At 40.8% G+C, this 72,089-nt stretch overlaps 3 protein-coding genes across 3 annotated transcripts; 1 reads left to right on the forward strand and 2 right to left on the reverse strand.

Annotated features, from left to right (window-relative positions):
- Positions 1 to 1,613: 1,613 nt before the first annotated feature.
- tgm2b (transglutaminase 2b) lies at positions 1,614 to 13,059 on the forward strand. The gene is made up of 13 exons (XM_062398242.1): positions 1,614 to 1,723; positions 4,934 to 5,113; positions 6,119 to 6,337; positions 6,963 to 7,081; positions 7,573 to 7,701; positions 7,832 to 8,009; positions 8,276 to 8,408; positions 8,873 to 8,976; positions 9,111 to 9,350; positions 10,090 to 10,365; positions 10,448 to 10,608; positions 10,924 to 11,060; positions 12,339 to 13,059. The coding sequence occupies exons 1-13, from the start codon at positions 1,714 to 1,716 to the stop codon at positions 12,487 to 12,489; spliced, it is 2,037 nt and encodes a 678-aa protein (XP_062254226.1). The 5' UTR covers positions 1,614 to 1,713; the 3' UTR covers positions 12,490 to 13,059.
- A 1,109-nt stretch (positions 13,060 to 14,168) lies between these two features.
- On the reverse strand, positions 14,169 to 31,886 carry vstm2l (V-set and transmembrane domain containing 2 like). The gene is made up of 4 exons (XM_062411509.1): positions 31,608 to 31,886; positions 16,853 to 17,022; positions 15,379 to 15,423; positions 14,169 to 15,268 (listed from the first exon to the last, which is right to left on the reverse strand). Exons 1-4 carry the CDS (start codon positions 31,720 to 31,722, stop codon positions 14,960 to 14,962), a joined length of 639 nt encoding a protein of 212 aa, XP_062267493.1. The 5' UTR covers positions 31,723 to 31,886; the 3' UTR covers positions 14,169 to 14,959.
- Positions 31,887 to 67,049: 35,163 nt separating this feature from the next.
- On the reverse strand, positions 67,050 to 71,014 carry LOC133963301 (keratin, type II cytoskeletal 8-like). Its single transcript, XM_062398244.1, has 9 exons — positions 70,583 to 71,014; positions 69,325 to 69,533; positions 69,179 to 69,239; positions 68,982 to 69,077; positions 68,664 to 68,828; positions 68,447 to 68,572; positions 68,132 to 68,352; positions 67,981 to 68,033; positions 67,050 to 67,861 (listed from the first exon to the last, which is right to left on the reverse strand). Exons 1-9 carry the CDS (start codon positions 70,931 to 70,933, stop codon positions 67,710 to 67,712), a joined length of 1,434 nt encoding a protein of 477 aa, XP_062254228.1. The 5' UTR covers positions 70,934 to 71,014; the 3' UTR covers positions 67,050 to 67,709.
- Positions 71,015 to 72,089: the final 1,075 nt, after the last annotated feature.

Consider the following 72,089-nt stretch of genomic DNA (forward strand, 5'->3'; position numbering starts at 1 on the left):
CAAGAACAAAGCAGATGCTATCGCTGAAATTGACGGAACATCTGGTGAAGGGTAGAGGAGGAACCACGGTTCATATAGTGCTGCAGCTGATGAGAAGATGAGATGCAATTGTTCCATGGAACCTGCAGGAGAAGCCACAGACACACACACATACACACACACAGACAGACACGTCATAGTGAATAATAAACCACAGACCTCACCCCAAAAAACAATCCCATCATCAGTAATAAAGTTTTGTAAGTGATTTAACCTTTAGTGCTATTTCTACATTACAACATCAGACTTGGCTGTGGTTGTTGGAAAGTTCTTTACCTTAAATGATACATTATCCAAGTGAAATCTTATTTGTTTTTATTCATGAAGTGGAAGAGTAGTGACTTTAAAGGCCAGAGGAAGTTGGCCCCCAGAATCCCACCCTTTGATTTCCTGTTATTGGGAAAAGTCAGGGTCCTCCTATGTAATACCTCCACGGTCCTGCAGCTGCTGACGAGCAACTGATCTGCTCTGAATGTACCCTAACCCCGGTACAACTAGAAACCTTCGCCAAGGCCCAACAAGCCCTTTAAATTCAAGATCCATGAATTATCCCCCTGGGGAAAAAGTGATCATGGATCTGCCTCTTTATCTAGATTCACTATATCTAGTTTAATTTTAATCAATTACTTCTTGTCCAGGTTCAATCCCACCCTATACGCACTGATAGAACCAACCAACAAAGTTACAAACGAACAGGGGGTAAAACAACTTCCTTGGTGAAGGAGATGAAGAGCTACAAACTCTGACCTAAATGTTTTGTAACATTACAATAACTCACATAAGTATGTGGAGGAAATATATACTCGGGTTGAAACTTGAATTTGATCATTATTATTTATTGTTTTTCCATTAGAAAACCAGGGGGCTCACTGTATCGCTGCTTTCAGAATTGCACTTTTGATTGAAATTTTCCATACGTGAGAACTCAAATGTTTAGTAACTTTTCCAGGGTTACTCCTGCTGTGCTCTCCATAAGTCAAACTCCTGGATGTGACCCAGTTTTCTGCACATATACTGGTGTTCATGACTCCATATGTGTTACATTCCTGAATGAAGTGTATAACTGGCTCAGCTCTTAGCACTGTTTTCAGGGAACTTCTTGACTGTGACAAAATTATGCCCCGTCCTTTAATCATGGGGATTAATAGCTAAAAATTTCAATGAAACCAAAATAACCACTTTTATATCATTTCATTATTTCAATTTTCTAAACCCCTGTAGTATCTTCCATATCACTAACCTATGTTTTCTTTGTTTCCACTGCTCTCGACAGCCCCAGTGTTACTTCTGCTCTTATCAGTGAAACAATTTAACCTTGGACTGAAGTGCACACTCAGAAGGTCATAAGGGGCAGAGAGAGGGGGCTTTTGTTTCTTTTGAAAAAGCTACACTTTCTGAAGAACAGTCTGATGAATCACTGGGGGATATCCGGGAAGGTGCAGCACAACTTAAGTACATGAATACATGGGTCTCTCTCTCTCTCTCTCTCTCTCTCTCTCTCTCTCTCTCTGTCTACTCTTTGGGGGAGGGTCACGTCACGCCCACCATCCCACTCACTGGAGGAGGAGGACTACAAATAAAAGCCAGACAACGACAGGGTGAGACTGGTATATTCTTCCCATCTTGGCTGGACATTCACAGAATACACCTCATAGATCATCATCAGCAGTCATCATGGCTCAAGGTGAGTTTGTAATCCTTAACTAATCCTTTCTATTATATTTAAATTGATCCGCCGTTAATTACCTGTGTTTTCTTAATTTGTTATTATAGAGAGGTAACAGTCTGTAACTTGCAAAATGGTAAATAGTTGAGTCATAGTGACAATTCAAGTCAATTCTAGCTGCTTACTTTAAATGATGTTCACTATTTCCACTTTAATCATGTGTGCAGGTTTATTTTGAAAGTCCAGACAGGCCTCACTTTCACATGTAGTCTCTAGCATGAGAATAACAAAGGTGGTGAATGTAAAGTTGTCACAGCCATCACATACAGTGTCATCACCCTGTGCTGCTGCTGCACTGGACACACACTCAGGCAAACATTCATCAGAGATCTGAGGAGCGAGTGCATCTGAAAAATGTTTCACCCTCGTGTTTGAGCGGATGATTGTCGCCCTGGGACCTGGACGTTCATAATAATAGCAGCTGAGGGAGAGAGAGCGAGAGGGAGATATGCTATCTTTATAGGCGCACACACACACACACACACACACATACACACACACACACACACACACACACACACAGGCACAGACACACACTAACACACGCACACAAACACACACACACATACAGGTCTGATGAACACATGTCGTTTATACATTTCAACACAAAGTTCTGCACAAAGAGAAAACAGATGGTATGAGCAGACGCAGGCGGGCACAGAAGCAGTGTGAGCGTGAGGAGAAGAGCTGAAGCTGCAGTTAAGGAAAGTTGTCAAATATCTGAGTGTGAGCTAATGGACCAAAACCAACATATTTTCACCACTGCAGAATTAGAAGTTAGAATAAACAGCATATTGATGAATAAGGGCTCAGTTAAACTCAAAAGTGCCAGTGATGACTCTTGGATTCAGTTTGGGTGTCACCTGCAAGGCTGAAAAGTTGCTTTTCTTGAGAAGGAGGTTTGTATGTTTATTCTTCCAGCATCTAAATAGCCTTCCCAGTTGACATCAATGCCATTTTTATTTTAATTTCTCCGTAAGGCTTAAACTGGCGTCAGCGTTGCATGCAGAGACTGTCTGTCTGTGGTGAGGGTCATGGTTGGTCGTGTGGGAATGAGGGGTGGGCTTGTGCAGTAAACTTGCGTGAAGGAGGCAGGGTCACAGCTGAGGAATCTCTACATGTGTTGGTCCGCTTCAAGCTATGTGACCCTAAAGAATCGACTGAAAGCCAGTGAAATTTATCTAGTTTGGCTTCACACCACTCACGCATACCATCTGAAATACTACATCAGCTTCACCTTCAGCGACACATGCTGTTGCACTAAGGTTTGGCAGCGACCCAAAACTAGTTTCCTCTGCACCAATAAGGTAACCACAAAAAGGCCCCAGATCCCCACAGAAAGGATTACGTCAGGGTCTCATTGCACCATTACTCTGCTGTGTTTGAAGGTTTATGGGCGCAGACTTTCATATGTTATTAATCTCTGTAATTTTTTCCCCATTGTGTCAGGCAGAGGATCAATATCGTTGGTCATATTAATTCTTGTCTCAGGATGTGATTCAAGTAAAACTACTCTCTTTTCAGATGGGGAGAAAATCCTTTATTTTTGGGATCATTGTGAGCTATTTCTTCTAATGGTTCTTCAATAAACTGTTAGATATCAGATGCCTTAGTGCATTATTATCATCACACCAGCGTGTTCTTTTTAACTGTTCCTCCGGAAAACCAGGCAGGTAGGAGCCGTAAGCACGAGGAATGCAATAAGAGCCTAAATACACAACTTAAAGATATAGTGCACTCCCAAATGTTTTTTGAGCTGTAAACTATATTGTTGTCTGTTCTTTGTGAAACTCACTCACTTGTTTTCAATGTCACATTTACCACCACATTTTTACAAAATCTAAATTTATTGGATGAACATTTGGACCACAATTGCTATTTAAGAACAGGACCACTTTGAGCTCACATTGATTTAGTTCAAGCCACATACAGGCCAGAGGTGCCGCATCATTCCCTGAAGTTCCCTACATAATAAAAATAATATAATTTATAAAACAATGTGTCTGAGGTTACACACAGACTAAACCACAAAGCCCTCACCGTCCTCTGCCTTGAACCTTCAGCGGTCCCACAAAAGGTAGCACAGTCATCTTTAAGGCAGTTTCCTCAATTAGAAACACAAATATGCTTTCACTTAGGAGCTGACCGAAGGTTAAGATCAATAAAACATCAGAGCCCTGACAAGTGCTGTGGAACGATCCCCACGGACTGTAAAACAGCAGGAAGTCCCTGTTGCTTCTAAATCTAACTCAGCCCTGACACCATCACCTCATGCTTGTCTCCTGGGCTTTTCTCCCTAACACTGAGGTATAATATATGGGGACAGGTTACGACCTGATTCAGAGCAGATCGGTTGAGTGGTTCCTGAGCAGCTGCAGGACCGTGGAGGTATTACATAGGAGGAACCTGACTTTTCCCACTAACAGGAAATCAAAGGGTGGGATTCTCAGTCACAGCATGTTCTTGAGAGAGGGAGCGGTCCCATGTTTACACACTCCACAGGAGCGGACTGTGTTCACCTCTTGTTAGGTTCATACAGAAAGACACAGAACTCTCCTAACAGAAATGGACGTGAATGTCCTGCAGTGTTTGTTCCACAGAACGTGTAGAGGCTCAAATATGAACCCCCTTTACAAATATTTAACCTGGGAAGGAAAGAGGTTCACATTTAGAAAGTACAGTGTAAAAACCATTTAAACAACATGTAGAAACATAGACTTTCATTAACCACAGTTTCCTGGTTAGTTAACCACAACTCTGCTGTAAAAACATGTTTGTTGCTGTTAGACCTTGTAAATTCCGCTTGACATATTACGACTTGCTCTTCGTCAACACGTTGGGTTTTTGCGATTATTTTAAATGTTCCATAAACATACACCCTACCGTTAAAGTACATTCAAAAGAGCAAAAAAAGAGATGTACATGCTTCGAGAATTTTAAAATTGTTCTGACATACAAAACTGCAGTAAGACACTGAAAATTAGAACAAATATTCCTCTTGTTAGTTGTTTTTAATGAATGGTCGTCACTCAAATATTTATACTACATAATTATAAAATATTTATTTATATGGATCTGCATATGTATGTTTTAAATATCAAAACCTACCTTTATGTGGTTATATTTAATTTTTTTAATACATTTTTCTCTTCTTCCTCTTCTTTTCAGCTCTGGACATCGAACGCTGGGACCTGGAGTGTAAGTTAAACAACCTCGACCATCGCACTGATCTGAACGGTGTGGACCGGCTGATCGTCAGGAGAGGCCAGATGTTCAACCTCAGCCTGTACCTGCGCTCTGGAAGCTATCAGCCAGGACTCAGCTCGCTTGACATTATTGCAGAAACAGGTACCACTCCCTCAATAACTCCTTTATTTGACAAATTTATTTATCGAACGCTATACATACATATTTAACATATATATTTCCTAATAACACTTGTAAAACTGAAATCATTTTATACATCAGTAATTTATTAATCCTAATGTCTCTATGCTTTCAGACACACTGAGGTTTCTGTGTTGTAGGGATTTCTACTCACTTGAAACTTAGAGCTTAATAAAGTAAATAAACGTAACTTTCCCAATATGAGTAACGTGAGTCATAATGATGTTATAATGAACAGAGGATGACGGAAAAGCACTAGTTGCAGCATGTCCTCTCATTCAACAGAGGGAAGGAAGGAAAGGAGGCTATTTTCCCCTGCTCAGCTGTCACTTGCGCTGCTGCTGCATTTTACACTGAGCACACTCACGTAACTCACTACGATGCTCTGTTGTTGTTTCCACTGCTGACCTCAATCTCTCCTTCATATTTCTGTTGGTGTTAAAGGACTTTGCCGTTATTGCTGGGAGCCTCAGATACAATTTTCCTATAGAGAACAATGTATCATCCTATATTTTCAATATTTGGATAAACTTGTCATGTAGAGTACGATAAGACAGCTGTTGCTCGCCATCCTCGCTTTATACAGGAAGAGTTGCTTGCCAACAGGAAAGCATGTGAATAATTACAGATAACAATTGAGTTTAGCCAGATACATTTGAGTGGATAAGAAGGACCTTTCATCCCCCCCAGGGAGAGGGAAGTGATTGACCTTCCATTGATTTACAGATTGTTTTAAGTTTATAGAGCTTACCAGAGTTCAGATCTAAGCCAAGGCTGCTTATCAGGTTCCATTACACAGTTATGCTGTGCCCCTACATGAGAACATTCCTGATATTCTGACTAAATTTAGCATGGTTTTGGGAAAGCATTTGTGAGTTTCCTCTCCCAAGACCCAAACATTTCACTGGACTCTCTTTGCTTCATCGCCACACATGCAGGACTCTTAATATTCACTGTCACATTCAGGTCCTCATCCCTCTGAGCAGTATGGCACCAGGGCCTCCTTCGGTTTGTCCGCCAAGATTGACACTTCCCGCTGGAGCGCCGCTGTCACCAGTCCTCCTGGAGACATGGTGGCCCTGTCTGTCTGCTCTGCCCCCGACGCACCTATTGGCCGCTACACCCTGACCCTGGGAGGATCGGTGCGGATCGAGTTCATCCTGCTCTTTAACCCCTGGTGTCCAAGTGAGTAAACAGACCATACGTCAAGCTGTCCTGCTGTGGATCCAGTGACGAGATCTTAGGCTACAAAGAGCTTGTGTTTTATGTCAGACTGGGATTATGATTGGAGCCATTCAGGAACAGTATTGAAGAGATTATATAGAGTAATGGCAGTAGTTTAGTTTTGGTATGATGTAAGACAATCTACATCACTCTCATGCATTTTTACTTAATATAAGGCAGCTGGAGACAGAGGGAAACCGAGTAGCTGGATTTAAAAAATACCAGCATAAGGCTCAGACATGACCCAAGAAGTCCGGCAAATTTCCACACAATTTGTTCTGGAGTTTCTCCAACTTTACCTTTTATATACGTACAACACAGCAGGATATTCTGTGCGTCCGATGCATTTACAACATAATGTCTAGAACAATCCGGGGTAGAGAATGCAGGACACCTGTGTCTGCCCTTATTGCCAATAGCTCTCAATGAAATATCAAATAAAAACAATAAAATATGTTGTTTTTTTTATTTAGAAGCTAAGAATAAACTCTGTGTACATGTGTATTTTTCAGTTTGCACAGAATCAGCAATATACCAGTCATGTTGTAGTTGGAAAGTCATTGTATTGTTTGTCTCCTGGCTGCAGGCGATGCAGTGTTCATGGACAATGAGCAGAGTTTGGCAGAATACGTCTTGTCTCAGGATGGAATCATTTTTCGAGGCAGCTACAAACATCCCATTCCTACACCCTGGAACTTTGGCCAGGTACCAACACCAACACTGACACTCTGAGCTCACCTACTCACACACACACAGTCGACCATGCCAGCCAACATTGTGACTGAGTGGTGAAGGAGTTGACATGTGTATATTCTATAACAGGACAATGTTCATTTATCGAGTGATTAACTGTGTGTTGCATAAGCGAAAAGATAAGAGGTGTTTTTGGAACATTTACCACTGAAATGAACTGAGATACTTGGACTGTCTCGTTCTTAAAAGTGATAGGAATATCACCCTCTTCAAATGTGTCATAGATAGCTGATGCAGTTATATAAGCTTGGCATTAGCCAAGGGTTTGTAGCTGTTTTCATTAATAAAGACATATTACACTTTTTTTCAGGTTCATATTTTTTATTTGACTTTTTCCTTGAAAGGTTTATATGTTCTATTGCACCTTTTAAAGGTTTTCCAAAAGGACACATTTAAGATCAGATAAACTGCTAATCTGCAATTATGCTTGTTTTTATTTTCAGTTTGAAAATGGAATCCTTGATGTCTGTCTGAGGATTCTTGATATGAATCCTAAATGTCTGAATGATCCTGGCAAAGACTGTTCAGGGAGGAGAAATCCCATCTATGTGTCCAGAGTGCTGAGTGCTATGGTAAGACCAATACCCATGCTGGATTTAGCTGTTTATGTCTTTACCAAGTACAATGAATTTAAACTTACCATAAAAAAGCTTGTATTTCACATGTAATATATGTTCTGCACTCCATTCCTCTGCCTGTTAGGTGAATTGTAATGATGACAGAGGGGTGTTGCTGGGAAAATGGTCTGGTGGTTATGAAGGAGGTGTGAGCCCCATGTTCTGGAGGGGCAGTGTGGAGATTCTCCGCAACTGGGAAACACAAGCCTGTCAGCCCGTGCGCTACGGACAGTGCTGGGTGTTTGCTGCAGTGGCCTGCTCAAGTAAGATAGGACAGAGTGCAGCTCAGTAGCCTATCACTGGAAAACACACTTGATCGTCCCGAACGGACACCACATAACACCACATATGCACACAGACACACACACACACACACACACACACACACACATATACACACGCACACACACATCTATCTTAATGAGGACAGAGTACATGATATAGAACATTACCTAGCCCCTTACCCTAACCTTAACCATCTTAACGAAATGCCTAACCCTGAACCTAACCTGTTTTCAAACGCTGTCAGTTTCCAGAGCGCTTGGTATTCCGTGTCGAGTCGTCACTAACTACCTATCAGCCCACGACACCAACAGCAACCTGGTGATCGAACGTTACATCAACGAAAATGGAGAACTCATTCAGTCCAGAGATATGATCTGGTAACTCAAACATGTTGTGTATATAATGCATGGGATAGTGTTGTATTAATGTACTTCGTTAAAACACCACCATAATCCAAGGAGAGACATTTGCATAATGTTAAGACATTGTCGGACTACTGTGACTTTTAAGGCCATTTCGTTTTCATTTACAATGTGACAATGTGATCTCAGATTAAATGAAAGATTTTCTTAGAATCAATAGAACACTATTTAATTAGAAGCATTTCACATGATGGTCTAATTACCCCTGGATTTTCTGTTAATGTAATGGAAATTATTTTTAATATAAACCCTCAGGTAGAGGTGAAGTTCTGATTTAAATATAGTCAACCAGTTTACTGCTGGTGACGACACCAGAACAAAACCTCAACCAAACATGAAATGTATTATGAAAGTGCCAGAATACATCATAGCAGTGTTAAGTCCAAAAATCAAGCTGATTGTGATCATGCTACCTGTAGGAATTATCACTGTTGGGTGGAGAACTGGATGACCAGGCCCGACCTTACATCTGATTTTAATGGCTGGCAGGCCACTGACCCTACACCTCAGGAGAAAAGTGAAGGTAACAAACCATCTGCACCAGTGCACCCATAATATTTTTCTTGTTCAAGGGAAATGGTTACCTAGGTGAATTATAATCTATCATCTACAGTATCATGTATCGTCTATCATCTTTGCTTTGGCTTTTCCCCTCAGGAGTGTATTGCTGTGGCCCCACTCCCGTCAGGGCCATCAAGGAGGGAGAGCTCACATTCAAGTACGACGCCCCATTCGTCTTTGCGGAGGTCAACGCGGACGTCATCACTTTCCAGAAGAAAAAAGATGGCAGCACATCGAACGTCACTGCCTCTGCAGTGGTAGGCAAGAACATTAGCACGAAGAGTGTGGGCAGTGACGCCAGAGAGGACATCACTCATCTTTACAAGTATCCTGAAGGTAGAGCACATTGTACTGCACGATACATTGTAAATGTAGACAAATCAAACTAAATGTCTGTCTCCGAAAATGTTAAACCATTCTTTAAACCACCAAATATACAGTTAAAGTTAAAGTTGTTCTGTTTTTCTGCTGCATGCATTCTTTAATTCTTTGTCTATCATTTGTGGTTTTGCATCTCTTCAGTGTGAAAAAACTCAACCCTAATCTGAATAATAACCCGATACCCCTAACCACGAAAATAACTCCTCAAGGTCATAATGCCTTGACAAAACAGATTGTCCTAACCCCAACTACCTGACCTAGATTAATAAACCTAACCCCCTTGGGCTGGAACCTCGAAGTCAAATGGTTAATCCTGATCTCAACCTCTGCATAGTGAAGCTTCAAGTCAAAAATCTCTCATCTAAAAGCTGAGCAAAGACTGCACTTCCAATACAGGAATACAAATCAGAGATCAGACTAAAATCCAAACAACTGGAACCAGAAACAACACCTCTGGATCCAAGCTGAGAAACTGAGTCTGAAAGTCAGAGATATGATATGATATGTATATGATATGTGAATGGGGGCAGTTGAACTGGACCAGGCAGGCGATTTAATACTCTCTAACCCTAACCCAACCCTAAGCATAAACCTAACTGTCTTTGTTCAAGAAGGTCAGGCTTTTACTCTTTTCATTCTGGATGGGTAAACTCCTGTTATTCAGCAAGTGACTTTTTTGCGTCCGCATTTACAGGTTCTGATGAAGAGCGGGGGGCTTTCGAGAAGGCCAACCACCAAAACAAGCTGCTCCAGAAGAAGCAGAATCAGGGCCTACACCTCACCATCAAGTTGTCCTCGGACATGAGGAAGGGCTGCGACTTTGATGTGTTTGCCGTGGTTACCAACGACACCCAAAGCAACAAGAAGTGCCGCTTGGTGCTTGGATCCTGCGCCGTGTCCTACAATGGGTTTCTGGGAGGGAACTGTGGCTTTAAAGATCTGCTCAATGTCGAGCTGTCTCCAGGAGCAGGTGAGACAAGTCACTGTGTTAAACCTATTGCACTCGAATCAAGTATATATCTTTTTTTAGTACATTGTGTTTGTTGTTCCAGAGAGACGGGTTCCACTCCGGTTGAACTACTCTAAGTACAGTGGCCAGCTCACTGAGGACAACTTAATCCGTGTGGCGGCTCTGGTGTTGGACTACACCACCGCGGAAACAATACTGGCAGTGAAAAACATTGTGCTGGACAACCCTGACATCAAAGTCAAAGTGAGTTTAACCTGCAACACAATAAATGAACAGCATCAGTGCTTCAAGATTTTCCTTTTTTGGGTACCATTAGTAGAAAAGACAAAGTTTAACAATGTCCAATGCTTCAAAGTCAGAACTTTTTATTCAAAAGCTAAATCATATCATAGAAGCTCACTCATATGTCTGTTACAGTGACCTACAGTCCTTTCTCTTATTCTTAAATTAATGACCTACAAGAGACGGTCATTGTTATTATACTTCCTGTGCATTAACAGATTAAAACCCCAATGGGTCTCTCATTGACTAAGACTTCAAAGTGTCTGTGTTCTGCAGATCATTGGTGAACCAAAGATGAATCGTAAACTGGCTGCAGAAATCACCCTCCACAATCCGCTCCCGGAGACACTGGACAACTGCTGCTTCAGCATTGAAGGGGCCAACCTTACCGGAGGCAGCGTCATCACTGAGAGGTATGAGGCTCTCGTCACCCAGCTGGGTTTTGTTTTTCTTCGCTGACACAGAGCGACTGACTCACTGACCAGTCATGAGTTAGAAACTGTAAATGTGATGTAAGTAGACACAAGGGGCCTGATCAGACCTGGTATAAACGTTTCTCTTGAGAGACGTCCCTCCCGACTTGTGAGTTGTCACAGGAGTGTGAGTGTGTATCATTTCTGTTCCTGATCACCAAATGCGGTTTTAACCCAGTCAGAGTTTACAGATGTGTCGGATGTCAGTGTGTTTGAGTAGCTGCACTGAACTCTTAATGGATAATCTCCTACAATTATCGGGGGGGCTGTGGGTGAGATCACAAATGTTCGAGATGTACTGTAGGATTCACCGCAAGCAAGTGGGCGTGGTGTTGGTGGATGCAGAACTGAAAACACAAAAAGAATACAAATATCTCAGGTTGATAAATAGGTGCGATATACAGATAACACACCAACAAAGACATTGACAGGAGCAGGAAAACAAGACATAAACAGGAAGAGATTTAAGCAAGAGAGATGCATAAGGAAAGATGTTTCAAAGTAAAACAGGAAATGAGCTGAAAATACAAACAAATATAAATAAAAGTGTTTAACCTAAAAAAGATTCACAAAGGTAAGCCTCAAAAAGTCAAAAAATAAAACGGTCTCTCAAAAGTTCCAAAATGGGGCAGAATCACAACACTGCTTCATTAGGATGGATGTTAAAGGCACAGTTCAACCAAAAATTCAAATTCACTCATTATCTTATCGTCACTATGCTGATGGAGGGGTACAGGAAGTAAGGTGGAAAAGGAGTTTCCTGATGCAAACAGTAGATTTAGCCAGAAAGTACAAGAACTAACAATAAGATGTTTTATTACTCATCAATGATCTCACAATTAATTAATTTGAATACATTGATCTCATTCTGTCACTAAAGTATGAAGTAGCTGATTAATTACTTTACACAAATGCAGCTTTGGATCTCTGTTTCCATTAACGTGCTGTATTTTCTTGGTACGTTTTTGGCCTCAGCTCTACTCGCTCATAGAGGCTTATGAAACACTCATTAAAGCAGATATATTTTTTCTAACATACACTCGGAGCAGCAGCGCGATCTCCATTAATAGTCATAGCGATCTCTGTCTGTGATAATAGATCTAAATATTTATGCTATCAGAGTGACTGTAAAAAAGTCCTCCCTGTGTGTGTGTGTGTGTGTGTGTGTGTATGTGTGTGTGTTTGATACAAAAGTACGTTAACATATCTATCCGACAGGCTGGGCTGCTCCGTGGGACCAGGGGAAGAAGCGAAGGTGAAAATTTACTTCACTCCCTCTCACTCCGGCCTGAGGAAGCTGGTGGTCGACTTTGACAGCAGACAATTGTGTCACGTCAAGGGCTACAGAAACGTCATCATCGGAAAATAGAGCTTTGCAGACTCTACGGCAGCATTTTTTCTCTTTTCAGCCATTTTGCAAAGCATGCTCTTTTGCACACTTTTCAAACAAACCACGTTTTCTACTCAAATGAATAAGAATCTCACTGTATTTCGCTGAGTACATACTTTGCTTGTGCATCTGTCATTATTCAGAGCCATAGCTGCCTAAATGTGACCAGAGGACATTTAGTACAACTTATTAAGACTTTAATTGTAAATGTGCATGAAGTTTTCTTCTCACAGACTTGGGTATGTATTTGAAGTACCTTGTTCTATTTTTTAACTTACTGGGTACTTCAATTGAAAGGTTTAATTACTATCCTGTTATTTTGTTGTAATATTTCAACCAGTCACATTGTCTCCATGCAGTCTTGTTGTATTATGTGTCTAAATGAGAGCATGAATGCAAGGTTTACATTCTTTCATTCGTATTATTCCATGTCTACTGTGGCTTTTGCAGGGACCCTAACGCGCTCTGTGCTTGAAAATGCTCCCAAATGATCATATTCATTTGTATATACCACAACACAAATAAAATAATTTCCAGAAGAAAAAAACATCAACATTGAATCTTGTTTTAACGGCCCTTTCAGACACTCTCTCCTGGTGCACAGTGTTATCTGTTGCTAGGATGCAGCTGCAGTCCTGCAGTGAGGTCCTGACCACTGACAGCAACAGACATCTCCAGTATCCTACAGTTGTTAATCAGGAAATATACACTTAATGCACAAGAAACAAATGTTTCACTGATCATGTTATCACACTTTATCAGACTTCCTCTGTTGCTCTGCAATCCATACAGTACATATGGCTAAAAAACTAAAAGTAGAAAAGATGTTCTCCCATCAGTACAGATACATGTGTGTTTCTGTGCAAGTATTGGTGTATGTGTGAGGTATTTTGAAGGTTAGAGGAGGTGCTGCTCTCTGCTGGTCAGAAAGAGTATAACATCATTTAGAGAGGAAGTTAATGAGCTTCACTGAGTGAAATTTGTATTTAAGTGTAAAATAGGCTAATATTTAATTCTATATGGAAAATGAAAACTACTTTACTCAACCTCTAACTCTCCTTTAATCATGTTTGCCTTTTGCCTATTCTGGCAGATTTGCGGATAATAGCTCAAGCTCCTATAGTAAATATTATTATGAACACTATTGAAATTGTATCACTCAGTTTAAATAAAAACCACACAAGACTCATCTTAAATTGCTTAAAAGAAAAAAAAGATCTTATGGTTCATCAAAACTAAATTTCCTTAACTGAAAAAATTTAATAATTTGACCAACTTAAAATAATAAATTAAATCAAAATTGTGTTGGTTCCAATAAAAAATGGGCGTTTATTAGTACAAGTAGTTGACTTTACTTTGGATAAAGGTTATTTTGGTGGGCGAACAATTGTCTCTGTGTAACTTCCACTAATGACAATATTTTTCCAAAAGTACTTAGTTTTTCCTAAAATCCTGCATTTATTAATCCTATGTCAAATGATAAAAAACTAAAGATAGCAAACTATTATTTGTGACGTCACAGCAACACTTATTCTGACGCCGTCATGTTCCCTGTGCTGTTTCATCAACAATCAGCTTACAAACCTTTGAATTCCTGTAAATTCTTTGAAACGTGAATTCAAAACACAGAATCCTGAAAAAAAAACCACAAACTTCACTTCAAATCAATGTATTTAACAGAACAGATACCAAACATCAGCACTTAGAACAAACACAGTCAAGGGGAGATGAGCTACATGTAAAAGGCTTCGACCAAAGCTTATACTGAGGTTGAGGATAAAACAATGAACAGAGCATGGTTGTGTTTTGGTTAAGTAGCACAGAGGAAATGAACATACACAATAATCTATATTACAGTCTTGATGCAATGAATGCATACATTCATATTTTAACAAACATACTAGATGTGGTTTGGAAAGCTAAATACATGTTCGTAGTTTTGTGTTCTATTGCAGGTTTTGGTGCGCTTTAGTAAAAGATAAGAACTGGCACATAGCAAAAGGAAAGGGTCTATTGTGTGTCTGGATCAATGAACCCAGACTTTACTCTACTATTTATGATAATAGTAATTCAGACTCTACTGCCATTCACTCTAACCTTGTGAGTCCCACTCAAACTAAATAACTCAATGAAATCAGTCTTTGTCGTTATAGTCTGGCTCTAACATTAACATAATACTATAACATAATTTTAATCCAAATGGAAATAAAAAAGTACAGACAAAAAAGCATAAACATAATCATATATACTTTCAATAAAAATATGCCCTTTATTGGCATTCAACAGCATTGGCGTCCAAACAGAGCGAGCATAGAGTAGATAAACGAACCATGAAACACAAAGTGTCCAGTTACAAGCGACACCTCAGCTCTGTGGTGACGTGTGTGAGGATGAGCGTCCCTCGTCAGAGACCATGCAGACAGACAGACAGACAGACAGGCGGCTCACTCTAAAGCACACAGCTCTCGTTACAGTCAGTGCTGCTGCCGGCTGATCTCCTCTTCAGTTCCCTGCCCTCGGTCTCATGGTGGGGGTGCGGCTGGTTCCCATGCAACCTGCGGCTTTGCTCCCGTGGCTTGACGTCGTCCGGCCCCCGACCCCTCACCGGCTCCACCTGGAGGTAGGCGCGCACCCGGTGGTCCTGTGCCACGGTGCCGCTGAAGTCAATGACGCGACACTCGTACGTGCCCTCGTCCGACGGCTTGACGCTGGAGAGACGGAGCCTGTGGGAGATGTTGCTGCCGGCTACTTTGACCACCTGATGGAGAGACAAAAAGAAGACGGCAAACACTTATTCATAGAGTTAATGGTGCATATGTCTGATCTTGACTTTACTTAGTGCATCAGCTGCTGTCAGATCAAACTCACGCTGATTTTGGTGGCATCTTTGGACGTCTCCTCCAGGGTTACAACCTGCACAGAAACATGAGCGATGCTTTAGCAACAGAATCGTATTCCTTGCAACATCCCATAGCAACAGAATATCATTGATGTTTTTGTGCAGGCTTTACAGAAATCTTTGCTTCCTTGTGTTGCTGATCTATAATTTACTCTCGTGGCTGAGCTGTATCTACAGCAGGTTTGTGTTTGTATGTCTGCATGCTTAGGCTCCATCTGTGAATGTGTATGCAGAGGCACAGAGGTATTCTTTTGGGCATAGGTATGAATTATGCATGCAGTGTTGAGAGATTTTGAAAATCTATTTCTTTCTAAACGCCAATTATAGTGTCTTGAGGCACAGCAGGGGTGCCTGTGAGTTCCCCCATGATGGGAGAGGGTAAACCTGTTCCCCCAGTGCTGACAAATGCTAATCAGCAATTATCCCATCGTTTTAATGCTACAGGGTTTCTGCCACAGCTAATATGGCTTTTCCCTCTCCACGCTATACACAGAGCTACAGAGTCAATCCGAGCAGTTGTGTCCAAATAATAATAAACTTGAAAAAAGGAAAGAAGTATTGGAGAATAAAATGCTATGCTAAGCAAAATGGTCGCCATGAAAAATATTGATATGAGGGAAGAGCTCTGCCATGCCACGACTTTAAAGCACTACCAAGTGCAGGAGCATCTCAGTTAAAATGAAATAGTTCCATTTTCTTTGTGTTGAGTATGTGTTTCCCAGATTCACTAAATATAGTTTTTATAGCTTTATTTTTTAAACATAGGCAAAGTACAAAAAGTAATTTGTTTTTTTATCAGCCAGTTAGAAAATATTAAAAGACAATGTTTGAATGATTTGTTCTTATGAATAGATACAGAGGGCTACATCCTGGAAGGTCACCAGCATAGCACAGCACCAACATACAGAGACAAACAACCACTCACACCTACAGACTATCTATAGAAGAATATGTTAGCGACCTACTAGGACGCTAGGGACATATCACCAGTTGTGCACCTTTGCGTCTTTTGGTGCTCCAGCCTTTTAGTCTCAAGACACCCTTTGGGTGGTGGTGATTATTTTGATTGGACTAGAAGCCAACATTTGCCGGGTCTCTGGCTTGCTCTGACTGATCACTCCTGGTCAGCAGAGGGGGCCCTCTCTGTCCATGTTCCCATTCTTGGACAAAGGGTCTCCTTGCAACTCGGCTTGACAGCGCTTGTTGCTTTGTGACAAAAAGTGGGTATTGTTACAATATGGTTTTCAGTATCTGAGTTTCTAAGTTTGAATTTTGAGTTTTGATTGTTCCACTCCCGGCTCAAACTTGGGCTTCCTGTGGTATCTCAACTCCTATTTTTAAACTAAGCAATATAGCTTTCCCCTGGCAACTGAAAGACTGCCCCCTGGGGTTCAAGTATCACTGCACCTCTACATTCACCAAAATCAAAACAGTGTAGCTTACATAATTAGTGACCTGGGCTGACTTCTCCTGCCAGTTGCCGTGGCCCTTGATGTACCACCACTGGATCTCCAGGGAGTGGGAGGGAGAGCCCGCCCCGCGGAAGGAACAAGCCATCTCTACATCTTCACCACTTTGCGTTGTGATGTCATGTGGCACCTCTGTAAAAAGAGCTAGAGCAAGAAAGGGTGGGAAAAAAGAGAAAGTTTAAGGGAATGATGGACTTAAGACATCCCAAAGAATGACAGAAACACAGATTTCTATTTATCAGTTTCACTGGTGACACTGCTGATCCCACTTCAGCAGGAAGAGCAATAAAGCAAGGGGTAAACCAGCACTACTTCTTGGAGGTTTGGACATAACATTATTTTCTCTGTACTGACTTTTGAAATTGTCCATAACTCATCATAACAGCACATTTTCCATCACATAACATCTGGATGAGCGTGCAGGAGGCAGGAAGCCTAAGCTCAGGCAACACAGAAGCAACACCTAGTCAAAAACACTCCTTCAGGTGTGAACCTTATTCATCTTTCTTTAACCACACTGTAAAAATTCAATGATAATCAGCGTGCAGTTTAAAATTGAAGAAACAAGAATTAATGTTAATAGATGAGACTATAATTAATTAAGGGACATTTTTGGATTCAATTGAATTTGATGAATGAGATGAAGGATTTTAGATATGGATCAAATTAAACTTAGTGTGTTACAATTACATTATTATATCAATTGTATTACTATATATATTATCATATACATATAACATATACTAATATATTTTTATATAGTTACTATTATGACATTAAGCTGTGTAATGGAATATTTAATTACATTTCACAGCAAACAATTATCAATTCTGGTTCATACAATTCTTCCTAGCTACGGCTAGGGACCAGAGCACCCATGTCACTTTGTCTGACTTGGAGTCAATGGCCCAGAACAATGTAATCACATTTGATTTATACGAAATAGGCCCCTCCTTTCAGAGAGGTAGAATGTTTATCCAATCAGCTCTCTGTGTGTTGTCTTCAGACTTAGATTCAGTGAACCCCTTCGAAGGTCTCACTACACATTTACATGAGGCTCTGCTTAGACTCAGTGAAACCTGTTTTCCCAGAGACCCCTGCTGTTAAGACCTTTTGTCTCAACAGAGGCACAGAGGTATCTCCAACGAATACACATCTGAGTCTGCCAAGCTGACCCTCACATGTTTTCAATCTTAAACACACAGGAAAACATCAGAATAATATTTCAATCTTACAACTCTCTCATTCCTTGCATGAAACTTAACTAAATATAAAATCTCCCATCACAGCTGAAACAGTAAAGAAGTTAAAAACCAGTCAGAAACATTAAAATACATTTTACGAAAATATTTCCCTTTATTTTCTACAATAACCATGAAATATAATGTCCTCAGACTCTATAGTTTATTAGTTGTGCAGGACAACATTTATTTTGACCATTCCAATCATGAAATAGTTAATAAAGTGTATAGTAAAAGCATAAAGAACATACACCCCGCATTGACTGAATGTAAATAAAAAGTGGTTCAATTTAAGATTTATGACCAAACACACATATGAGACGAGGATAAAAGATGGACAAGCCAAAAACATAAAACATCCGGCCTTGGCTATCACCTGAGATAGTTTAGACCATGTAGCAAAGTAAGAAGTTGGCCATCGTCTCTGTAATTGACATTCGCCTGGCATTGTACGAGGCTGATCTCAGGGATGGACGGGTAGATGGAAGATAAGAGGCTGAGAACAGAGGGACGGTGTCGTTTGACTGACTGGGCCCTCAGGAGTCGTGCCCTTGATGCACCGCTGCTTGCGGCCAGGCAGTGGCCTCATTTGTCAGGAGGAGACGTACTGTAGGGATGGAGCTGTGCAGGTGCCAAGAAGGTTGGAGGAAGAGGGAAGAGAGGAGCAGAGAGAAACGAAGGATGAGGGCAGAGGTGAACTGAGGCGTGAGGTGAGAGGAAAGAGCTGAGCAATATGGGACAGTGAGAGAAAGTGATAGGAGAGGCGGCAACTAGTTTTCTCCCAGGGTTGGCTCTGCTGCAGAACTTATCAATTTCAAAAGGAACAATCAGAGCACTTAAAGGCTTGTGTTTAGGTTTCATTCCTAAGCTAAGAGATAAAGTGCGGACAAAATGTCATCATACGTAGGATTCACAACAAATGTTGAAATGCTTTCCTGATAATGTAATGTATTGAATTATGGCACCTGGTTTTGTCATGGCAACATGAAGGTCCTTTATGAATGAGCTTTAAAAAAAACAGCTCACTCTCGCCACTTGAGAATAACTCTTTTTACTTCTCTAGGTTCCATATTATGTTAATTCTCCCGAGACTAAAAAGAGACAGGTGCAAGGACACGTTTCAGTCTTCCTCAACAGTCCATTTGCCTTTTTATGTTTTATAGTGTGAATCCTTGTTAGGACGTTGACAGATACAAGGGCAGAGAACATACTTTCATCCGTTTCTCATATTCTGAGGCATATCAGAGACCCGTCAGCCACAACTGGGTCATGCAGGAGAGAACTGCTTTACAACACACGGCCTGAAGCGAAGATACTGTGGGACTAGTCTGTGTATCTTACACATTAACATGCTTGTGAGAAAAGACATTATATGTGTGTAAGAACAAAGATTCTGGTTTGATTTTTCAATAGAAAATTGGCATTATATAGAAACGACTGACTGCTTCATTTTAACCTTTCACTAGATTCTAAGACAGGGACACAAATAAACACTTATTGGAGCAGACCAAAGTTTTTTTCGAGGTGTGATTTTTTTTTCTGTTCTGTTCTGTTGAATAGTAAAACAAGACAAAAGACATGAAATGTTCCTGAACTGATTCCTGGTGATTCTGCTGCCCAGCGGGACACATTTCCTGTAGCTAAGTATTCCTTCAGCGCCGACTGTCATCACAGCTGGCATAATGAATCATTTTCATCTGATGATGCATAGCTTTCCTGATGGCAGGGAAATCAGCATGGGAGGATAACAATACAATACAATCTGCACCAAGCAATCCGAGAGATCAAAAATAGCAACGTTTGTTATAAAGTGAAATGATTCATACATTAACCCGTACTGTTACATGAACCATAACCTTTGAAAAATATATTTACAGACACATCTATACAGTGTGTGCTATTAATCTTAAACAAATGATAATAGTTTGACTTTTACACAGTAAGGCAGAAACATTACTGGTGACAGGGAAGATAGAAGTCCACAAAGTCCTATCATTCTCAAATTGAAAAACATTTCTAAAGGCGGAGATTAAGGTAAAATGGGTTTAAGTATGTGTCTCTCATACATAAACATGTTTGTGAGAAAAGACATTTGTGGTTTTTAATTCCTAAAACAGTGCTACATTTTTCACTTCAAAAGTCTTTTAACATGTGCTTTATAACGATAAAACCTATTTTTATTTCCACTTTTCTATCATTTATCTTTACATCTTATTATTCAAAGGTTCCTCTTCTTTTCTTGAATGTCTAATGAAAAACAGAGGAGGTGAAACAAAACGTATTATGATGTCTTGTATTAATGTGTTTTGAACATATGGGGCCAGAGCTGAAGCCTGGATTAATAGAGAACTTCACTGTGCGTAATATGTATGAGCAACACAACGTAGGGAGGCCCTTCTATCATATGGTTTTTTGTAGTATTCTATGTAGGAGTTTTTTCCCCGAGATACAGTCTCAACATCTAGCAGCAGAGCACAGACAGCCGCATCTGTCACTTTGAAAGAATGTTTCTGTTCACAGAAAGCACACAGAGCCTGCACAGAATGATGATATGGAAATTTATTCAATCTTAACTGAATAAAGTAATACTGACATTATTACGACACAATAACTCAATCAACAGAACATGAAAGGTTTGTTCCGTTCGATAGAGAATCGATAGAGAATAGCATTGGACCAAGTATGGGACCTTGGGGGACACCAAGTGAGATGGTGCTATGAGAAAAAGAGATTCTAATAGAGACACTGATGGCTGAATAAAAAAGAGGAAAACAAGTTCAAAGCAGAATCAAAGACCCTCTTCTGCTGGTTTAACTTGTGAATGAGACGCCACTGATTTGAATATGTAAAAGGAGGCTGATGGATCAAGGAGTAGGAGGATCAGAGTAGTTTCTGGAGTCTGCAGCTATGAGGAGATTGTAGTGTCAGTAATGCAGATTCGGTCCTGTGAAGGAAAACACAGAGATGATCATTATGACATTGTGACTTAAAGAAATGCAGCCACCACATGCATGTGACATGGGTTTGGATGAAGTCTATCGGATCAGTTAAGTTGACTACGGTTTCAGAAGTGTTCAAAGTTGTCAGGAAAGTTCAGGTTCATCTGTAATGCACTGCTTTCTCTTTTCAGTCCGGTGTGCAGCATCAGTAAACATGAAAACACGGCCACAGCACTGCACGATGGATGGGACTGGACCAGATTTCTGAATGGGTTTCCTGGCTTTAGTTCAATGATGAATTGTTTAAAGTCTGCACGGAAGAAGTATGACGGTGAAGTGGTGAAGAATTAATGAGGCTAACGGAGTCTCTACAGCCATTTGAAACCACAGTGTGTGAAGTCAAAGTCGAGTCAAGGAGAGAGACGTATTTGAGTCCTGAAATACTCTCAGGAGTGCAGAGCTACAGCAGGACGAGCTTATAGCTGCAAGGTAATTCCAACACATTGCCCCAGCCAGCCAATAACGCACGATTTTTCTAAATTTTCCATGTCTTTTCTTTCTCTTGTTTAAATCCTTTCTTAGATCTTTCTCCATCCTTATGTCTGCCTTGCCAGTTCACTTACATCTCCCACAAATCTCCACCTCTTGTTGAAAGCACGGTTGTTTTCTCCTGTCTCCCTTTTCTATTGCCCTTTCCTTCTTACTTTCTACCGATAAGTCCTACCTCCCTTTTCCACTCAAGTCTCTTCTATACCTTCACCTCCCTTCCTCCTTTATTCAGCTCCCCTCCTTACTTTCTCTTCCTATCTCTCTGAGTGGCCCCTCTGTGTCTGTCTGGCATAAAGAGATGCTTCCAGCTCTCAAGGTAGCCCGCTACATCTCCTGGAGCTTTGCCCACTGGCACTAACAGGTGTTCAGTATCCTGGGAGACTTACCCTGCATGTGTCATTGTTTGGCCTATGGCTTTATTCATGCTCACTATAATGTGTAAAGTGTAACATCTCACTGTCACAAATGAACCATAATGAAAGAACATTGTGTACCTTTAAGAATTGGAGGCAGTTTCTTTGGACATCAGCATCTTCCTGCAACACTTAAGATACATGTTTCTCTCCATCAGACACAGATAAATGACTTCCAACAACAGAACTAGAGCATAATAAATCTCAATTCAAGAAAGAGACTATTCTCTGCAACAGATGAAAGAGGAGGACAGAAAACACATATGGTCTCCTCACACGATGCTGGAAGCATTGTTTAAAAAAAATAGATCAGCAGTTTTACAGACTCTGCTTCCTTTTTGTTTCTTTCACCTCACAGATGAAATAATTGCTGTAATATTCTTTCAATAAATGTAGACTCAGCAGAGAAGGATCAAAAGACACATTTGTAAAGATGTTACATTCTTTAAATAGACCACAGATGCAATAGAAATTACTCTTTTCCGTAGTAAATCCAAAATTATAAAGACACAAACAGATGTTAGTTATCTTAGATATTGTTTCTAAGAAAAAATTATTCTTGATCGTTCCCCAACAAATATGTCATCAGCCATGAAATTATAAATTCTGGTCTTTCAGACCTCAAAATACACTAGAGATCACATTCACTCATACACAAATTAATACAACACTTTCTTTATGTTATTAACACCTCACACTCTCAAACTGATATAACAGCAGTAGAGGGGAATGTGTGGCTGAAAAATGTATTAATCATTCATTATTTGCATTGTTCCAGTCATTTAAAATCATCAATCAATCAAATTTGATTTGTATAGCCCATATTCACAAATCACAATTTGTCTCATAGGGATTTCCACAGCTCCTCTTATTCACAAATCAAGATCAATGTACCATCTGAAGACATCCCCTCAGGAAATGTGATGGGCATTCTTTTAAAGCATCTTAAATTATTCTTCAATAAGACAGAAGTTTTCTATGTGCCCTTTTCAACCTGCCTGTGAAACAGGACTTGTTGACAAACAAACTGTCGCCTGTTGAGAGCTGTGCAAACATCAGGCCCTGACAAGCCGACTTTAATCCCAGCAGCGTCACCAGAAAAAAAACTTGTTTGTTTCATTTATACTACTACATAGCCCCTGCAGAATAAGTTTGCTTGGCTTGGCCTTGTCCACGAATAGATGGTCATAAAGGCGGTACTGACAGGAGTGTCTTCCCTTAAGGAAGGGGACCCTTGTTTGGAGAAGCATATATAGTACATGCATTTTTGAAATGGTCCTCCTTGGCATTTTCACTCTATTGCTCAGAGTGGCGATGATGGAAGCAAGGCCACGGGAATACAGAGGCGGCTGCTCGCTACCAAGCAAAGACTCATTAAAAATGAAAAAGGAAGAAAAAAAGAATGAAAGCATTGGAGGACATAAAAATATATCAATCCCAAAAGAGAGCACTCGAGTTTGTTCGGGTCCCAGGCAAAATGAGAGGGATATATCCAGCTTGAGAGGCACCGTGAGGTCAATCCATCGATCCTCTCTTTCCCTCTCACTCCCACCTCCCTGTCGCAGCCGGAGCTTGAACTGATTGAGGATGACTTGATTGCACAGGCCTTATTAGCATGGAAGAAGAGCAAGTGTGACATCCACATCTTTCCTCATCAATTTGTGAGAGTCAGAGAGGCCTGCAGGGGGAGCTTGTCACCAACACAGCTTGTAATTGTCTCTGTCAAACCATTAAAGGGCGATTATTGTATTCGTCTGTGTTTTTCCTATAGTCAACATACTGATAAGACTGACTATGAGGTTATTCTCTTCATCCACATCCAGAAAATACAACACTGTGGTAGCTGTCTGTTGTTTAGTGGTAAAAGGTTGTGAGTTGAGAGTCTATTCTTAGTTTGGCTGAGTGAAAGTTGCTGCCATGGAAATACAGAAAAAAATCTCTCATAAAACACAAAATATGTTCCAGAAATAAAATATTATGGATTGACTGGTCTGGTCTATGTTATATGCTGGGGGGATAGTAAATAAATACTTGAAACGGACACTTACTTTCAGTTAATAGTGCGTTCATGGGACTATATCAAGCTGCAGTTTTAAATACGTTTGGAGTTTAAGTTCAGTACATAGCAGTACTATGCTTATGGTCCAGTAAATACAACATGTCATCCACTGCATAATTGTGGCTCATGTGTGTGTTTTTGGACAACTGTGAAGGTCCATGGCACGAAGACAAAACGTAGATTTGATTCTGGGAACTGTTGTTGTAAATTTCAAAACATCCACATAGTCAAAACACCAAAATCTAATGCCTTTATCATTGGCTCATGCCTTGTTTTTTTTAATGCATGCAATTTGTCTTTATATTCCACTCACAAAATGGACCACAACATACAATAACCACATTAAATCCCATATGGAAAATTGTTATTTCTTAAACCACACACATGCTTGACAAAACATTTTCAAGTTTGAAACTGCAAATGCAGGTTGTAAATGTTGTTAATTGATATGAAATAAAACAATATCTATTTGAAATAAAAAAGAAGGCACAGTCATTGATACTTTTCTTCTTAACAGCCATGTAACTCTTCTGTAGAACCCAATCAGCAGACTGACATATCCCCCCCTCCCCGTTTCTTAATATGACAAGGAAAGACAAAAATATTCAGTTAAAGATAGAAGATTCAGTAATAACTAAATCTTCTCTTTAGTCTTCTTTCTATTGTCTTTTCTGATATTTTAAAGAAAACACAAATACAGAGAATAAATTCATCTCCCGTACATTACAAAGCATGAAATCGGGGGCTTTGTGAAAGTTTGTGTAACCTTAAAGTTACCTAAAGGTGTTGAGAAGATAAACAAGAAAAGAGAGGCATTTGAATTGATGTCCTAGGTGGAAGAAATCCTTCTTCAAGTTAAGGGCAAACATTTGTCATCGGAAAATGTGCCGCCTTCCGGGGACAGCCAGTACAATCGGGTTCATTAACTCTATACTTCTACTTGAGACACAACCGCAGGGAGCTGAGAATTGATTCATTGAAATGAAAAAAAATAATCAGACATAGTACATACCAAGACATAGAAATCCTTCCGTCATGCAAATAGCCACTTAACAGAATCCCTGTGGGAAGAGGTATTTCCCTAATTTGATGAATGGCTTTAATAAACAGGAAAGCCCCGAAGGGGGAACTATGTGGAACCATGAAACAACAAGCTTCTGAATAAAGTACATATTTATCTTGATCCTAAAACCCTTCAATCCTGCAAACAGACCAACTGGAGGAGGAAATTACGTTATGTTCATATTCACTAATATGGGGAGAAACCTTTATTACTTTCTACTGGTCTAGAAAGTAATATAGGTTGACATGAGCCTTTCACAGAAACATGTTTGCTGATAGGGGCCAAACTTATTTTATTTTATTTTACAGAGCTAACGATGCAGAAAAGATGAGCCTTTACGTACATATTAACATCGATTATTTTTTTCAATTAAAGTTCTATATTGGTTGTATTTCCTTTTTATTTATAGTTATTTAAAATTAGGTTTATGGTAAAACTGTAAAATGTAGTAATGATGGATGGATGGATGGATGGATCGATCCAGACAGACCCATACTGGGATCAGTATCTGTCCTAAAAAATTGTTTATAGTGTCCCTACACTAACAGATAAGTCAAACTTACCTCTTAATATAACCCTTAGTTTGAGCCACAATCTTGTGTCTTTCCATTTATGATGCGGTTTGTTTTCTGAGCAGTCAGTAAAACTGTGTTTGTTAATATTACTATCGCACTGCATTTCTGTATAGCACAGGCACAAGTACAAGTGACAGCATACAACCCATCGTGGGAAATAAAAAAACAATGATGGTAAAGCAAAGGAGTATTCTCACCATTTGGCAGAAAGTCAATACTGTACTTGGTATGGAATCAGTGGCAGGGCAAACAGACACATGTCTCCTCAGGGAAATAATCACTTGCTGAGACACCTTCAACCTCTATTCAAGTAGGAAGGTGAAATAATGAAATGAGTGGAGGCGGTGATCAAGCAAGCAGCTGTCGGCCTGTTCCCGCCAATACAATGGGTCTGCAGGGCGAATTTTTCATAGCCCTTGGGAAACAAGATTCAGAGGCTATTTCTGCGTTTCCTCCCAGTGTGGGCAAACACAATGTAGCGTGTGCTGTTGGCAACACAAGCCTGAAGCTCGGAGGCATTTTGAGAAATGCACACTGTACTCCATCTGGACTCCCCAGGGAGGAAAGGCAACATGATGCTCTGTTCTACAGTGCTGCCCTTGAGAGCCGTTTACGTGATGTGTGTGAGACAGGGAGAGCTCTCTGCTTGGCCCGATGTGTCCAATCTGCAGCGATCCACAGAGCTAGACTGGAGCTGAACTAATGAGAACTAATGAGTTCCCCCTTTCATGAAGTAGTGCTATCATTTCAGGTGTGAATGTAACGTTAGCAAATCGGACAATTCAAGAGAGTCGTGCACAAAGACTGCACCTCAAAGCTCCCCGTCTATAATGGGGACTGTATGATAAGAGATAAGGATGCACACAAAAGATGCTTACTGCCACTGTTAGGGCGCCATCTTTCCTGCCTTCTCTGCTTCTTGTGATTCAAGGTTTCAAAGACATTTCTTCAGAGCCAGAAAACCAGGCTATCGTCTTTCTGGTGGTTCAGAACGCATTTAAAGGGCACATATTATGTCCATTTTACCACAGTTGATATGGTTCCTTGGGGTCTTAATGATCCTTGGGGTCTTAATGATCATTAAAAACAGCACCTTCTTACCCTGTCTAAAACAGCCCTCCTCAGATTGACCTGTTTTGAGTGCCTAATGCACTAATTAGACTGATCTCTGAAGAAGTTAAATATTTTCTCATCAGTGGTGCCTGACAAACACATCAGAGAGGAAGCAGCTGTCCCTTCAAAATGTGACTTGTTGAAACTGAATCCCGTCTTCAGCATCCTCTTGAGGTGTGCATTTCTTCAACATCTCCATTTATTCTCCCACCAAGCTTCTGCCAGCACCCTCTGCTGTGACAGTAGTACTGTACAATATGCTGCCCCCTCCTCCTCATGCACAGTCAGAGCTCCATTAAATTGAAAGCCAATGCAAACTGCCTGGGCTGGTCGTCCTCATTAAGAGGACACCAAGCAGAGGACTGGCAGAGGATCCCAGACACTTTGGAAGCCTAATGAATTTGGTACACGCCTCCACACTGTGCGAGCGGCACGCTCACGATGGATAACAGGATGAACGCCGCCATGGAGCACTAACATTGCGGAGGCTTGCACTGGAAATGAAAGGTTCAGAATTTATGATGAAACCATGTGTGGCTGCATCAAGGTTTTGTATTATTTGCCGTCTGCAAGGATGACATCCCACATCACACATGTAAAAACAACCGTGATGGTCTCTCCTCTGTCTTCACCCCTAAGTCAAACCCTCACACATCTGGCACACAGCGCGGTCAAGTTCCTGATCCATCTCACATGGTAATTTGTCTGCACACGGAATATACATTATTACAATGGGGGGGGGATTCAATCTATACTTCAGCTCAAGTGAAAATGAAGGGTGCAGGGGCTGACGGGCCCCAACCAGACGGACCTATCTGAAACAAATGAGCTGAATCTAACAAGCTCTCCTCAGAACAGTGAATCCAGCCTCTCTGCTCTACATCAAAGCTCAGCTCACCACGGTTTGAGACCATTTATCCAGAAGCCAAAAAAATATCTTGTGGATTACTTGACCACAAAGAAAAAAACTGCAACTCAATCTTATGCTGCTGGAGCTGCTGTTGTTCAAAAGTGAACATAAAAGGCTCCACACACTGAACCATTTCTTCGTATTACTACTCTGAGACACAATGCGGGAGAGAGAACACAGCAATTCAAACCAATGCTAATTAACTCCATTTGGGACGATGCTATCGATTGATTTTCTAACCTGTCCGTGACAGTCAATCCATTTGGAGCCACGACACCTGTCAATAATGCTTGAGCTAAAGCTAACTCACTAAGCAGAGACGGTTCAAGGGACGGCCTGTGATGAAGAGGTTATATCAGTATCTAACCAGAAAACAGTAAATCTATGTGCCATGCTGCTAGAGGAAGGTAACATTGCAATTAAGAAAATATGTAAATTATACAATTACTGATATAAAGAAATATTCCCTTATTTGCATTGTTGAAAGCTAAACAACTTAAATATAAGTAATGTTTTTAGCAGCTGTCTGAATGCATATTCAAAAAGCTAGCAGAGGATGTAGATCACCTACTGCATGAAACCAAAGTCACAGACAATTCTTGCCGCATGGCAACCAGCAAAGTTATTTTAGGCTAAAAAGACCAGGCCCTCGTCTAAATCAAGTGGCAACTCACGGTGACATCACCCACTGGTTAGTCAGAGCTTGCATGCGACCTGCACCCATTAGATGGTACTAGCTGTCAATCACATGTTATCCATGTCCCAATGCAAGATGAAGATTTGAAAGAAAAGATTGTGACGATAAACTACTGACATTGTGGATCAGAGGAGGAGTATCGCATTTTACTAAAGACTTCTACAGAAACTGACCACTGCAACCAGTGGCGTTGGCTTCTGCTGGTCATTCAAGAGAATACAGGTTTCAGGCACTTCAGCACTTTCCAAACCTGGAGTCCAGCTCCATTTATTATACTGTCTTTTGTCTAAATGAGTGGGGAGAGAGACACAACTGCACTTTCAATGGTCACCGGGCCATTAAAACTGCCCAGATAGGGGACTTTGCACCAAATTATGGTTTAATGCCGCCATAGTACACCAGCTCTTTGTACAACTTAATCCAGAATACCATGACATGGCCCCATCATCTTATCCCATCAAAAGCTCTTGAGCAAATGCAAGAACTTATGTCAAGTAATGTCCAACATGTCTTGTGTTTCAGGCTTTTTTAATCAGGATCCCTTCAGTGGTTTGTCTCCTCCCTCTTAAAGTCTGTAGTATAAGTGTCACTTTCTGCAACTAATATCTACTACTGCTACTTCCATGAGACGGTATCTACTAAACAACTCGAGAAACAGAATAAATACGGGATAACTGTGAGCAGCAAGGTCTTTAAGTTATGAAACTGCATCTGAATCTTTCTGTTGTTACAATACCGATTCAAATGTTCAAGAAAAACTGTTTGCAGGTTGTCCCCTACTACTTTTATTTATAGGACAATTCAGGTTTACCGCAGGTTTCACACAGTTTATGAACACGGATGGTCCTATTTCAGTGGATTTTTCATCACTGCGGAAAGACTCTGACAAGTTAATGAAATAAAAGCTTTTGACGTGATAGATCAGCAAACAGTAAAGCTGTCAAATCGTGTATAGAACAAATCATTTCACTACGAGGCAACAGCAGAAATATGTGTTCAAGATCCAACAGCAGAGTTTTGTTCCAACACCCAGCGAAAATGAATTATGATAAAAGTTGCTACAGTAGAGTAACAGTCCAACGCCTTCACCCACCTCCATAAAAAGCAAATAGCGCAGCCTCCTCTCTCCTTTGGGTTCATACTGGAACTGTAATTTGTCTTAACAACACTGAAGGCATGTGTCCTTGTTCTTTCTTTAGATGGTTCACCTTGGCTTACATCATCTTACAAGTTCATATTTCATATCCATCAAACTAAATCTCCCGCCAAACCTGGTAGCAAGCTTTTTACGTAATATACTATTGTAACACTCACACTCTTGTGTAGTTTGGAAGTTCATATCGATCTTTATACAACTGATTTGAAGTAGTATTAGTGTCAAACAGGCCACACGGCACCGATTGATGCTAATTTCACACAAAATTACACTTATTTAGCAGAATTGACTAAAGGCCTAATTATAGTCCTGCGACTGCAACCGCGGAAGGCCACGCAGCTGCATCGACGGATCCGTTTTGGTTTATGCTTCCTAAACGTGTTGCGCGTGTTGCAACGCAATTCACCGCCAGAACACTAGGCGGAGTAACTTTTTTTTTCGAAAACAAAACACACAAAGAAGAGACGTCTTCTTCTTCTTCGTCGAATGTTTATTTACATCGCCACTCCGGCTCCTCATAGCCTATTTCTGGCGGACAAATCGGCCAGTCAGTGACGGGTTATACAAGTGGTCATACTTTCGGATCTCTTCTGCCAAGTGCTCTTCTATTTGGTCAATATTCGTTCTTCTAAATCTTCCGTGATTTCCGCGTATTGTGGGACATGAAACCGGAAACTAGACTCCGGACGGGATGTAGTCAGCCGACCAATCACAAGCCTTGCGGGCTGCGTGAGGCCCGCGTCGTTTTGTCGTATAGTTAGAAAAATTGGCGGACGCACGCAAGCCGCCAGAGGGCTCGAAAGGGGCGTGTTGCGTGTCTTGCGTGCATGCGTGCGTCCGTGCAACACAAGTATAATTTGGCCTTAACACTTCATAGGTTAAATTTCTATAGCCTGGTGGCCTTACGCACATTTTGGAATACTTCTGGTTTAATTTCAGGAAGGGACTTACTCTTCCGGTTTTTCCATTTCGTTAATTCTCTAATGCAATCTATTTAATTATGACAAGAAACAATAATAATATTTTAATGCAGGCAGAGCAGATCTTAAAAAGGAAAAGATTTCATGTTGTTTCCCTTTATCGGGTTATTAGGATCCTGGGAGCCTCGGGTCAGAGAATAATGTCTGTGCCACAGGTTGAGTGTTAAAACTCAAAAACATCAATTGAGCTGACCATTGGGACTTGCTGCAGAAATTCAGGTGTGATTTTTCGGTTTACAATATGGAGAGCCTGGCCTCTGGGTTTGAATCACAGGTGAGTCATTTCTGTGGAAAGTCAAGTGCTTCATTACTCATCAGTCCCTCACCCCCAAAATCCAGGTGCCAGAGACTTACAGCTCCCATTATCTTCAGCTGCAGTTGGAACATAAAAAAGGACTTTGATTGGAGGTGGGTTGCAAGAAATCCACCTGCTTCAATTCATGCTGTTGCTAATCTGTCATGATCACATCAGGAGCCGTGGGGGGACAAAGAAAATCGGAAAGCGTTTGGCATGTTTTTTTATATTTTATGCATATTTTAGTCAACATCTTGAATTGTTTTAATTTTAAAGCGATTACTTGAAATCATCTTAGTGCCCTTATTCTTACCCCAATAACCCAGTAATAATCTACCACCATCTGCAGGGTTGCCATCTAATTGTGAGCAGAAGTCGCTTTTCAAGAATTTACTTTAAACTGAAATAATCAAACAGACTTTTGTTCAGCAGTACAAGGATTAGAAAAACACTTTATGCTGAGTCTGTCAAACAAAACAGGTTGTGCTGCAACTGACTCTTCATCTCTCTGAATGTGGGGTATATGATCATCTTCCTGAATGATGGAAAATGATCTGTTGACATCATATGGATGCGAAATTACTTTCACCGTATTACACCATGTTGAAAAACAATAAAACATGAATAAAGTGCACATTCAGAAGTGGTATCAACCACATGTTCATCTTCATTAAAAAAGCATGAGCTTCTTCTCAACCCTGATTCCACCACCTGCAAACACCGGATCACATCAACTCACCGTGTCCGGAGACGTAGTTGTCCACCTCGGCGTGCGCCACCTTCACCGCTGCGTTAAGTTGGAGGTAAAGTCCCGCGTACTGTAACATCCCCAGAATCACTCCGAAGCTGCCCATGGCTCCAGCCGGTGTTTGTAGCAGGGGCTTGAAGCGGTCACATGAGGCGGGGCGCGTCGGTAGAGTCTCCCCACAGGCGGCGGACAGGGCAGCAGCCCTCACGCGCACACAGCTGGAGCAGGAGCAAGAAGAGGAGGAGGTGGAGGAGACGGGTCTGATCTGCAGGAGGAGATGACGAGGACACCAGGCGGAGGGAGACGCAGTCCCGGCAGTTGCTGCGGCTCACACCGACGCTCAATTAAGCGGAGGGATATCACAGAGCCGAGCGATTTCACTGTAATTCCTGCTCCTGTTTTTATGTTTATGGTGATTATTTGATCTAAATAAGAAGATGTTTTAATGTGTCTACTGTTAAAAAAAAAAAGTACATTTATTTATGTTATTTTCAATTTTATTTTCTGGGTTCCAATATTATAAGGGTTACAAGACAAATTCCTTGGAACAGTTCAAGGGATGGACCTAGCTGCATTATGGGAATTGCACCTGTTCAATATCTTGCAGAGTGCTACTTAAGAATATTGTAGCCGCTGCCATGTTTGGAGACAACCTTAATTTAGCTTAACTTAAAGGGATAGTTCACCCAAAAATGAAGATAACGTCATTATCTACTCACAACTATGTCGATTGGAGGGGTGGGCCAAGTGCTCGCATCCTCAAAACACCTCTTGAGTTTCATGGGTGAACAGTGTTGCAGCAGAATCCAACACAATTGAAAACATTAGTGACCTATCTTCGAACAGAATAAAACAACAATATAACATGACTTGCCTCCATACCACACAAGCATGGTGTCCTCCCAGTGTCTGGTAGCCTCAACAATCAAATTAAACTTAATTTACACCATATTTTAAGCCTAAAAGTCTGCTACCAGAAGTAAATATGCTAACACACCTCCTGCGTTGTTTCCTTTGTGTACCGGCTAACATGAACACGGCTCCTGAGGGGGATTTCAGACGACATTTAGTCTAAAACACGGTGTAAATAACGCAGATTAAGGTTGAATCTGAATGTCTGGGCTCACGGAGACTTGAATGACACCGCAGGAGCAGTGTGTTTTGTCTTGTTATGTCAGGTTGAGGCAACAAAATCCAAAAGGTCCAGTTGTTGAAAGCCGATCAATCCAAAAAAACAAATCACAATGCAATCGTTTGCATACTAGGTTGATATAATATGTTTTTACACTTCTCTCCTTGTGTCTTTGTATTTCTGTCAACATAAATTTTGCACCATAACAATGAGCACTAATGCATCTCCACGTCAACTTTGCACCAGGGATTAAATACCCCTCACATTCCCTGAAATTCTTTGACTTTTATATAAAAGCTCTGTTCACATCACAATCACCTTCTCTTCTTCTATTTTCACAAAATAACCATTTGCATAGTGAGAAAATGTTATGATACAATGAGGGCACGGCCTATTTTAATGAGAGAGGTATTATCCCTTCACATATGTGCAGCCTACATACACATTTGTTCTTATGTGTAATTAATTATTATCGAACAATGAAACTTGTTATTTATGCGGCTGACTCTGATCCATCAGTGCGTGAGGATTAATCGTGGAGCTCACAGCCAGTATTTCATAGATTAATTGTCTTTTTTATTAAAGTTTTTAAACATTTAAGTTGTTATTGTGAAGGCCCACGTTTATATGAGATGTGTTAGCGTCATGTGGGGCCCTGAAATCAATGTGTTTGTTCAGAGTTTAATGAGGTCTTTAATTCCAAGGCACCTGCTGGTTTCTGTTGGTGTCAGCAATATTGGAGAATGATTTGTTTGGGGCTTGAGACATTTGGGACTTCCACAGCTAAAAGCCTCCTCCCTTCACATACCAGCCTGGACGGATAGCACCAATTGAGGAGCTTAGCATCACCTCACAGCTACAAAGGAAATCCAGTTAACCTTCGAGGGCTTTGAGAAACCTTACTATATTTCAGCGTGCCTGCTCCAATATAGGCTCATACAGGTGGTAATTTCCCCCCCTGGCTCATGCTTGGAGAACTGAGGGTGAAATTGAAGCTGATGTATGTAGACATGAGCCCCAAAGACGGACACACCACCTGCCTGGTAGCTCTGCTCAGACAGACCATGAGATGTGTGTGTGTGCATGCATGTGTATTGGAGATGATGGTTATACAGCACAAGGGCCGTTAAATGTAAAATGAAGGGAGCGAATTGGGAGTGTGACTCAAACTGGGAGTGGATTTCAAAGTCGACAGCATCCACTGAAGCTTCATGACATCAATTATTTATTGTGCTCTCTTTGACACATTGAGCCGCTTCTTTTACCTGCTGCTTTTACATAGCAGAGCAGAGCAGTGTGCTCCTCTATCGCAGCAAATCAATCTGCAATCAGCACACAACACGATGGTATGCTAAATATGACTGCAAATTACTTTTTTAGATATTAATTATTTTATCTTTATTAGAGAATATATAAATGTTGTATTTTACTCTTAAAATGTGGAAATGTGGATCACCTCCAGGTACCATGTAGTGCCCTGGCAGAAAATTCTTTAAGTCAAGCAATTGATTTCTATTGTCATGATTTTCAGACAACGGGCCAATGAAATTTTAGCAGCAAGTGCTGAGAAACTGCAGCAATCATACAAATGATTTTGATAAATATACTGCATTTAAAATGAGGATGATTTGAAATGTATTAGCCATTTGTAGATGACATAGTTATTAATACTGCCAGTGTAAAGCCAAACCGATAGTTAATAATTCAATCAAACTTTTATTTGTATAGCCCATATTAACAAATCACAATTTTTCTCATTCTTCAACACTGCAGTGTATAGCGTTTCCTTGATATTTTCACAGATTTCTTGGGAATAATGCATTATCATGGATAAAAAACTCCATGTGGTTCATCAGCTACCTCTTCAACCTGCAGCAGTATTTAAACCCCTGCTCAACCCTCCAGACTCTGGCAGATCCTTCAGTCTATATGTATATTTAGTGCAATATAAACCTCCAGGCAAAGTTCTTATCTGTTATTCCAGCTGTCATATTTGCAAGTTTTTGATTCTGAGTTCGACTGTGCTCAGGTTGTAGAAGTTTTCCCCATCTCCACACTTACTACCCGTATCCTGTTTGAATCTCCTCCTCCTGTCTCCAGCTCTTTGTTTGAATCCTCGTCTCATTGCCTTCCCTTGTCAGTCAGCCTGTCCCCATTAACAGAGAATCCTTATCCGCTCTTCACCTGCGACACTCCAACAAAAGGCACTGGCGAAAACAATCCATCCCTCAGACAGACAGACACTGATGACATTAAATCCTTTTCCAATCTGCTTCAGCCTTCCAGTCTGTGCTCTGCATTTTCTGCCACCTTAATTGACTCATTATAATATTAGCTGATGTGGCTAGCTGGCTAACAATGTATTCCAATGGAGTGTCATTTGTAATGCTGCTAAAATACTAAAAAGTTACCAAAATGTGAAACATATAGTTCTGTATGGGACATTATGTAAAAAAAGTACAATTTAGGCATTAATTGTTTTGAAATGTTGGTGTCGTGCTCCATTTAGAGTTCAGAAAATGAGTAAAAACACTTTAAAATGAATATTTGCCATATCTAATTTGTTTATTATCTTTGAATAACTTGTACTTTCACGTCAGTATTTAATTTTCTTTTAAGAAACACAACTTTAATTGTTTATCAGGATTAATTGTATTGTATTATTTGAGATTATATTTTGTTGTATTATGTTGTTATATATTGTATTGGCAGCTGTATTCAAGCTAGCTCCTTCACTGGTAGTGCAAATGAGACTGACGGATCTTTAAAAGCTTTCCATGTACCTAACTGACAAGTAATATATTCCTGTATCTTAAAAACAACTCCAGCACGTTATTGAGGCTCTTCAGGGTCCTTAAATCTAAACTTGCTGAATGAACCTCTGTCCCTATACTCTTTGAAATGTAAAAACTTAAACGGTAAAGCTGCTTAACTGACAAGTTAGAGGAAATGTTTCCAGTGCTCTGTTTACCACATTAAATAACAATATTGCTTTTGGTTCTTGACTGTGCAGTGACCTCAAGCTTTTCAGCAGCTCACAAGCTTTCAACATCATATAACCGCTGCTTTAATGCACAAGGTGAGGGTGCAGCTGCAGATTTCTCTTTTCCATCCTTTACATAGTCCATGGTGATTTAACTGTGTGCATGTGTGCATGTGAGTCCTGAGACGTCTTTTCTTCATCCAATCTCTTTGCAGTGGCCAAGATTTATAGCCTGAAGATGGAGCAGGTATCTCCTTGAAAAGCATCCTTTTTTGTGAGTCAAATGTAAGAAAATGTGCCACATACCTGGTGAACATTTGCAGGGTTTACTCTCCGTGAAACGTGTCTCTCTTGGGAGTCCATGGGATTAGGCTGATGGAACAGAGTGAGACATTGGTGAGTCTTCTGGAATCGCTGTGCATCAACTCTACATCGTAGGAACCATGTTGATTTTGAGGACATTTAACTGAAGCTAATCCCACTTCTTATCCAGCATTTTTGTATGCAACAGTAACTGACTTGGTTTAAAAACAGAAGGATGTTCAGCAGTGAAAACATTTACACAATGATTTTAAAAATACTGTTGAAAAATATTCCTTCATTTACAGCTGCTGAACCACCAGGCCGTAAAGTTTCAAAACCAAATATTTTGTACATAAAAACAAATTCAATGCCATTTGCCTTCACTAGACCCCTACACCACGACACCAGTAGGAGGAAAGTATTTTCACGCCCCACAGAATTCATCACTTCCCAGTCAGGCAGATCGCTGGCCGGCCTCCCTCCTCTGTCTCCACCTGTCATCTCGCTGACTGTTCAGGAAAAATCATATGATGGCAAGAGCCTCGCCGCCATTTCCTGGTTCACTGGACGCAGCTTTGCGCTCCACTAAATCTTCGCTGTTCAGTTTCTGGAAAAAAAATTCCTGGCTGCCCCTGCGAAGCGAAGATGTCGACTAGCATCCCGTCAGTACAGCAGGTGCGGCACATTAACCCTCTTTCTGTTTACCGACTTCCCCATCAAGTTAATGTGGCTCGACAGAAACATGCAGTGAATAAAGATAAGGGTGGAGCGGTGAGGAGTGTCTCGTGCATCACAAGTGAATGAGACGTGCTAAATATTGGCAAAAAAACAAATTTATGAACTAATTATAGTCAGATACTTTTTTTCTAAGTGTCATGATAAAATTCTGTTATAAATAATAATTGACTTTGTTATAAACATATGAACATAAATCAAAAGTATCCTCTCACTCAATAATCACTCTATATAACATAGCAGTCGATTACATTATGGTTTGTTAACTGTGGACCCACCTCAGTGTAAGGACTAACTAGATCTACTCTGTAGATTAAGTTAATACACCCTCATTAGAAAAAAACCAATTTAATTTAGAGAAAGCTTAGGTATGACATGTATTATAAATGCAATATCAAGTTATTTAATTCTTATAATGATGATACAAATAGAAAACGAAAGGTTACATTTGTAAAAACCTGAACCCTTTGTACAAAATAATCAGTTTTGGCCTGTAAACAGCTGAATTCATCGGCAGCATCAAGCAGTTTCTTTCCTAGAAAATTGGGTAATTACACTCAACTTCATCTTTTAAAATGGCAGCTTATACCACTGAGCCCAGACCTTGTGTCTTACTTTCTAGGGGAAAACATCTTGGAGAAGGCACATCTCCACCTGATGAGAAGATGGAGACACTCTAATGCTCATCTCAAGCTCCAGCAGCTGGTTCGCTCGGATTAAAACAAAGAACAACGTCTTGATCAGTGAGCTTAAGAGATGCTGGTAGGTGGATTTTGTTACGTCTCTACCCATCTGTTTCCAGTGTTTGTTCTCAAGTTAGCAACCTTCCATATGCTGGCCGCAGCTTCTTAACTACCATACAAACACTAAAGTGGTATCGATCTCATCTACTCTCGGTACTAAAGGTAATAAGCACACCAACAAATCAATTGATTAAGTCCATGTGTTATTAAATGTGAAGGAATGAAAATGAAACTGTGGTAGCTCAGATGATAGCACGTCATGTGAAAGCAAGATGGAGCTTTCTTGTGTTGTCAGAGATTGTCTTCCCATTCACACTGTCAGGGAATTCATATTCAACACAAAATAAATGTGGAGTCAAATATTCAAATAATATTGCCATCATGTAATGCAACAAGTCTTTGTTTGGAGGAAATACAATAAGGCCAATTGGCTGGAAGACAGACAAAATATTTATTTTAGCTACAGTGCTGGTTAAAGGATTGCCTGTCTTAAGCCATAATATTTCACTATTCATTAAAATATCTAGAATCGATGATACCGATGTGATATATTTTGTTGACCTGTGTATTTACATATACAAAAATCCTTCAAACGATGTTCGAACCCAGACAAAACCAAATTTTATTCAAGGTAACAGTAATAACTGTAATAACTTCCAGGGCCATGCCGTATGATGAACGAAAACGTAACATGAATACGACTTCAATATTTTTCCTTAACCATTAACATGATTTACACCTGAGTTGTGTCAGATAGATTATCATCGTCAATGATGGTAAAGACTACCAACTCCCTTGATCTCATGCTGCCTCACAATGTCATCAAATTGGGTATTTTGTAATTGTTATGATTGAGAGACCCCTAGTGGCTAAAAGTACATATTGTACGTTTAAGATTTGATTTTACTTGAAACCTGATGATGTTTCTTGTCCCACTCTGCGAAGCAACCATCACGCCAACCCTGATCACATTTGGCAACATCTTGTCACAACGACATGTTGACCTGCCTGACAATCATCTTGTATTTGCTATATATAGAGTTCATTACAACCCACTCTTGAACCAAGTGAATGTGCTACTGCAAATGGCCAACATTCAATCTCCCGCCCTTCATTTATACCGAATAGGCCTCACTGGAAGATAATTTGGGGAAATCAGTCCTGCATCTATGGCAACATCTTTTGGTGCCATCACACATAATGTGGATGATCAAATTCAAAACATCAACCTACTGGGATTTCCAGAGTGTGTTGTATCCTGCACCATGTTTGTTTCATGTTCATCAGTATTCCCAGAGAGAGGCAGAGCGAGAGCAGGCTGCATTATGCAGAGTCAATCAATTTTACGTTTGCTTGTGTGTGCAGCTACTTCATTCCATCACTATACCCCGTTGTTATGACAACACTATTATACATAGCCAAAAGGAAAAGAGAGGTTCAACACTGAGCATTTGCAGGTTTCTGAAATGCGTTGGCTATGCAGCTTGAGACAGTGAGGATATCAGCCCATATATTTGTTTTTCTCTTACATGAAATCTTCATGAAAACATACCCTGTACATATATGTATAGATAGATTTATACATATATATACACACATATATACTTTAAGAAATACCAAGGTACCTAATCTAAGACATACATCTTAAACTCAAAATCTGAACCTAAGAAAGAGAAGAGGTCTCTTTGATACTGTCGGTAAAATCCTCCTGGGTACACACACACACATACACGCACACACACACACATACACACACACACACACACACACATACAGACACATGCAGAGGACAAGCTGTGGTTCCAGTGGACAGGCTCAACGTCAGGCTTCTAACAGATGGGTTTTTATTATGTTTTCATGTGCAGCAGTGCCAAACTCACCCAATAAACTGGCATGTGCTTCATACAGCTTCTCTGGTGAATTCATGTGTCTTTTGAACATGAAGGGCTCTGCCGTGGTGTGTCAAACTGTAAAAAAGGAAGAAAAAAAAGATTAATAGCAGGGCAGAGGAGCGATTGGTATGCATCCAACTTTATAGTGATGATAAAATGCGGAACAGGCTCAGGAGTTGTCAACACCCAAGCTGTTTTGTTCCAAGTCTGAAAGTTGATAGTTTTGTAATTCCTCTCAGAAAAGTCAATGACTGAACTGCTGGAGCCTCTAGTTCTCGAAGTAAATTTTTTTTTTACTTTTGACAATAGTGCATGACTCACAGTTGAGTCTCTTGCACAGCTGGGATTGACATAAAACTCTCTAGGTGAAATCACCAGTGACAAAGATTATGAAATGGCTGTGCAACCATTTAAAAACTTGGAGGTAGATGCCATCACTGCCCATATACTCAGATTGTTTACATGGGCATGGTTGTTAAGCAAGACATCCACTTGAGAGCAGCGCATGAGTCAAGCATTTCTGACAAGAAGAAGCGATGAACACTGAAGTAGGTTGTAACAGAGGGAAGGGTCTTTTTCCATATGTGAATCAAAAGTTGAGCATGAATTGGCGTTAATGTGTAATTTTTTTTTTTTGTAATCACCCACTGAAATGTGCCCTTGGTTTTTTGCAGTTTTAGAATTGAATTTTCAATTGTAAAACTGCAAAATTCAAAAGTGGGTGAAGTCAGTAATTAATTCTAACACTGTTAAAATGCTTAAAAACTGTAATCCACCAAACTGTTATTACCAAGTAAAGCTTGTTCAGATTTACAGGCCTGCCTGGCTCACAACAGAGGCCTGCAGGGTTCCAATTTTGCTAACTTGTTATGACCCATACAACTTTATTCCATTCCTGTAATGATAGTCAAGCACACAGGCTGCAAAGTCTGAGAGGTGGGGGGTGAGAGGTTGTGCTATCACAATAACAAATATCGTGGTGGTTAATGAGACTTGATCAATTGTATACTGGTTTAGATGTTAAGGAATGCTGCCTTCATTTTCATTCCTGTTGTCTTCATTCTTGTGTTTCTTCCACGTGCTGCCTGCCCCCTGTTTGTGCATTTCTATACGTCTCAGCAGCTGTGAATGGATACAAACACATTATTGACCTGTTACACCAAATTTTTGGGGGGTTGAGAATTAAATTTAAAGAAGAGAGGTGTTGCCATTTCACAGCAACGAAAGTGTTTTAGGCTTGTGTTCGTGGCTGTGTTCTATTCTTCTTGAATTCCAGCTCATGAGACCGGCAGAGAGCAACCCGACACGGGGCTGTTCATCCACATCCACCTGTCGTCTCTGACAGGAGGATGATTCCTGGCATTTCTGTGCTCCTGTAATTGCTCCTTCAGAGGTTTTGTGGGTTTCTGCTCACTTCTGCAGGAAGAAAGGAATAGACCACCGAGTGCATTTATTGAAATGTTTAACTTTGATTCACACTGAGCAAGAAATCATGTACATGCAGGATATCATGCACGCCTTGGGGAGACATGAATTATGCATTGTGCGAAGAGAGATTTGCTTTGCACATGCTTCATTTCAGGAAAACACAAATTATAAAAGACCCAAACTTTGATCTGACGTAGTTGAAAAGCTAATCTTCAATCTTCAATGTAAAGAAGCAATAAATAAGTGTGGAGGGATATAAAAAAGGTCTTGTGCCTTCAAGAGGACTAAAACAAAGGAAGCAGTGAGATGTTAAGCTGCTGGTTTTAGGCTGTAGTCACAGTGTCAGAGTATAATCAAAATAAATGGTGCAATATGTGCTAAGTGGAGCCGCTGGGACTCAACAGAAGACGAGCAGTGAGCAGGCAGTAAAACAGAGTAATAGTGCATACAGTAAAAATGTTGAGATTTCTGTGCTATTGCCATAATTATAACACCAAAGGGAAAATCTAGTGTTTTTCTGTGTATAATATATCTTTATTCTCCTTTGCAGGTGTATAAGTAGCCATGGACTGACCCTGAAAGGTAAATACTGTATCTGAGCTTGAAAAAAACTCATTAAGAGGACTTTTTAAGACTCTCCATCTAGATGTGTTATTCTAAAGTAAACTTCACCCAAGGGAACTTATTAGGTGTGAAATGGAAGCATAACTCTCACCATCTCAGGCAAGACCCTTTGATCCTATCCGCCTCACTTATTCTTACTAATTAATAACATTGTCTTGATTTCTGCTGCATAAAAGAGTGAAGAGAAGCATAAATAGTGAACATTTAGTTACAGATATACTGAATATATACACATCTTATTAACGACACAATTAACCGTGATGGATGCTATTTTGTTTTGCTGTGCTCAATCTGCAAATGCTTATTAGTGAGGTTTCGTCAGTGTATGATATTGATTGTATAATTGTTGATTACGAAATCAAAATATTTTCTAATGATGGACATTTTATTTTAATTGCTAATTTTACTTTGATTTATTTTAGGAGGCGGAACACAATCAATGGCTTTTACATTTTTCTGCATTCACACACAGTTAGCGGGTTAATAGAGATTAGCCAAAAAGTCGTGCAGAGCTAAAACACTTACAGAAAGTATCATGGTTGTACGAATGTTTGTGTTTTGTGTGGAGAAATGTTTGACTCGTGAGATAGAAGAAACCTGTGAGACTGCAAACACAGTACGGTGAAGGGTTGATGTCATTCTGTCTAAGCCACAAAATGTCGGGTGTCGCGCCCTGAGGCTAATTTACCGTCTGACGAGGGCGCTGAGTTTGGGGTTCCAGCATCTCCTTGTGAAATCTCTTGAAGTGAATGATCTTTGACCTCACCTTTCTTCTCAGTTTTTTTTGTATCCTTCTGCCTGATTTTGACCTTGTTTCAAACCCAAGTCTTCAAAAAAATAAAAAACGTTTTTTTTACTTTACCTTGTTTCTGAGTCCTGCGATTGAGTCCTCACCTACATTATTAACCAGGTTGTCCTTGAAACCAAAGTAAAGATCAAGACATATAGAAGAAAGCTTGCAAAATAATATCTGAACATCAGGTACTCAACGGTTCCAAACAACTTTAGAAATCAACAGTTGTGATTTTTTTTAATGCAGTGGTCTACAAGCATGAATGAAATATGTAAGAAGTTAGAAAACTGACTACTTCTATATTATATAGTCCCCATCCAAGGATCAAACGGTAATTATAGCCTATCAGGGTTCAAAATGATGATACTAGACCTTGGATATATATTGTAGGATTTACGGGAGGCCAAGAGGCTTCTGTACATTATTACTTCATCATAATGCTGCATGGCTCAGCTATGTACTGTACCTCCTGGTTTTCTGCTGTAGCTAAATTCCTTCTTGTTCCAAAGATTTCCTCCTGCCCTCTCAGTTCTCATGTGCTCAATCTATGACAAAGGAGACACAGGTAGCCTTAGCCAAAGGTTTATGCAAAAATCAAACACATCCTGAGTTATAGACACCTTCTCACAGTGTCTCCATTGGAAATGTGGCCCAAAAATGCCAGCACTGTAGCAACACCATTGAGCACTACGAGGTAAAACAGAGGCAATCACTTCAGGAGGCCTGCTGCCCGTCGACACTGTGATTAGCCTCAGCTTCCAGGTATGTAATGACCTGCCACTGCTGCTAATCCATTGCACAGCAGAGGCCAGGCACACCTTCCTCCTCCTCCTCCTCCTCCTCCTCCTCCTCCTCCTCCTCCTCCCTGACCCAGAGAGGACCTCACTATATTAAATACAGGGTCGTTACAATTTCAAGTTCAACAGGAGTAGATAAGACAATAAAAAAGCTATACGTTTTCTGATTAAGAAACATTTTATACTGGATTTGCACTTTATTCTAAGTTCCATTACATACAATTATTGTGTAAATGGTAAAATATAACATATGGGAAATTCAAGGGAACATTTCATCAAAAAGAAAGCCTGAAGAAGCTGTGGTAGGGTCTGCCTGCCCTGAAAGTTGTAATAAAACATCACTTCAAGTGGTTTCCCCGAGGGACCACCAGAGATCTGTGGTGAGATTGGGGGGAGAGGCCAGAGGAGGAGAAGGAGATCACTGGAGCAGATTTAGAGATAGTCCTGCAGAATAGAGATTGATGAGGCACTTGGGAGAGAGGGAGAAACAGAGAGAGGGGTAGGATGATAGAGGATGAGAGAGGAAAGCAGATGCAGAGACAGTGGAAGCAAACGGTGGAGATGTGCAAACATTGACAAACACGCTGTGGAGAAGGAATTGATGGAGCTGCGAGGCTCATTGAAGGATACATCCCAGCTGAGGAGAGTGTTCTTTTGAAGGGTGGATGAGCTGCAGAGTAACTAGTGTACGCTGAGATGCTGAGATGCTGAGATGCTGAGAGAATGTCAATGCACTGCGGGTGTACCGCCGGGAAAACTCTGTCCAGTTAGTGCAAGAACAAAGATCCACACAAAATGTAATGCTGATGTTGGAGAAAACACCAGTAAATATATAGCCACAGAAAAAAACAATATATACTAGAAGGTACAGAAAGTTCTTGGTCCACTGTTAACATTGTAGGCAATGGTACAAATGGTCGATGGCAATGGTTCAACCAAATATTTGTTTCCAATTAATTAACAGCAAATGTCAAATATAATTCACTTTTATATTACAATAAACAACAATGTTATATTCATTTGTGTGTCTTTTATAACCCAGAGCTATCACTTGGGCCTTGAATGTTAAAGTATGTTGGACCAATGCAACCTATCTCAACCTCAATAGCCTCATTTAGTTTGTAAAGCACACATGACAGCACAAAACACAAACAATGACATGATAAAATACTGTAAAACTCAATATTAAGTGGCAGAATGGTTCATAACACATGATAAATCCCTGTGTAAATGGCTTCTTTTTTAACATGAGTTCTGTGGGGGTGTTAACAAGGTTCACATATTGGTCCCCGGGTGGAAAAAGCAATCTGTTCTGAGAAGGATTTATAGAAGGGCACCCACGGTTCCCAACAGAAAAAATGATAGTCAGTGATCCAGAATCTGTGAGTGGTAACACCACGTCACTGAGCACAGCCAGGTTATTTGATGCTCGAGTTGAACATTTGCAAATGTAATACAAATACTTTACTCTCAGATGAACGAAGCAAGTATCCTTAAATTAATGAGGCCCATAAACAGTTTTTTCCTCTTTCTCACCCTCACTGAGGAGGTTATGTTTGTCAGCCGCTTGTTTGCTGGTTGGTTGGTTTGTTTGTCAGCAGGATTACAGAAAAACTAACTTAACATGATATCCTGATGGAATGATGGGATATGGGTCCAGAAAGAAAGAAAGAAAGAAAGAAAGAAAGAAAGAAAGAAGGAAGGAAATGGGAAAATCCAGGATTATTTTAGTAGACACATTTAGTTGGCCGATATTTATTTCATGATATTTGGTGCAGCTTGATTGAATTTAAGGGGACTGTTGGGCCTTGGGTCTACAGTGTCAGTATACAGTAGTTTGAGTAATAATGTGTAACTGTTCTTTTACCTCACAGACTGTTTTACTACACTAATTTAAAAAAGTGAATTTAACAGATGCATCTTGGATAAATCATTTGTGGAATTGACTTGTGAAATACAAGGTAGCTATTGATCACATCTCTTATATCACTCACATGAATAAAATGAGCAAATGTTTCCTGTGTTCACTCTACTGGTGTGTGAGCACAAGGAGCCATAACACAGTTTACTGTCTAGGAGGCAAAATTCATATCGGATGTGCTCAAGATTGAGTATTAAGAGTGTAAAGTCCCGGGGGGGCAACGGGCAGCGAGGTCAGAGCTGAGCTTCACCAGTCCCAGCCACTGTGACACTTTACAGGTTTGCTCATAAAAGTTTTAAAGCTCTACATTCAAAAACTCCTGTTTCTTTTTCCGCTTGAGCCTCACAGGGACATTGTGCAGCTTTTGAAATATAACTTGGATAATTCACTTATTGAAAATACAGCGATAATGAACATATAGAGAAAATGTTATCTGACAAACCAGAGAGGATGCTTTCCTGCTTTTATGTCTCACCGTCAGTGTCTCAACTCTCTTTACAGAACCAACTGCATGTCGTTATCTCTAGAAGTGATAGCAGACAACATCTCATTTACATCGTTGTTTAAGATATACTGTGGTTAGGTAGATCCCATTTTGCCAACTCCAAGAGCTCAAAGGTGTTTTTTCAGACACTTCACACATGGTTTACAGAGAGAACGAGTCCGAGTGTATTTCAAATGAAGAGTTTGTCTGTCCGTGACACAGAATACAATTCTGAGATGTTTCAGAAACCGTAATCACTCTGTTGCTATGAGGAGCACATTCCGGTGCTGCCGTGACCATGAACACCACGGATTAGGAGCTGAGGAGCACAGCGTGATGCTTCAATTGGAATACTGTGTGTCTGTCTGCATACCAAGCAGCTCGTTCTGTGGCTCCGCAGAATTCTCTTATGTAAAGACTCAAATCCCAGGTTGATCTGCAGGTATTGTAGCAGCTGCTAATCATAGAGCGCGACAACAGGGAATTGTGACGCCTTAAGTCCCTGCAACGATTAGCTGTCTTTCATTGCTGAGCAAACAATATTTATAGATCCATCAGAAAATGTCTTCATCGTTTGTCTTTCAATTATCTAGAGCTGCTATCTGGTTTACCATTCAGTTAAGTCTTGGTATTTCATAGTTCCTCCTCCTCTCAGCTTCAGAGTTTTATCCTGCAATTTCTAGTGCTGCTGATGCTGCAGAGAGTCAAAATCCGAACCAATGCCATGACAACAAACTGAATTATTATAAAAGAAACTTTGTATAATTAGGAGTCAGACAAAGTGTGAGAAGTTCATTGTATTGATAAGTGATTTGTGGTAGTTATTATTTCCCTTTGGATGCACTCAGGGAATTTGTATGTTGATGATGGGAGATGCATTCCCTTTAAACCAAAAGACAGAAAAAAAACACTTATCCTAAATAAGATGTAAATTCTGGCTTACCCCTCCCAGTGCTGCGTGTGCAGGTAGATTTGTGTCTTCTGGTGATCATCATATAGTTAATGCTGCTAACATTGTATGGTATCATGGTATTTTTGGTATCCACAATTTATTTACAAAAGATGAAATAGCATTTGAAAAGAACAGGTGGACAGCACTCTTTTCGTTACTCCCCCTCTCTCCCATACAAACACACTGACTCTCTATTACAGTCTGATTGACCATCAGTAGTTCGGGGGAAATCCTACTTGCACCAGTGGTCCATGGTCAGTGGTTGTTAAAACATCTACAAAGATTTTACAGTCTTCAGCAGATAGACAGGATTCAGCAAAAACTCTGTGCCACTTTCCCCTTTATCTGTTTGCAACAGTTCACAATCATCTGCCTTGATAAAAAAGAACACATCGGCTACCTTAACCTTAAATTAGATTCTTTACCCAACATAATAAAAAGAAACTGTCCACTCAAACTTCTCAGGATTAAAACATTCAGTGGAACATAAATACCAGGCCAATTTGTATGCAAGTGCAAATCTACAACATAAGTTACCTAGTACACAGCCAACAGAGCTGAAAATCTCTCTCACACACTGAGCAAGTGTCTGCAGTCGTCTGATCTGCTCATTTGAGATAGAAGAAGTCAGGTCTGCTCTCCTTGAAGAGCGCACCTTCCACCTCTCGATTCCCCACCATGTCATTCCTGTAAGTGAGTCTTAGAAAATACTGCTGGAGAGCTCCTAATGTATTAAAGCAAATTCAAATGAATATAACGTGTGTGACCCTGGCTGAATAATGCAAACCCAGATTGTGATTTGATATGTGACTCCTACTGCTGAAAACGAAGACTGCGAAAAGGAGAGAGGAGGAGGAGAGAGGAAAAGAAAACCGTGAGCTCTTTGATTACATTTTAAATGATTTCCAGAATTAAAAAAAAACACAATTGTTGAAATAAACTTTATGAAACTTAGATAATAGATCTGTGAAAATGATTTGTGCCTAGGTGGATTCAGGTAGAATTTTATCGGCAAGGGTGACGAAAACAAGAACTCCCTTGATCCCACGCTGTTACATGAAGTCATCAAATGCTCTTATGCAATTTTTTTGATTGACAGCTGAAGTATATGCATAACATTTGTGGAGCTGGTTTTTAAACACGTTAAATCACTATGAACTTTTGTCCCCCCTGAAAAGTGTAATTGAGTTTACAGAAGTAACAAAAGATCAAGCTATAACTAAACCACACAGGTCATGTCTGATTAATACTCTACTTTCAATATCAACTACTTAATTTTAATGTTCTGTATCAACCAAGCAGAATGATTTTAAATCATAAGATTAAGATGCATTTATTAGAACACATGCACAGACAGGCAAAGGCACACTCATGCAGGTAGGTAAATTTAACTTCTGCTTTTTACCCATCTGGTGCAGGACACACAGAGCAGTGAGCGACCATGTACGGCGCTCGGGGAGCAGATGTTGGGGGAGTAAGGTGCCTTGCTCAGGGGCACTAGACAGGGTAGGGAGACTCTTGGATTTTTGGACAGATCAATCCAGGTTCGTCTTTTGTTGTCTCTCCGTGGAGTCGAACCAGAGACGAACCATAGACCTTTTCTGCCCATAGTCCAAGTTTCTGCCACTAGACCACCGCCTCTCTCGTAACGTATACTGAAATAAATGCATTATGGATTATACTTATAGATGAAAAAACTGCTTAAATTATTTAACTTATTTCAAAAATGATGTCCACATCAAAACGGAGATTTAACTTTTTCTTTAACTCCCAAGTTTTTTTCCTCTGTTTTCAGTGGTCTGATCAGGAAGTGGTTGCAGGGCATTGTTTGTATTTGAATGATGGAGGTGGTAATTTTACCAACCGAGCCGACATTAATCAATATTATGTGTAGTTGACAGAATGTTGACATGTTGTGAAATAGCCTTAAGGTGACTAGTATAAAATACGACACATGTGAGTCTCAAAAATTCTCAAGTTAAGAAGTAAAGGTTTCATATTTAGTATGGCTGTCACTTGGGACTTAATCCTTTGTGACACAATTAGTATTTAGTCAAATGCTTCCACATGCATTGAAAAAAACATGACTAAGCGGTAGTGCACTTCATCCACTATTCATCATGTGTCGGTCACCTCTGCAAAAATCAACTTCTTTGAATGCACCACTGTTGCCACTTGCTCAAACATCCTGCTGCCTAATCTAAACAACATGTTACAGTTTGTTACCTGCAGCAGATCCAAACTAAAAGCTTCAGACAGTCTCTTCAGAAAGTGTTTGTGTTTGTGTGTATGTGTGTGTGTGTGGTGATGATGGTGCTTTTTTTCATTTGAAGTGGCAGGCAACACGTGCTGTCAGACAGAGATCATCTGCAGGTTTTTTTCAAGCGTGTCTAATTTGTATGAGTCCGGGCCGACACTTCCTGCTGTGGCTCTCACTGGCTATCAGTGGAGCTGGAGTTCTGGTGCACTTAACCTTGAAGGGAATACAAGACAGAACGAGTAGAGAAAGAGGGAAGAAGAGTCTGAGAAGTGAAGGAAAACAATAAAGTTCTTCTACATATGGGCTGTCACTTGTGGACCTCAAGTAATTGATGTGCAATTATCCTCCAACCATAGCTGACATATTCCGAGTCCACTGTTTCATCTTACTCCTCTGTTTACTAATTATTACATATTTTACATCTAAATCTTTTGCACACATTGTAAACCATTAAAGGGATAGTTCACAGACATTTTTTAATTCTCTTATTATCTACTCATCACCACCTACTTAACTTTACAGCAACAATGGATGGCTGACTACAGAAATCGGGGTCGAGACACAGCCACCCAACTGAATGTACTACAAGACACCTCATTCGATTTCAAGCAGAAAAATAAAACATCTCTTTCTCCCGGTTTCCCTTACCTGCACAAACACAGCAGTCACCGTATGCCAGGCATCAGACAAAGAGGTATAGTTGCCAGCACCTGTAGTTATAAAGGCTGGGAGCTCTACAATCCCATCAACCAGGGCGGTGCTCTAACTCCAAGCTGTCAACCGTCACACTTGTATTTTTTATTTAATTCCCTACATTAGCTACTGTATCGATTGGGACATTCCTCTGAATAAAGACATATCTAATCTTACAGTATGTAGGCAGCATGGCTATTGGCTGATCAATTGTCACAATCAAACACAACTTGAGGCCTCAACTTGAGACAGTAATCAGATGTATCTGCCAAGATGGATCACTTGTTATCTCTAGATGTAATTAAATACCAATTGAATTATGCAACCATCTATCAAAGCAACAATTTATCTTTCCCTAGAGGAAAAGTAATCTAATTTGTGTTTCAAAGATGAACCTGTGCCTGTTTCCAGCCATAGACGGGAGACATTTGCGGTGCACCGTTTAAATTATAGCTAATTGGCAGGCTGGTCAATGCTGAGGGGAAAATCCAAAACCAAATCCCATTCAGTTACTTTCTTGTACACCTCTGTTTCAATCAGCACATAGTAAGATGTGATGAAACTCATACATTTTAACAAGTCCTCTCAGGCCTCTCTCCTCCATCGGCCCATTTACAGGCCCCATCGCCTGTCCGGCCACATCAACTGGCAAACCGCTAGATTCCAAGGGGTTAATCAGTGTCAGTAATGGAGGCCAGGGTGCCTGGAGCCGCAGCCATTAATACTATAGGGAGGGATCATGGGGCGTGGGATTGTACAGTCAGGGGGAATTTAAATCGGGTATCCTTCATGCTCAGAGGAAGGGGGAGATCGAAAAGAATGAAAGTATAAACTGGGGGATCTACAATATGTTTAGTTTGATATTCTGTTCAGATTGTCGAAAAAGGAATGAGAGATTTGAATTTCCATTATTTCCCCTGCTCTCTGAAAACCATTTTGTAGGCTAAGTGAAATAAATAGTTTTTATCTTTATCTCAACAAATACAAAGATCATGACAGACTTTGTGTCTGTGTGAAACTGCAGCTCAGAGGTTAGCGGTTAGTAAGTTAGGTTAGCTAGGTTCGCTGTGAGTCAGTGGTTTAGCCAGGATGCATACGTGCAGCCATTAGTGAAATGAAGGTCATAAAACTGATATGAAGGTCATCAAAGTAATAGAAAGGTCATAAAAGTTTCAGGTCACAGACGGCTCACGTCATAAAAGGCTCAGACATCTTTAAATCATAAAATATGCGTACGTGCTTTCTTGCTAAGGGTTAGGGTTAGGTGATCCAATTTAATTGAAAGATGAATATATATTTATTTGACTTATGTACTTGCATCATCCAGAAGGATTCCAACGATATTCAGATCTAGAGAATTGATTTCAAGGTAATGAGACTTTTCATTTTAGTCACGTTTCTCATTAATTTCATTAATAATTATAACTATTTTTAAACAACTATTTTATCATTTTGTCATTACATATCATAACAGGATAGTGCTGCATGATATACTCAGCCATGCCCTTTATGATCACCATCCCATCCCACCTACCCATCCCTCCCTACATGAGGGCACATAGTGACTTAGTAGAAGTAAAATAATTAAAGATAATGTAGCCATTAATCTTTTATTAAAACGTATAACTTAATGGGGAAACTCTACTAAGCTATGTATACTGCCTCCACAGGCAGGGCACAGGGATCAGAAAGAAATAATTTCCCACAATATCATGAAACTGACTTAATTTGATGGTCAACAATTTGTACTAAGACAAACAGAAAACTCACGTCTCAGCTCATTGTGATTAAACTGATGCTTCAGTGCATCACAGGAGAAAGCCAATGTCAATGCCAAGTCCCCACGAGCTGCTGATTGTTGAATACTGAGTGAGCTCCGAGTATCATTGAGATGCAGAGTGGCAGAGAGTGAAAACCAGTAAAGCAGTGGTCCCCTGCCTGCAGCTGTTGTTCAGAACACTCTGCATTTATCTGAGTTTTTCACAATCTAATTATCCTTAATCACATCTCCATTAACATTCTGCATGTGGATGTACAGCATCTGTAGGCGAGGGACAAGATTCTGGTTTCCTTTTCCAGTTTGACCAATCATGTGTGAGCAGGCTTGGATTGCCCGCAGCTAAGCAGTCTGTGTGGAGAGCAAGAGGCAAAACATATTGACGAGTATGAGTTTACATACTTTGGGTCGTTATCTGATGTAATCAACATTCACATTGGGCAGGGGTCAATCCTCGGGAGGGGCAGGGGGGGGCACTGGCATGGCTTACTTCTAATTGAACCCTAGGGTGCCTCTGTACTGTCAGCAGTCTTGTTCTTCTAAGTAAATAAGTCACTTAGTTACAATAACAATAAAGTACAATTTTTGAACAGTTTTTACTTTTCAACATTTTTGAAGAACACAATGTGCTGAAACATGGAATAATTTTCAAAATATTTTCAAAGATGACTAGCTCTGCTCAGAGACATAGGGCTTATAGCAAACAGATTCAGCTTCTCTCGTCTGTATCATAGATATGAGGACCTGATAAATACACATGTCCTTCATCAGACGAGTCGTGAAGACATTTTACGTAGAGGGTTGCTGTATCAGCAAGAAAGATTAGATAGAAATAAAGATGAAATAAAACGTAATGTGAGGTTACAAGGCACTTTCTGACTGTATTATACTTGGTACAGTAAGACCAGCTGCTACCAGCTGATTTTTTCCAACACAACTCATGGATAAAGTCTCTGTCACTCTCTTCTTCACACACACACACACACACTGATGGTGCAAATCGGAAGAAAGTGTAATTATTTCTACACCTTTCATGTGGGGGAGACCTCCATGAGAGTTGGCCAGAGGCGGCTGAACTCCTGGTGGACCGGGACTGTCTGTATGACCGATGTTCTGTGGCTGCAGGAGAACAAATGAATTTTCTATACTTGCGGACGATCACAAAGCAGCAGTCGGTCCCTATATACGCAGCAGCTCAATGCAGCCGAGTGGATCTGAGCAGACAGAGGGGCTGTTCAGCAAAATGATCTTTAAATCGGTCACATTTCCCCTTATAGTTTATGCTTTTTTTTTACCTGAGCAGCTTGCAAGGGATGCTGCCTGTGCTGTGGGCTTGTCAAAGAGAGAGGGTCAGCTTCACAGCCAAAGCTTGAATTGCACCCTTATTGTTTGAACATTACACCACATTATCTGCGCCCACAGAGCTGTTACAACCTAGTGACGGACAATGCAGCTGTGCAGCCGCCATCAGGAGCTGGCACGGCTTCAGGAATGAGACAGGAAAAGATGTCTCAGGAAAGGTTGCAAGTAAAGCATTTGGGACAGCTTTTTAGGGAATAGGGAATTAACCTGCTGTGCCCCAGTTCCATAATTTTCAGCAGGTTTTGAATATGTAAATAAATAACTGGAAAGTGTGTTTACCCTGGAAAAGTGACAGATGAAGTGTAGAGGGGAAAGGAACTGGCTGCTCACAAATTTGTGACGGCAGAGAAACAGACAAACAAAGTAAACAAAATAAAGTATTAAATCTTTGGAATAATAAGTTGGAAAAAAATGAATTTTGAGATCAAGACAAACAAAATGAAGCCAGACTGAACAGAAACAACAACACACAATATGCCAATCCTGTAGCCTTCATCAAGCGATGCTTAGCCTGCCACAAAAGTGAAGCCTCATTGTGTCTAAGTGACTCTGGCAACCTTCATGCCATTTGCATTTCTCAGAGAGATGTTTTCAGTCTTGCCTCCCTGTTCATGTCCTCAGTACCTCTGTGCCGACACTTTGAAACAGCAAACAGGGGAAGCAATAAATGCATTACTTATATCACATCCAGTTAGCCAACAAGAGCTGGAGAAGCCCCTGGTGTAGGTTGGTTCTCATCTCCCGCCGACTGCTAAATCTGTAAATCGGGTCGGACCGGACCAAGCTCTCCAAGAGAGCGCCTTGAAAGATATAACTGGAAATGATTTCTATAGAATGCTCACAGGCGATTACGGTCTACCAGGCACATTTTGTATAAACTATTATTATCTAATAATGTTTTACTGGTTTCAATAGGATTTGTTTTTCTCAGGGTGTTGCAGGGGGTGGTGCCCCATCGCCCTTTAGAAACAAACCACCACTGGTTCAAACCTGACCAACCACAACCTTTGGTTTGCATGAGTTTGCATGATCTCACTTTGTTTTCTCTGGGTACTCTGGTTTCCTCCACAGTCCAAAGACATGCAGCTTATAGGTTATTGAAGACTCTAAATAGCCTGTAGGTGGTAATGGTTGTATGTATATAAATATATATATTTCAGCAGTGTGGTGGACTGGCGAGCTGTCCACGGTACCTGCTTAGGACCCCACAGCCACCAGGGGGCCCACAAAATCATGCATTGTTTGCTAAATTAACAGTTGCTAATGTAATGCTTGACAGACTTGTTGGAAAGAGCTATAAATGAGGATGATCATATCTGTGTGATACTGAACTGTATGTATTGCAGTTATTGAACTGGGTTGGACAGTGAAAATAATTTAGCCAGGGGTGCAAACAATAGAAAAATGGATGCTGACGAATGAACAAAACATGTTACAGTGAGCCTGGAACGACACATGTCAGCGCATGGTCGGCCATAGCTCTCGTTGCTTGGTTGTTGCTGTTCATAGAGATTTAGATCCACATTACCTGGGCTACAGTTTGGCCTGGAGTCGGGCCTGGATCTACAAGTGGGCAGGTTTTTACTCTGAGCAGCCAATTGGTCAACTGTATTCTCTGACATTTGAATCTGCCGATCATGTTTTTTTCAGCACGTCAGAATTTCCTGATTTCTGATTGGACGCAGGGCTGGGTTTCAAACAACTATCATTTCATTAAAATTGATCTTCATTTGAATGATCTGGTATTGATGAATGCAAAGATTAACTCAGGTTCTGGGGGTACAGAGTTTGTTTTGGGTGCTGACTTTAGGTGCTGTCAAAAACACAAAATACTACTCAGAGGAAAACCAAGCCACAGGCTCCAGGTCCTCACAGTTTGCCATTTACTAAAGCAAACACCTGTTTCATTACAATTAATCTTCACTGTTGTGGCTAATTGCAGCGCCGTCTATTCACAGCTTCCCTACTGGAGCCCATCACCTGCATGTGTGCTTCAATGCAGGCGTAAAACTGTAAATGTGTGGCTAATCACATGTACAAAAATAATTCAATTATTATTATTATTATTATCATAGTGGCAGGCAGGAACAGGAACGGGCCAGAAGACGCTCCAGCAGCGTTGCCCACCTCTCCGCCTGCTCTGAAGATACTCCAGCTGCTGCATGGCCATGTATTCCTCTGCCACTCGTACCAGTGCCCTCCTGGCCTGCAGGCCAGCGTCTCTGGCTGCATTGAGCCCCACATTAGGGGCCACTGTGGCAATAGATGATGCCACCATGTCTCCTCACAGCAACCAGAGACAAACAAATCACTTTTTAACATTCTTTATTTTCTCCAACACATGAGCAAACATCATTTTTATGGCAGCTCAGCTCTCTCCTGTTCATGTGTCCTTTTAGTCTCTACAGAACAGTGTCTCCTCCGGTTCCTCTCCCTGTGGCAGCTCTGCTGCTGCTCTTAAACCTGAGGAGTAATCAGCAAACAGCCATCAGATGCACAGATTACTCCCCTGGTACGAGGTTCTGTCTGGCGCTGGGTACCAATGTCAGCAGGGACTGGCTCCAGCCCCCTCACAACCCTTGAAGGGGAAGCAATATAGGCTATGGATGAGGTTTTGTCTTCAGTTGATCCTGTGTTATTTGTGAAAAAATGAATAAAATGAATGTATGAATCATTTGAAATCGTGTGAAAACGATGGCATACTGTGGCTTATTGTACCACACCTGTCCACTAGGTGTCCCTGGAGATTTTCCTGATACCTGACGGTCCTTGTGATCATCCTGCTGCAGCCGCACAACGCTCTGTTGGCTCTGAACATTATTGTTCTGACTGCTCAATACATCCGCACTGTTGGTGATGTGCTTCCCTTTACTCACTTACACCCTGAGTAGTGACAAGTCAACAGACTTCTCTGCTTTTTACTATTTCCATCAAACTCTCCAAACTACTGATGCATCCACTGAGCGTATCACAGGAGTGTTTGAGTGGAAAAAGATTGAATTGCTTATTTTGTCTTTGAAGCTTTGCACATATTTTATTCCCCAAAATAGTGGATCAGCATAAATAGATGAAAGATTTAGGCTGCGCATCTTTGTCTCTCCCTCTCCTCTCCTCTGTTTCCTCTTAACTGAGGTAATCATTGTTCTCTGATGGGTGCCAACACGTCAGCCTGTCGCTGCATCTTTACAGCCCCCTCCATCGCTTACACCTCCCTGCCTGTGACACACTATCATTTTCCCCTCCAGAAGTTTTCAATTTAGATTGTAAAAACCAGCATGTTCTTTATAGCAGAGGGGAAGTAAACCTTAAAAGCTGCTGTGAAAGCAGAGGGATGGTGTTTCAAGTAAAGCTCCTTGTTTTGACCCAGGGTCATGAGCCAGGCGGAACTGATGAATGCTGACATCCCATTAGTCTTTCACCACCTCAGTAAAGGCTTGAATGGAATTTTGTTTGCTCTACACTGATTTGTCCTCAGCCATAACATGAGTTTGCTCACAATTTTTTTTTCAAGATTTGGTCTTAAAAGTAAAAAAAAAGTCATGTTTTTTAAGCTGCAGTTTAAAGGACCGTGTGTGTTTATGAATTTGACAGAACAATCAGCTTTTCACTGACTGAATATTCTTTGAAACGGTCTCAAACAAATTGACTAAATTTAAAAAATCTGAATTTGTTAGTTTTATTAACTTTGAATTTTCTTTTCTTGTGTGTCTGTCTCTTACTTTACTTCCTGTATGTGTCTGCTTTCCCTACTTTGTCATTATCTGCACCTTCCAAACATAGACTGTATTTAGAGATTAAGGACGCGTCTCATCTTCCTCCAACTATCCTCAAATGAAACCAAAATTCCCTAGATTCAAATGTCACCTTTGAGATTCTGCGCTGTAGCGATTGGGCGATGGAGCTGTTGTCTCTAGGTCCCACTCATACATGTGCTCAACAATTAAAAGTAAGTCTCAACTGTCAATCATCAGGTTTTATTTAGTTTTTACTGCATCAAATAAATAATTAATGCCAAACTTATCAGAAACATGAACTTTAACATACAACAGTGTGATAAAAATTATGTAAAATGATTCGAACCATCTTTGAGATACATTTTTTTTACTTTATTTTGACTCATTCGTTTGATCCTTGCTCCATTTCCCAAAATGTAGGAGGCGGGTTTATGACTTATACTTCAGTCAGCCACCAGGACGCTTTGGCTTCACTTTTGGGGCCCTGTCATGTCGTCCATCTTTATAAATAGTCTAAAGTTGGAACACGCACAGCTATGTGTGTGTTATGCCAAACACTAGACGCGAACGACGAGCAGTAAAGAAATTCCAGTGTGGTTAAAAGGTTAAAAATTAAGATATGACAAATACTCAAACTGAATGTCTGATTAAAGAGTAGACAGTAGTTGAATCTTCAGTTTCCAGCCATGTACTAGGATTTACCGTTAGTCTGGTTCCTCACCACGGTGAGATGTTACTTGTGAATCTCCCTCTGTGTTTGTCAGTGTCGAGTATGAGAACATGACCAGGGGAGGTTTTTATTCTCATCGGTTGTCATGAAAAAATTCTCGACAAGAAACAGGGCAAAATGAAAAACCATACCTATTACCCATTCCTCCTCTGTAGGATATCTTTTATCTGATATGGGCAGCGCTCATTCTTCTCCCTTAAACAACATGTCAGCCGTTGGTGAGCAGGCGATCGCTGGGGTTGTGCTCAGACACAGGGAGGAACTGGACAGAGCCTGGTCTCTTGGGGACTTGGAAATAAAATATATGAGTATTTCCACATCAAAATGTTTTTTAATTCATTTTAGAGCCATATGTAAAATATAAGCAAAATAGATGTATATGCATTCTTATAGCATGTTTGATTGGTGCTGCCTGTGTTAGTTAAATCATTGAGTTTTAAGAGTACATTCACCGCGCTCTTATTCCTACCCACACCACTGGATGGACTTACTGCACTATCTATACCTGTGTCGTTTGCATTTGAAGTAGAAGTTTCTTTGTAAAATGTTGAAACAAAGTACCTGGACGATAGAGTTTCGTTGAAACACATGTCATTAGCTATATGCTTGGACCTTACAGCTAAAGTGGGTGCATTTCAAGCAATTGACTGAACCACACTGGCAATGCAGAAACTTTCTTAAGTAGAATAACATCATCCAGTTCCACCAAGAAAATGGGGATGTTTACCATTTGGCTTGAGATTTGATTCGTCGTGTTGCTGAACCTTTGTAGAATTATTCCCCAAAAATAATGCATAACATTTCGTCGGATATCGAATGACCTGTATAAGTGAGAATAAGTTCATCCATTCATATGGTATTGTAGAATCAACCCAATGAATTACTTTTATCTTCATTGTCAAACTACATGTGGTGTTACAGATAATAATTTCAAGTCATAATCACTGTGTAACTGACACTTTTATGCCAAAATAATGAAACAATATTTTAAAAACATGTCCCGTTTCTCTAAGTTCTGTGACTTTCCCCCATAAAAGCTAAAAACTATAGTAAGATCTCATTAAAAGTTAACAAAGCACAGTTTCTTTTTCTATTGCTTTCCACTCACTTAGATTCGTATGCATGGTCTGTTGCCACTGTTGCTCCAGGTTTCAATAGATTTTCACGCAATAGATTGCAAAGTCACAGGCACCAATCAACATCAGCAGCCTCATTGATTTGTCTGATAATGAGTCCAGATAGCCACTTTACACAGGGTCCCAGGGCATATCACATCAATACTCATTGCATTTAAAAACCTTTCTTCATACTCACTCGTATTAGGGAAATCCATGGTGGCAGTCGATTCTAATGCTGGGAATAATATATTTCAATGCTCAAACTTTATCAGTCCCTAAATAAAGTGTGCAAGCTTCTGTTCTAGCTATGATTTTAACAACGTGTGTTCTTGGTCACAGAAAATAACATTGTCAAATATTGATGATTTATATTGAAATATTAATATTTAACCTTGTACATTTGTATCTTGGTGAAGTTGGGATTGGGGGACTGGACCTCAAAGATTACATTTTTAAAGTTAAAACGGAGTGCATCTATCATTGGTACATTCTTGGAAATAAATCATTAGCAATCATAAAGATCCATTGTCCTTGAATTCAAGAGACCAAATGAGCAACATTACAGTTTTTAGAGCAGATATAATATAAATGTAGTTATTTAGTTCACCTTAAAAAAGAGTTCACTGGCTGTTTTAATAAATTCTTCTCTGCAGCATCATTAGTAAACATCTGAGGTCCATGAAAAAGGCCAGAATACACTGCCAGCAGTGCAAATGCATTTGGCTGATGTCCACTACAGTGATGGCCGTGGTGAAATGTTCATATCGCTCCTCTATATCTTCGCTTGCGTGTGATCCAATTAAAAGAATTTGACTTGGCAGCGGCTCCCAGCTCCTGTTGAGGTGTTGCAGGGTCCAGATGAGAATGGTGCAATGATTAAAGGGTAAACACTCAACTGTACCACCACCAGGACTCAGATAACACTGTGTACAGGAGCCACGCTCTCCAACTAATCTGTATTACCCAACTTTCTTTCCCTTTCAACCACTTTATCAGGCTGATTACACAGCTGCAGATTAACAGTTAATCCCTTGTGATTAACAAACCTTTAGATTTGGTGTGTTTGCCCGAATGGACATTTTGATCTGCCCTCAACACTAACAGAAAAATGAAGTGTTAAGACATCATTAAACAAAAGATGTGAAAGCAGCTCACAGGAAGTCTTGCAGTTTTCACCTCGGATGTTATAATATTTAACAAGGACGTTAACTTCAAACATTCACACTGGGCCTGAAAGAGCTGATGCCGGCAGTGATACCACAGATCATTTACAGCGGCACGAAAATTGAAACGATATGATCAGGTTCACTCATGTTCTCCATCCAAACATGAAGACCAACGCCTGCCAAACTGACAACACTCAGTCAGAAGTCTTTTGTGTGCTCCCTTAATTGTAATGTGGAACCAACACTAAGTTGATCATATGTAAACAATGGGACATAAACTTCACTACCAGGGTCGGACGCTTTGCTATGATACATAAGTGATTTGAAATGGATGCAAACATCAGCGTGCCGACACGATGGTGGTATTACTTGTTCTGGCAAACCTCAGTGATATGCATACCACCACCCAGCTGCACCACCACAAGAACCTGTACTCACAACTCTGCAGTCAGGCCGATCAATCATTATCACCTCGTCTTTATTAAAGATTGTGCAGCGTGGGGCAGGTGAAAGGACCTGGCTGGCGTGGAGTCACAGATGAGAGCAGGTCTTATCTGGACCCTCCAGCTGTGCCCCAGTTACCCATCACTGCCTCCGATAACAGGGATGTAGTTCACAGGGTTTAAAATTAGCCCGTGCATCTATCACTTCCCATCAGCTGAATAGGTTGGTGTCGCAGCCCTGGCATAGGCAATCTGTCTCCTCACATCAGTCTGTCCCGCCTCAAAGCACCATCACTCAAACGTACCGCCTTGTCACCGCGGACACAGACAGCGCCCACAGAGCAGAGAAATATCGCTGCAGGACACGTTAGCAAACACTCAGCGGGGTTAGTGCATGGCGAGCATCTGCAACTGCAACGGAAGTATCACTCAACATGCAACAAAAGTGAATCGAAAGGGCAAGGAGAGCGAAAGATGTCGACAGGGAGAAATGAAAATATATATGCTGTTTATACATGTTGCAACAAAGAGCTCCCTAAAAATGTCTCATTCCTGAGGCCAGAGCTGCCAGAGCACAGCCGACATCCCTGTAAATCTCCCGGTGTTTAAGAGCGGGCGTGTCTGAACACTGGACAAGAGCTACAACATGTCAGATGGAGGGCACAGAGCCGCAGCGCTAACTCAAGGCAGCCTATCACTCAGCTGCCGTCGGCTGTGTGGGTTAATGTGCTGTGACATTACACACACACCTTATTTTGCAGCACCACTAGACAATGGAATAACACACCTGAGGTCCAACACCTTTAAATGCAGCTGAACAGCAATTTCCTTTGAAAGTACGTCTTTTTCAAAGTGCTCTTTGTTCGATAAAATTTGCATATATGAAGGTATTGTATATCCTGTTCTTTTTTAGGCTGTTTGATGTATTTTAGTCTCTTTGATTATCTCACGCATCTATTAATTTCCTACAGGCTGCAGAAAACTGCAGAAAACTCTCAGTTTTTAACCAGCCTGCGCATGCACACACACACACACAGATTCTGATATTTTACCTCTTTTCATCCGTTAATTTCAATGGAACTAAATGTTTTCCTGGAGGAACCATACTGCGCACATCATCACACAATGCAATGCTGAAATGAGCAGTCATCGCTTTTAGTAATTTAGCACTGATCAAATGCACAGAATGATGCTGATGACCACAAAAACGCAATTTTTTTAGATTTAAATCCACAGCCCTATTTGAATTGTGAAGGTCACTAAAGACTCATTAGTACAGAGGTTGTTAACGCTACATTTATCACCACAACACACAATACAAGGGCACTCAAAGAGCACACACATTAATTTGTATAGTAAAATAATGTAAAAAATTTACATAGATAATTTCATTATGCTGCCGACAGACAAAAAAATATCCCTGAACACACGCAACTCAAAACTGTCATCTTGTGTCTTTCACTGATACAGGTCAGAAAAATGAAAACATGTTGATGAGTCATCCTCAAAATGACCTTCAGGCCACCCACACACGCAGAGAGCTGTTTTGACTCATTCTAGTTGATTAGAGGTCTGCACAGATTAGAGTTGAGTGAAACTGTGCAGGAAATTCTGATGTTGCCAAACTCTAGAGATTATAGATAATAATAAGACCTCTGTTACACCAGCATTTACTACAGAGCAATCATGAACTAAAATCGTTTTTTTCCAAAAGAATCGGTGTAACTCCGCTCAGCTTTGATGTGCTGTATACAAAACAAGGTAAATACAGGACAGAGCGAAACAGTGGAAATGAACACATGAGCTGTTTTGCAAAGACCTCAGTAATAAAATCCTTTGTGCCACTTCTCTGGTGTGACTGAGCATTACAGGAGGTTGTGGTGCAACAGACGAGTGACATGAGAACCTCGGACTGGGCCTCAGTCTGTACAAAGAAAAGGTCCGATCAGAGTATCAGTATCAGTCAAATGATCTTTTCGAGAGAACTCAGGATGGGTGGGAATAATCATCCCGACAACAAATAAAATGTAGAGTCTTCTCTGTTGAACGGTTACTACTTACGGTTATGATCATTGTCGTAATATTGCATTTGGCTTGATATTCGTTTATTCCCATTATTTTGTTTTATTTCCATTAATAATCTGGTGTGGCACAGTGGCACTGTGGTTAACACTGTCATACTGCTGCAGGAAGGTTATTGGTTAAGTTAATTGGAGACTAAATTGGCTGTGGGTGGGAATGTGCGTGAATGGTGGTTTGTATGTTGGCCCTGTGATGGGCTGGCGACCCGAGCAGGGTGTGTACCGCTCTCTCCCAATGTCAGCTCCCTGTAAGGGTCAGCAGTATAGATTATTAGTCAGCGTGTTTTCATGGAAGGGGAATTCCAGTTTCACAATACTACAAAGTCACATTCACCCCTGAATTAAAATAACAGCTACACATAGCAAACAGGACAAGTTATTAGGCATTTATGATATTTGAACATATGATATGATATGTGAACCACCTACGTCCCTCAGCACCTTCCACTGTTTGTTCTTACTAAATAAGTTCAGGACATTCCATTATGGTAGATACTGCATGTGTCCATCAACTTAATCATGTTGAATTCATAAATGATTCAATATTTCTTTAATAAAAAGTAGTCATGGCTTAGCCTGACACACACACACACACACACACACACACACACACGTACACACACACACCTCATTACCACCTGACAAAGACACTAAGCGATTTGACCCTTACCTGCTTAATATGACTCGTCAGTGATCCCAGTCGAGGCTGCTGAGATTCACCAGCATCGATCGAGGTGTGGGAGTTTGTGAAAGGTGTAATGTTTATTGATCTTGGTGCGTGGCTTGGGTTAAGGGTAGGGTCTGTTCCATCACTCCTGAGGATTTCATCCAGTCACTCCCGCCCACCCTCCTGTACCACCAATCAATAGCTAATTATTTTTACTTCTACACACAGCCGTAAGGGCAACGCAAACAAAGGTCATTTGCTATTGGACATTCAGCCTCCTAATAAACTCGGCTCGGCTGTGCCGTGATTGAGATCTCGTGCTCACTTGCGGATTTATCTGAAACAGATTCACAAGAATACTTCAGACAGAAAAATCTTAATGTAAAGTGACTGGATAAATAGTCTTTAGCGTTTTAGAGTTTGTTTGTACATATAAAACACACTCTCAAATGGAAATAACTGACAAACATGTAAAAGTAAACTAAACAGTCAAAGCTGACTGTATTTAGATTGGGCTGCAGTGAGTTTTTGACGCTTTTTAGTTTATTCTTTTTCCCAAAGTAATTTCACAATCATGTTGCTCTTGTTGAATACTAAGAAACAAACTACTATTTGAATTCAACAGTATTTTCCTCTAGCTTTGGTTTATATATATTATCATAAATAAAGACATCTACATATCAAGTTATTATGATGAATTCATGTTCATAAAATGAAAAAGAATAAAGATAAAAAACATGAAAATTAGTAACACACAAATTGATTACGTTTTTTTCAAATGTTTTCAAAAGTTATCAAATGTGATGATATAGCTTGTTAATTTTAGTATAACAAATCTAATTCATTCATGTGTTACTGGGTTAGAACTCTGTGACTTGTATCATTGTGTTGCCTTTAGTTTTTTATTTGCCTTGTGTGTTTGTGTGTGTGTGTTTGTGTGTGTGTTGTGTGTGTGTGTCTGTGTGTGTGTGTGTTTGTGTGTGAGTGTGTGTATGTTTGTTTCAGTTTAATTAAGCCTCCTCAAGCTGTTTTCCACAGGGCGTTGAAACTAACAAACCTAAGCCTAAGTCCACTCAGCTACCTCACTGCTCTACTTTATGTCACATTACCGGTCGAATGCAAACACTGAAAAAACCCTGAATAATTACATCCATGAAGAAATTAAAGTTCATTCTAGCAACAAACTCTAGGGCTGTGTTCTAGTCGGGACGAGCAGAAACAGAGATGTTGAGAAAGAATGATGTAGACAGACAGACAGACAGATCGCTTGCTGACTGGGTCTTTTCCGGCATGATGATTCATCACGCTCCTATCACATGACCGCCTTCCAGAAGAAAACAGCTGGCATCAGCCTCGGCTACCATTGTAGAACACAACATGGATAATCAATTGCAAGCGTTGTTGACCCTGTGCTCTTTGCCGACAGGTGTTATACAGTTAAATATTTGCTTTTTACGATGATGCAGCTATCGTGTCCTCTCCCTTCGTACCGTCCAATTAGAAGCCCTCATCAGACGTCCAATCTTCGTCCTCCATTCCTCCTCACCGACACTACAGCCAGGCTCCAGGAGGAAGTCTCCATATCCTAAGGACCCAAAGCACAGGACTGTCTCCATACCGTCCTACTGCCCACTGGGGTCTAAACACCAAAGTCTGTTCCTCCAGTTAACAACAAATTCAATTCCATTCTAATTAACTATTTTTTTCTCCTCATTGAATTATGAAATGTTGCTTTTGTCGTAGTGGTGGCCTAGTAGTGGTTGTCTACTTCAATGCTTTATTTGTTGTGTGCTTGACTTTAAACATGTCAATGCTTTGTTTATGATGGGGTTCTATCATGTGAAATGTGTGTTTGCTCCTCTCGATGGTGCTGTTGGTTCCTTGCACAGACTTTTCCCACTTTCATATTATCCTCTAAATCACAGACTGCAGGTTTACGTCTAGCCACCATGTTACAAGTTTGCAGGATCACACCAATTGTGCACATAGAACCAACCAGTCTTCTGTATTTGTGTAAGCATTTCAATATTATACTGCATGAGATTAACACGAATCGCAGCACAGAATATAATAATCTACGTTATTCCCCCTGCAGTCAAAGCTTTATTTATGATGTGTACTCTCCTGTGAGGCTGTAGCTCTTTTCGGAGGGGGCACATTACCTGTTTTCTGAGATATATTGTCTAGTGCTGCGGACACAGAGAAATTGTTAAACATAGAACAATATGACCAGCAATCCTCTTCAAGGACAAACAGCCTATAGACCATTAAACATCAGCTTCTCTGGGGTGTGTAATGACCTGCTCCCCTTTGTGCTGCCAAGCACATCACTATAGATGTAGCCTGACTCAATTACAGATACATGTTCATTACTGCCTCCTATTCTGTATCAAGGGTGTTAAGACCCTCAGGGGCCAGGTAATGAGCGCTATAGTGGTTTACAGCAGAGCAAAACATCACAACAAATTCGAACTTTCTAATTGTGTATGCGTTAACAACAACAGCAAACAAAGACATGGATAGTGGACACTTGAATGATGGGATGTGACAGACTCAAAGACGGGAAATTCACATCATACACTTCATCCAATCAAGTTGAAATATTTGAATTTCAGCCACAAAAAAAATGTTTCAGGACGGTCAGTCAGCGCTGAAAGTCAACACAGAAACATCCTAGTATGTCATCAAACTGGTCACTGGTCAGCCCCAGGTAGCGCTAAACTTCCATGGACAAGATGCTAAAGTCACCCAAGCTATTGGCGCCTCCCGATGATCTTGTGGGCTCACAAAACGAAGCTGGCGTCACTTAAGCTAGTAGTCCTCCTCTCCTCTTTTCCAGAGGGTTATGGTTAACTAAATTAACATGTATACGTGTTTAAACCCATGCAGGCGATTGATTCCTGTCCCCTTGCCAGCAGGAGTTCCCTTTCTGTGCCCCCCCCACCCCCCGTGAGTCATGTTCGACATCACAAACGTGCTGGACACTCTCTCACCTCGTTGTCTTGCCAGTGTTGCATCTTGCATGATATGAAGAAAATATTGCTGTTGAATGTTCATTTTTCATGTAGATGCACCAACACCTGTAAATTAAATTTGTGTAAAAATAAATCCACCAAAATAAAGAAAAGGAGAAAAGATGAAATTAGCCTGTCACCCAGGTGTAATGTCTCTGTCACTGTCGACTGCAGCCAGAGTCGGTCAAATCCTGTGATGTCTGCAGAGTGATTCAACCCAGGAGTGAACGCTCTTTGTTTTTATTTGAGTTGCAGATAACAGCCTGACGTTAGGGTGTGTTGGAGGGTTTATGGACCAGTGGAAAAGTGGCTTATGAGTAACAACAGGTCTGAGTTTGAATGAACACCCTTGTTTCTCTGCAGGAGAAATGCAATAGTTGTGAGAACAGCAGGAGTAGTTATGTCCTGCAGGTAGGAAATGATGCATTGCTGTCTAGTGGTGATGTAACTGGTTTCGCGGGAACATGAATGGCATGTGCTTGGCATCATTATAATGACTCAACCAAACTTTTAATTCATCTGGGACCAAGTTCAAAAATGTACTGTATGACCGCTGCCAGCATTCTGAGCCTCGGGCAGAGATGAACAATCTGCCAACAGGTGCCTAGAGTGCACTTTTAAAAATACACCAGACACAATCGATGTCTTAGCACAAAGGCATGTATTTAACAGGTATGTAACACCCAGTAATACCTTCTGGGTGTTTGAAGACACTCCCTCCCATCTGATTAAGAGAATAAGGGCACTATTAGTCTGGAGGAATCTCTGCCCGTGATTCCATCCAGGAGTGGAAGAGGGTGGAGGAGTGTGTACTGCTGGCTCTGTATGGTGGCTGCTTACAGTAACACATGCACATACACTTGGTTTATTAGCAGTTATAATGAAGGTTGGTTTATCTCTTCAGCCCTCTTCCTCCTCGTGATAAAGGCCGATGTCCCTGTTGATGTAATTAAGTGTAATTAATATGTTACATCCTGCTTCTGCCCGCTGCGCCACTCCTCACCTGAAGAGTCTGGAGATTTCTGTGTTGTTGTTAACTTATCTGAGAATCTCCTGCTCCATTGTTCATGTGTGAAAGGCAAGCTGCAGATGAATCGGGCAGACATTCACCAGAGCCCACATCTGAAACCGCCTTTAATGCAACGCCCTAGATATCTAATTCTCGATGATCACTACACTCAACAAGGACATAACAAGTAACATCTCTACATGTGAACATCTCAGAAAGCAAAAATCCTCTGAACCCGAGTAACTACATCTGAAGCATGTTTGGGATGTGGCAGAAGCGGGCAACTCTGCAGCGATTATGTGACCAGATCATCTAATCATTTGCCAAGATCTCTAAAGCAATGTTTCCGACATCTTGTTGGATGCTGGCGACAAAGAGCTATGTTTTGAGCAGAAGGAGAACCCTGCCCAGTACAAGTGTGATGTTCCTGATAAAGCGCAGGGGAGTGCAAAACCAAGCAGGGGGTGTAAAAGTGGCACACCACTGCCACCAAGTGAAAGCTCAGTGAGAAAATCTCATCCTCCTGTCAAAGCTTCAAGTGGACATCCCGCTGTTTCTTTCATTTATCACAACAATAATGAGAAAGAGTCAATTTCTTTGGTTCTCAGATGTATTTTATTCAGATTCATGTTGCTCATGTGAAATCTTTTACAAAATAAATCCGGTTTCAACATAGTTTTGGCTTGAAGGCGAGGAAAAGGCAGAAACCAAGCAGGGAAACATTTGACAGAGCAGTAAAAGGGAATAAGCCAGTGACCAAACACTTCACAGTATAAATGCAAACGTGTCAACTCACACAAATGTATAATTCACCTATTCTGTCGTGATTGGAATTAGTCAATTACTTGCTCTTATTATATCAGAATAGTACAGAGCACTGACTTTCACTGTTCTCTGTTTCCTTGCTTAGTTTCAACACCTGTGTAATTTTTGCCATTTTTTCTTATGTCAATGCACAAAATAAAACAAGTTTCATCTTGATAAATGACCTGGGCCTTGTCTGTTTAACCTGTACCTTCAGAAACTCTTGTTAAATCATGCTGAAGTACTTAGTAAGAAGAACAACCAGCGATCCTTAAAACACATGATGGCAGTGTAATGCGATTTTGTATATGTAATTCAAGAAATTCAATTTTTGGGATATTCAACCCACTGGTCAAACATTATTAACAGTACTGCTTAGCACCCTGAAGGACTACAGCTTGATGAATGTCAAAAGTTTCTGAAGGGGAAGAGGGACGACTCTCCTTTTTTAATACATTCTCCTGCTGCTGCTGGTTGATGATGATGTTGTCTTGGTGACGGAGCCTTGTCCTCCACCATATCCGCCCCCATATCCACCACCATATGCACTACCGCCGAATCCACCACCATAACCACCAGACATGCTGGAGTTTTGGTGTCCTGGAGCAGCAAAAACACAAAAGACAGGAAGTGTTAGCATCATTCATCCATGACTCAGTGTGCTGTGTCTGATCGGGTGTCACTTATGACGATGATGATGTTTAAAATCGGACACTTACCTGCAGAGCTTTGCTGCACGTGAATGGTTGCGGTGGAGCCTCCACTGCTGATTCTAATGGTGTGAGGAAGTTCAGTTAGTGTTTCATTCAGAGTTGAAAGTGATGCTACAGCCACTAAACATTGAGTGTTAAAGATTCAAGTGTATCCCACCTGTTCTCCTCTCCTTCCAGCAGTTTCCTGTAGGTGGCGATTTCGATGTCCAGGGCCAGCTTGACGTTCATCAGCTCCTGGTATTCACGCACCTGGCGGGCCATGTCCTGCTTGGCTCTCTGCAGAGCATCCTCCAGGTCCCTGATGCGGAGCTTGGCGTCCTTCACTGCCAGCTCGCCACGTTCCTCGGCCTCTGCGATCTGAGCCTCAAGGTTTACCCTCTGTGGGAAAACATACGATTTACTAACTGCACATTTTACACAATGGAGTGTGCTACTGATAAGGCGTGTTCCCACAAAGGCTCCTGAAATGTACCTGTGCCTTGACAGCCTCGATCTCATTCTGAAGACGGGCGATCATGCGGTTCAGCTCAGCGATCTCAGTCTTGGTTGAGCGCAGGTCATCTCCATACTGTCCGGCTGACGACTGCATCTCCTCGTACTATTAAAAATAAGAAACGTGTGTCAGGCTAATTCAGAAGACAGAGGAGGGGACTACATGGGGATTAAAATGATCTTTGCTTTTCACTCACCTTCTGTTTGTACCAGCCCTCTGCTTCAGCTCTGCTGCGGTTGGCAATATCCTCATACTGAGCGCGCACTTCAGCCACAATGGAGTCCATGTCCAGGTTGCGGCTGTTGTCCATCTCCACAACGACAGAGGTGTCCTTGATCTGGCCCTGCAGCTCACGAAGCTCCTGCAGAAGCAAAGGTTGTTGTTAAAAAGACAGTTATTCACTTATTTTATCTGCTGAATACAGCATCTGCATTATCAGAAGCTGTATATCAACAATTTTTGTATGTAATAATGATATAAATAAAGTGAATTAGACAAAATAGATAATACATACAGCCTCATAGACAGCTCTGAGGAAGTTGATCTCATCCTGAAGAGCATCAGCCCTGGCCTCGAGCTCCACCTTGTTCATATAGGCAGCATCGACATCCTGGAAAGGAAATTATGTACAAACAGGCCCTGTTATAACTGGAGGCCATTAACATCTTGTTTTTCTTTTTTAAATTCTAAAGGAGAAACTTGTTTTCGCACCTTCTTCAGGAGCACAAACTCGTTCTCTGCACCTGCACGCTTGTTGATTTCATCCTCATACCTGTTGGAACACAAGGCGACATGTGAGTACATCTCTTTGTTTTGCACATCCGCTTATTATATCTTAGGGCAATGTTCAAACTCACTTTCTCTTGAAGTCCTCAACCAGGCCTTGCATGTTCTTGAGCTCTCCGTCCAGCTTGACCTTCTCGTTGCCCAGCCCATCGAGCTGTCTGCGCAGGTTGGCGATGTAGGCCTCGAACATGCTGTCGATGTTGGAGCGGGTGGTGGTCTGGTCCTGCAGGAGGCTCCATTTGGTCTCCAGCATCTTGTTCTGCTGCTCCAAGAATCTGACCTGTGTGGGTACAAACCCAGAAGGGATCGTCACATGTTGCTCAAAAAGTGTTTTTATTGCATTGCTAAAACTGAATAAATGGAGATTGTTGTTTGACTGGGGATATATAACTGTGTTGTGTTTGACTCAATGGTGATTAAAAGATTCTCATCATTATTAAAGAAGAGGAGCAGCCTGAAAAGGATTTTAAGGTGTGTCCTTTGTGGTATCTGGTCTTTAAAAGCCTCAACTTTATCAGCATGCCTGCCTTGATAGCTGCATATCTGGACAGCCACACCCAGAGTCACAACAATTGCAACTCCGAAGCCATATCTTTGTGCATACACTGTCCAAGCAGCTGTAATGGGAAAAGCCATTCATAGACTGCATAGTCTACATTTTTCTTTCTTACATCAATTAACAGTGTGTGTTCTGCCCAGATGTTTTGGCAACATGTGTACAGTATGCGGCTTTAGATGTTTCAAATGCTACATGGGTTGTTTAGCCATGACTCATCCTAAATGCTCTGCTGTGCTATTAAACCACACAGCTACGCAGCCATAAAACACAAAACAAGGTGTGGCAGATAAACCGCAGAAGACAAAGCAGAACAGTGTTGGGAAGCAAACCCTTTGTTTTCAGAGTTTTTGTCCAAGACTTTAAAGAGTCCCCCTCCAAAGAAAAGTAAAGAGGTGCAGACCGTGTGACTTTTTGGGTATTAAATTGAGTAAGAGCTGTTTTTCAGGTTCATGTTTAAGTTGCCCATAACAACCAGATGAAAAGGTGAGGAGCGCAAACAGCAGACTTTGGACTCTCTGTGGGCAGAGTGTAGACATATCTATGATCTCTAGCAGTCTGCCAGGTGAGGGATTGGCAGGTTATTGCAATATAATCCCCACCCATGTTTAACTAGTGGGCAGAGAGGCAACCACAGGCTTGGAGAGGGTACTTTCAACAGCTGTTAGAAGTAAAGAAAAGTCGGATGAAGGAAGTCAGTGCTAAGACACTGAGGCCTACAGTTAACTACACTTTAGACATAAGATAGTCACATAGAGCTCTCAGAAACCAACCTTGTCGATGAAGGAGGCGAAGCGGTTGTTGAGGCCCTTGATCTGGTCCTTCTCATGGGTGCGGACGATCTGGATGTTGGGGTCAATCTCCAGGTTCAGTGGGGCCAGCAGGCTCGAGTTGACCGAGACAGCGGTGATCTGTGGTTGGATCATACCACCGCCATAGCTGCCACCTTGGCTGGAACCATAGCCAAAAGCACTGCCACTACTGAAGTTAGCACCTGGAGCCGAACCAACGCCATAGCTGGTTCTCTTCGAGATGGTGTAGCTGCTGCCGCCTGGTGTGGCAGTGGACCTCCTGCTGCTGCCTCCATAGCCATGGAGAGATGTTGCCTGTCTGTAGGTGGCCATTGTTGATTCTTGAGCTGGGCAAGAGAGTGAAGATGAGCAGGCTTCTAAAGGTGAGTCAAGTCCCTCTGAATGCCTGACTGCAGCCTCTGCCTGCTTTTATGGCTGCGTCGAGCCAGTGGGAGGACCCTCCTCAGCCACTCGAACCTGTACTCTCACTTTTGCCGGCCAGCCTCCTCTCTGCCTCGGCTTACACGCCTCTGGCCATGAATGACAGGAGTGTCCGTTCCTGTAAAACAGGTAGGGAGAGATAGTCAGCAGATAAGCAGAGACACACCCTGCACCAGGACAAGCTGAGGAGGAAGGGAGAGAGGGGCCTAGTGAAGCAGAGTCAACATGTGATTACGTAAGGAAAGTTTATTGTTCTAAAACTTTTTACATTTAAAAACATACATTGTGGTGAAAGATACAACAAATTACATTCACAAACACGTGACGTGAAATAAAAAAATAAAAAATCCCCCATTCTCAAAATACACAAATGTCTTACCTATTTCATTCATTTATTCATTGTCTGTAAGGCCAATAAAGAATATCTATCTGTCCATCTACTTTCTCAGCTATATTTATTTGACAGGTATACTTGATTTTACTTTTAGATTAAAATATTCATCCAAAACATGTGAACATTTCGTATAAAGCAAAATATTATTAATATTCATCAGAGCTACACAGTCTCTGCCATATTGATAGAAACAAGCCACGATATCAATATCAGCTCAAAAAAATGTTAAGTATTATTTGGACGCTTTTATTAATTCAGACATGTACTATGTAAAACAATTTGTTCTGCTTCACGTGAATCATCTACAATATCAAAAAACTGTTTAAATATTAACCCATGCATCATTATAATCCAGGAAGCTTTTTCCAGAGGCGCATGCTGCTTAATAGTTTGTTCATTGTTTGGTATTTATGTAACAAGACACTAACCAAATGCTTTCTTGACATTTTTGTTGGTTCTATGTATATGGCACAGCTTGTTTGATCGGAGATATTTGTTTTTGTTTGTGCATGTCTGAAGGCAGCCTGTCTTGTTTAAACTATTATACCATTACTTCCATTTTTTGCAACTGTTAACTGCAAAAGTGAATCTCTTTAAAAAACTGAACACGGCTGCTGTTTTTAAAGTCAATGTTATACAATGTCTCTTCTCTCC

This window comes from Platichthys flesus, chromosome 2 (genome assembly GCF_949316205.1).
Source record: "Platichthys flesus chromosome 2, fPlaFle2.1, whole genome shotgun sequence".
NCBI classification, from domain to species: Eukaryota; Metazoa; Chordata; class Actinopteri; order Pleuronectiformes; family Pleuronectidae; genus Platichthys; species Platichthys flesus.

What these genes read in the sequence shown, in the direction of transcription:
- LOC133963301 (XM_062398244.1), bottom strand. Translation starts at nt 70,933, where the DNA reads ATGGCCACCTACAGACAGGCAACATCTCTCCATGGCTATGGAGGCAGC. An exon ending in GTTGAGGACTTCAAGAGAAA is followed by an intron (nt 69,240 to 69,324) that starts GTGAGTTTGAAC and finishes GTGTTCCAACAG; the next exon opens with GTATGAGGATGAAATCAACA. An exon ending in TCGAGGCTGTCAAGGCACAG is followed by an intron (nt 68,353 to 68,446) that starts GTACATTTCAGG and finishes GTTTTCCCACAG; the next exon opens with AGGGTAAACCTTGAGGCTCA.
- tgm2b (XM_062398242.1), top strand. An exon ending in CCAGAGTGCTGAGTGCTATG is followed by an intron (nt 7,702 to 7,831) that starts GTAAGACCAATA and finishes TCTGCCTGTTAG; the next exon opens with GTGAATTGTAATGATGACAG. An exon ending in CAGTCCAGAGATATGATCTG is followed by an intron (nt 8,409 to 8,872) that starts GTAACTCAAACA and finishes TGCTACCTGTAG; the next exon opens with GAATTATCACTGTTGGGTGG.
- vstm2l (XM_062411509.1), bottom strand. Translation starts at nt 31,722, where the DNA reads ATGGGCAGCTTCGGAGTGATTCTGGGGATGTTACAGTACGCGGGACTT. An exon ending in CAGCCCAGGTCACTAATTAT is followed by an intron (nt 15,424 to 16,852) that starts GTAAGCTACACT and finishes GTTTCTGTGCAG; the next exon opens with GTTGTAACCCTGGAGGAGAC. An exon ending in AAGATGCCACCAAAATCAGC is followed by an intron (nt 15,269 to 15,378) that starts GTGAGTTTGATC and finishes TCTCTCCATCAG; the next exon opens with GTGGTCAAAGTAGCCGGCAG.